Here is a 64,838-nt window from a genome sequence, read left to right as displayed (position 1 = left end):
TAGGAGAGGATAGGGGTGGATTCGAGCCGAGTTAAGCTGAATACTTGGCTATTCGAGTTTGACTCATTGAAATTGTGTTAGGCTTGAGCTCGAGCTTGACTCGAGCTAGAGACTTGAGCTTGAGCTCGGCTCAGTTCAAAGTTTGCAAGTTCGAGCTTGGCTCAGTTCGAGCTCGACTACAAGCTAAGTTTTTTTTTTCTAAAAAAAATAAAAAGTATACATATAAAAATATTTTTTTTTATTTTATATACAAAAAATTAAGAATTACAAAAATTATTTATTATTATACATATAATAATAAATATATACATATAAAAATGTTTTTGTTTTACATACAAAAAATAAGAATTATAAAAATTATTTACTATTATACATAAAAAATAAAAATATTATATATATAATAAAACTTATTTACTATATATATTTATATATGTATATGTATGTATGTATATAATAAAAAAATATTTATTTATTATACTAGGCTCGATTAGGCTCGCGAGCCTCACGAGTCAAGCTTGGCTTGATTAGCAAACAAGCCTATATATCAGGCTCCAGCTTAGCTTGAAGGTCAGTTTAAATTGAGCCAAGTCAAGCTTTTCACGAACTGAGTTTGAATAGCTTATGAGAATCTTAACTCATGGCCACCCTTAGGAGAGGATTATATGTTATTGTATGGTTAGAGTTCACCTATTGGGAAAAAAAAAAAGAAAGAAAGTCGGGGTCTCCGGAACAACCTAACCAGATTACTCAGCTAGATGTCTTGGAACAATTGACTTCCACCGGTTGTAGAGGGATTGCCCAAGCCCAACTCTACTCACAATGGGGCAATAAAGCCCAACAAAAGATGGATGTATACATCATGTTAAAAAATTGAGTTGAGTCTCTAACCAACCTGGACTGGGCCAGACAGCCCAAGGTTTAAATTCTTAGGGTTTGGCTTGGATTGACCCTCAACCTTACCCAAGCCCAAGTTGCACCTCAGCTCATTTGGCGGTTGGTTCAGGTTGAACCAAACATGATCAGTTGGCATCCTTGGCTGCAACATGAATGCGGAGTGTTGGTCTATTTCCCTTTTATTCAGAGAGTTGATATAGCATAGAATTGGTATGGTGCAGAAGTGGCATATTTTAAAATTTCTTATTTTACAAGTTTGTGATATTTGATTCTTTCATGTACTTGAAAAATGCCAATTAAGCATAGGAAGTTTAATTAGGTTCAGAAAAATGGAGTGACAATAGCCAACTCTGCCTCCATTGAATTTCCACCTAAAATCACATTATGAGAAAGAAGAATAATTAAGAGTTCAGAAGGATTAACTATGGTAAGGCTGTCAATGGATCAGAAGATCTTGATCCTAGCAGAGATAAAATCCAATCTGATTAAACTGGGTTTTGATATGACATTGTATATTTGTTTATAATTGGATCAACCCATAGGAATTAAATTTTTAGTTGAGGGCTTGAACTAAAACTCTGGTGTTTTGGTCCAAGCTCCCATTCAATTGAGGTACTTGGTAGATGCAAATAGAACAGTGAGAGAGTGGGAATTTGGAGTTTGGGTGTATTTGGGTGCTAAGGTTTTGTGCGTGAGAGGTTGCTCAACCTTGCATTATATTATTGTTTCTTTAGGTTATGTTTGGTTTAAAGAAAAAAGTAGGGAAAAGAAAGGAAAGGTAGGGAAACCTATACAAGATTTGTGAAGGTTTCCCTAACTTTCCTTTCCTTTCCCTACTTTTTCCTTCAAACCAAACATAGTTTTAGTGAATTTCTACTCCCTCACTGCTCATGGATGTAGACCAAAAGGTCAAACCATGTAAATCTGTGTGCTTCCTTTTTCTTCTCTTCTCTTGCTTCTCATTATCTTTGCTTTTGTTTTGTTTTATTGTGTAACCATTATTTATATGGTTACTAAGTGGAGACTGGGTCAAAAACGTAATAAATTGGGTCCTTGGCCCCTCTAAAACTTGAACTAAAACGTAAATGATCACTCTCTAAGGCTCCTCCAACTCCCAAAATTTAAAAAAGAAAATTATTTATTTTTCTTTAAAAAAATCTATAATAGACCCAAATCTTATCAGGCCATTTTCCCCAAACCCTACTTCTACTACTCCCTATTTTGTTATTTGTTAACATTTCTGCCATGTAAGCCGATTTTCGAGAAATCAGCTTTGAGTCTGTTTGGTACTGTTTCTCAAGGCCGATTATTTTTGTATTAGAGTTATATTCAATGCTATGTCATCCTCAAAAAATCAGAATCAGCTAAAAATCAGGAAATCCGTTTTTGGAAAGGGCTGATTTCAAGTATCAATTTTTGGTTGGTTTCATGAAAATCGTCAAAATCGACCAACCAAACAGAAATTACAACACTGATTCCTCTAACGCAGGCGTGGCTCCGACATGGCAGTGATTTTCAAAAAAAAAAAAATAAATAAATAAAATCATCATGGATGCCAAACATCTACCGGAAAACCAAAGCTTAGACACACACACCAATTAGCTTCAAATAAATGTATGAAGACAAAATGAGAAATCATTACAAATTTTGTAGTAATATCATGGTTAGTATCATAAGAAAATTCTTAGAATCTAACTGCATAACTTGATGACAACCCTCATAAGAGTTGCCTAAACCATCTCCGAATTTGTTCATCTTCTTCGGAGATTCTTCATTTTCCAATGCCAATGCTGCTTGATCCGATGCCACAGTTTCAAGAAATCCATTCTGTCATAGCTGAGGAAAGAAACCCAACAAGGGCTAAAAGAATTAGCTTGATGTTAGTCCAACCAGTCAATCCATTTCCTTTTCAACAGGGGGCATTCAACTCCTTTTGATCGTCTCTTGGAGAGATCTGTTGATCAGTGGGGATAATTGGTCCATTACCTAAAATCACTCCTTGCTTTTTCTTCATATAATCCCATTTGTCTTGGATGAGGTAGAGGAAAGCAATGAAAGAGATCTCAGCTGTGAAAAGTATAGTCCATAGGCTTATACTTCTAGAAGTCCTTTTATGGTAGTTTAGCAATCCAGTATATATGTTGATGATCCCCAGTGCAGAAAGTCCAGTTCCAACTACCCAATGAACAAAATACCAAACACTTCTTCCTTTTGATCCTCTGTAGATTAAAAAACAACAGAAAAAAGAAAAATGAGTTAAGTATACAGTAAGAAACTCTCTCTCTCTCTCTCTCTTAACAAAATTGGGATCATTTCCTGTTTAACAAATTTAAAAACAAATAGTTACTAAGAAGAATTAAATAGTTATAACTGAAATTGGGTTTTGAATTTTCTTCTTCATATAGGTGTTTCAAGTGATTCAATCAAGGTAAAGAGTTGTAAGAAAACCAAGGGAAAGTGGACCATTGTGATCAAGTTTGTTTTCATGCCTCCCCACTCACATTTAGGCTTCAGAAATGTCTCAACTTGGCCTCACTCACCAGATTGATTGACAAGGCTTTGTAACATTGAGGAAATCAATCAAATTTACCTTTGAGGCCTGCAAAACCCGATCAGAGCTTGCACCCATATGATACCATAGAGGGCCACTCCTATCCTTTGGTGAGTGTTATTGAAGGCATTTTGGAAATATTTGATGGACAAAATTGCTCCAACTGTAGAAAGAAGTACTGAAACTGCCTGTTCCAAATGAAAACAAAAAAAAAAAAGAAGAAGAAAATTCAACCATATGAACCATGCATTAAGTTAATCTTCTAAGCCCCAAATTCCTTGACACTTGCACCTATACATGTTATGATTATAATGAGTTAAAACAAAAGTTGTTAACTCATTCTAATTTGTGCCTGCTTGAAATTAAACTAGTATTCTGGTAGAATAGAAAAAATTTCAAGCTACCAATGTTCTAATATAAAACTTGCCTCAATACATGTTTGTAGGATCAAGGGTATAGTGATATTGCTATTTTTCAATCTTTGAATTGTTACCCTTTTCTGGTCAACGGCATTTTTCCTTGCCAAAAGGAAAAACAAAAGGATCTATTTCTATTCTTATAGAGTATGTGTCAGGTATGGTATATCGGTTGAGATTACCTTATGAATTTGAAAACAAAACTAGAATACTAGAACGGTAGTGATCATTTTAGTAACAAGAGTATTATCAACTGCTCTTTGTAGGAAGGGGTTTGGTGATTTAGAAAGGCCATGACCTAAATGCATACGCTATGTGATAATCAATTCATGAATTGTAGCATTAGAAGCAAAAGGGGATGTTGTTTATTTTGGTTCACTAAATTACTTTTAATAATTACTTATCCTTATGTGTCCAAGTACTAATGATAACCTTTATGATCAACTAGAAGAGGAAAGAGGACCTAGTTATTTAACTACTTAAAAACTGTGGGCTAAATAAACTATTTCTACACAATGAACCATTTACTTTATAATCCTCCCCATCATCATTAAAGGCTGTAGTGGGGCATCTCATAAGTTGAAGATTTGTATGAACATTTTTCTGACTCGTAGAGTGTATAGGTCATGATTAACAGAAGGGAGAGAGAGAGAGAGAAATTCACCTGTAAAATAACATGACCATAGAAGGGAACCTTGAGTCTTCTCTTACATTTCTCTGTATTGGACATTCTGATTAGAAGTATCCCAGCAGGCATTAGGAACCCCATTGAAGCCCAAAGGAGAAACCCATGAAGTATAACTTCATGTGAGAGTTCTGGGCTCATCTGTAAATATAACAGAAAAGCAGCTGTAACATCAGTAGCTATATTTCATGTGGGAGTAATTCACCTATTTGCAAGTAGCCAGATGAGGCTATATTTCCTTCATATTCAAACAGAATGCTGCTGTAATCAATACATTGAATGTAGAGCAACACAGATACAAAGAAAACAGAAAAAAAATGGAAAAAGAAATATAACAGTTAACATTCATGGGTCTAAAACAACTGTAGAGTTTATCAAATACCTTCTGACTGTCCTTTCTGATGCTCCTGCCAACTTGTTTGGCCTGTTCATCAGATGATTCCACCAAAGGTAGAAGAAGAAGAACAACGACAACAACAAAACTTGAAGGAATGAATAAAGAAAACAGCTCCCGGAGGATCTTCATCATTCTCTAATATAATTACTAGCTAGCCAGCTCTTTTTCTGTTCTTATTGATGCAATGTGAACGATGGAAAACCAGTCCACCAACACAACAGAGAGAGAGAGAGAGAGAGAGAGAGAGAGAGAGAGAGAGAGAGATCTTCTAGAAGAATAATTGATGAACAGACAGGCTAACCTATATTATCTTCAGTGAATGAACAGACCCATTTGAAGAAAACACCTCTGAATCTATCTATATATCTTCTGCCAGTAGGCTGCATTTGGAATTCCTTATTTTAAGGAGACTTATCCTTTTTGCAGTTAAAAACTCAGTATTACCAGGGGCATTTTAACTGCAAAAATGAGACAAGTCCTTAAAATAAGAATGCCAAATTCAGCAAAAGCCTCAGCATCTTATCTTCTTTCCCTCTGCATAGGCAAATGCATTTGAAATTCTCCGATATTCCAAAGAAAGCAGACCCACCCTTTAGAGAGCTAATTAGTTGAACAAAGCTTCTTCATTTTCACTCCTGTACAAGCTGAATTGTCTTTCTTTTTAAAGAGGACAAGTGGGATTATCAGTAAGTATAATAATAAAACGTTGAAAAAATCAAACTGTACCAGTTTTGGATTAACAAAAGTTGGTTTTGATTCTTGTCTTCTAGATGGAGTCTTGATGCTGTTGGTTGGTAGATTTAAGTATGAAAAAACAAGGGGTGGACCTGTTGTAAAATCAACCTTGTGGACCTCACTTTGTACAGGCTTTTTGGTCTGATGGAGGAGAGAATGTGAAGTTGCAGAGAAGAAAGAGAAAAAAAGGTCAGTGGTTTTTCTTTTCTTTTTTTAATGGAAGAGGGATGTTTGAAAAAAATGTTCAGTGCTGGCATATTTGGGTATGCAAGTAAATGTCATCTTTTGCATCCCCACTACCTTCACAAATCACAACTGATGAGAGAGACCGGAGAGTGCACCCAATAATATATATAATACAACTGTTGAACAGAATCAGATACGCAGAATTTTCACATATGATGCAGGTGAGTCCAAACAAGTCTCAACCTGTATCAAATCAATCAATATGCAAAACAAAGGGTATTTTGGTAATTTTATTGTTCTTGTGTGATGACCAAAATACCCCTTTTTGTGATGTGTCGGTTTTAGTTAAATTGGACGGAGGTTCTACGTAAGCATGACAAGGGTAAACTTGGGAGTTGGGGGATGGGAGATGGGAGCGGTCATTGTTAGGAGGTTGGAGCAATGCAATGGCAATAATAGGTAAAATCCCTCCTGCAGGTTAGAATCTGAAAGCGGCTACTTCGTACTAAAAGTTGCCAACACTGACATTTGGTAATGATCTCGGCCTCAACGTAAGCATGACTGTGGCATATTTGAATAAAATCAAGTTTACAATGAAGCTTTTTGGTTTAACATCAAGTTATTTATCAAACAGTTCAGTTGAAAGGTCTTTTTGAAAAGTTTTGTCAAATGGCACCTTAATAAGTGCCATGATGGTAATGGTTGAAGTGGCTAAAAGCCTGAAATGAATTGCCCCATTGTTTAATTTAGATTTTAGTAAGTAAATTATTAAGGTTTCAATTTTCATTTTTATTCGGGTAAAGTGAATTTATCCATTTTTTTTTATTTCTTAAGTAAATAAATTAATGGCCATTCTTATCATAAAAATTCATTATTAGAAGAGACAGTTTTGTCCTATTTAAGTATTGGCAACTTCCTCCTACTAAGAAAGTTATTTGTCCACCTAGGAGAGTGATATCCAAAAAAAATTTATTTTTCATGATCCCCACATAAATCTGAAAAAAAAAATGGATTTCTTGGCATTTATTTGGCACGTGTCGTTGTTCCAGAAAACATAAGGCTGTATATGGGCCCAAGGAAATCTAACGTTGAGAAGTGGGCTTTATTGCCTTGGAAACATGCCCATTAGTTGATACCATGAGTCTTTCTTTGTATAATGTATGTACGTATGTGAACGTAAAGAAACTATGTGGTCCATCTAATAATGTGATAGTGGGTGGGTTTGGACCACTAGGTTGGTGTTTGGAACTATGGGCGTTTATTAAACCGAATAAACTGAAATTTTTAAAACAAAAAAAAAAGTAAAACCGAACCAAAACCAATTTCAATAAAACCAAAATAACCGAATCGAAAATTTCAGTTATTTCAGTTAAAAACCGAATTTAATTAATATATAATATTATATATTATAACCTTAATATATATATTATAATATATATTATGAAATTTAATTTGATTATAATACATTATATAATATATTAATATATAAATATATAGCATATTATATATTGTTTATTATATATTATATATTATATAATGAATTTTAGTTAATTCGATTTTTTTGGTTAACCGAATTTCTAAATTTGAAAACCGAAATTACTAAAAACCGAATTACCCAAAAACCGAAAAAAACTGAAATCAAAAATTTTGATTCGATAATTTGGTTTTAACCGAATAATGCTCACCTCTAGGCCAGGATTCATGTTTAGGGTTTATTTTTGGGTTGACCCTTAATCCCAATTCAATCCATCCAATTTATACCCTTGCTTTATTAAAGAGGAGATCGGGTTAGATGAACGCAATGGTTATATAAGGGGCTGTAGAAATAATGATTAGGCCCCGTGCTAAGAGTATACAACATAAACATATCCCATGAATTGTATCGCATTGTATTGGCTGATATGCATTGATACAGGTCGATACGTATTGATACGCTTGTTTCTCTATAAAAAGTTGTAGGCGTGGTGATTCAAAACTTGGATCATCGAAGTGCGCCCAAAGCTTGCACTTTAAATGCAATTCTAAGCCACAAATCCACGTTTGTCATTGTGATAATAAATAAAATAAAATAGACTTTATTAACTTCTGTCTCTACATGCGATTTTTTCAATCTCTATTACTAAAAAAAAAAAACTCTAACTAAAATTTCAAAAGAATAATATTCAAAAAATAGTATTTTATAAACTAATACAATAAATAATCTATCAAATCCATGTTTATATAAAAATATGATTTTTAATATCAAGAGAATTATACAAATAAAATGTAAGAATAGAATAACTATTTTAATACTTAAAATTTATAAATTTTCAAATGATATGCATATTAAAATTATTATATACTTTTACAAATTATTAATTAATATTTTAATTTATATTAATAAGTAATAACAACATATTTATTATTTACAAAAAGAAAAATATTGTTTATAAAATATTTAAGACTATAGCATTAAATTGATTTTATCAAACCCATTAATCTACATTTATTTCAAAAAATTATTTTTCATATTAGAAAAATTATATAAATAAAATGTTAATAAAGGAATGATTGTTTTAGTAATTAAAAATTATGATTTTTTATATAATATGTATATTATAAATTTTAACAAATTTGATGTACTTTAAGTTAAGATTAGATTTTTATAAATTATTAACTAATATTTTAATTTGTATTTGAGAATTTAATATTTAGTTGACTTTTTGTTAATGTTAAAAAAAAATAAAAATAATTTATATAATAATTAAAATATAATAGGTGCATATGTTTAGTACCTTGGACTCTTGATTGATGCATTATAAATAAAATTAGATGATATCTATGCATCTTGATGTATTAACTATAATATATTTCTTCATGGGAAAATTTATGATACGGGAAAGATATGATATGGAAAGAGTTTTGACCAATCAAAGCCCACCCATGAATTTTGATAAATGACACCTGATACGCTACCACGCTTATGATTCCAACTTATTGATCAGTTGTTTTTCCAATATTATATCTTTTCCATATCATAGTCAAACCCTTTCTTCATATATATTACTAAAACATACATTTCCTATGTATTTATATACTATTCATGATTATTTTGATATTAAATTTAATGAATATTATTGTATTTATGGAATTTATATGTGTTTTCCTAGCGTATCCATGCATTTTCATATTTTCCGTCCGTCTCTATGCGTTTTTAAAGCATATCCATATCCGTATTCGCATTCAAGTTGTCCGATACGATACCCGATAATAGTACTTTAATCCTTGGTTACTGCTAAGACCCACAGCCCACTACCACCATTTAGACACATGACATCCTATTAATTTAAGAAATAAGATTAAAAAAATAGTTTCACTCCTAAACATTCTCAATAGACACATGGCATCCTATTATCTTAACACATGTTTATCCATAGTCTATTAAATACAAATGTTGGAACCCATTAAAAGATTATCATAAACCCATGTTTGTTTTTAAATGATTTTTTTTTCAAAAAAAAAAACTTTATTAATTACAAACTTGATTTAACTTTTAGGAAGCAACCTAATTTAACTCTTAAAAGTAAATAACTCAAAATAAATTTACTAGATAAATAGTAAATACCAAATAAAATGAGTTATTATTTATGAATATTGAATAAGATCTCATTTAATATCTTAAATCAAATTAAAAAAATATAAATCAATAATGATTTTCAAATAAAATAAGCTAGAATAGATTGTCAATTACAAAGATACAAGACGCATATTATTCTTTTTTTAATTTAAATTTTCATAACTAAATAGTAAACTTCAAATTAAATTATATTTAATTACCCAGTACTTAGTACGGGTTCATTCTCTAGTGAATAGAGAAAATTAAGATATGAGAGTTTTTGTTATAGCTTATTCTAGTTTAACAAAATTAATTTAAAAATAAATAACTGTATTTCAATGATTATCATGCCTAGTTTGTGGCTAGGGGTGTTCCTAGAGTGAGCCGGACAGGGCCCACTGCCCAAGCTTGAGAGATTACAGATGTTGATTAGACGGTTATTATTCCCATGGTGTGTATGATTCAAATGGCGGAATGTGCTCCACCTAGAGGAAAATGGAGCAATTTGATGGGTTGGTTTAATCAAATTCTTTCACACTTCCTCTGTCCAATTAATCAAAATGGGTCCATCTTGGCCCATTCAACACATGAACCAATTATTCCATTACCCCTGTCGTTGACATGTCATGTAGCTCCAAACAGCTATGTCCAATTAGCAATCATGACTCATGAGCAACAATGAATTGATCTACGTACATTTTTCACTAGAATCAAGTATTCAAGATCATAGTTGAAAGAGAGGGTCATCAAGGGATAAAAAAAAAGTCTCCACTCTCTCCCCCTTTTCCCAAATCTCTGTTGGGGGCACTGGAATCTTTTTAGGTTAATGAAGAAGACAAGGCAAGACTGATCTCTTTTTCAATGGAATTTGAGACATTGACTGCATCTTTCAATTCAGGGTGTTTACCATTTAAAAGTGGGAAAGCTAAGAATAAAAAGTGTTTTTGGAGAATAATCAAGTGGGATTCTTTTAATAGAAAAACCAAAAATCCTGGATGAGATGCTGTGTGGCAACCTCCAATTAAAAAAACAGATATCTTGATAGAGGGTGTTTGGTATCAGCTTTTGGTTTTTGTGGATATAATGCCTATGATCAAACGCTAGTGCCTCAATTGTTAAACCAAAAGAAGTGATCAAAAGGTTTATGCTGCATGATGCATGGTTCTCATAATTATTTCTGTTTTGCTTTTCAAATCACCTTTTCCCTATGAGATCAAAAGAACTAACTTTGAGATTTTCAATTGAAGATGGATTTAGAAGAAGGGTAGCGATTTGGGCACACTCAACTTTGCCCAAGTCCTCTCTCTCTCTCTCTCTCTGAGAAGGGTGCCCAAATCAACACCATAGCTAGAAAAGTTGTAGTTGGTAAAGTCTACGTTTACTTGTCACCTCTAACTAAAGTTCAAACCCATATTCTCTCACTAAGCTACTAGAGACCCCGCCAGCCAGACAGCCCAAAAAATGATAAAGAAAGGACTAAGAGAGAGTCTTCACACTGTAGAAAGGAATCTAGACATGACTTAAGAATTTTATACATCATAGATGAGTTGGTAGGTCAAAAAGCTTCCATGTTGACCATGGTACTTTCTTCACATGGGAAAGTTTGAGGGCTTCAGCATAAGCAATTAGGGGAAGGAATTAATCATCTGTAATTTCATGAATGTTATCTTCTTTGAACTACTGAAATTCAAGTGTGGATGGTTTCACCTGAAATTGGGGGAATAAAAAATGGAGGAAGCAATTGTCAGGCTTGGAGGAATGCTCAATGCAATAGCAAGGAGATGCACATGGAAATAGCCCTTCTTGAGAAGTCATTGACTCTGAACCCATGTGAGACACCCACTAAGGTAGAAGTTTTCTGTTGTATTCAGGGATGCCTTCTCTCTCTCCTTCAGCAGAAGGAATGCACCAGGCTGGGCTTACCATCTGACCTGACAAGCAATTGAGGCCTGCCTTGAGCTTCATCTTTCATCTATCTTCTTTTAGGTCTCTGATCTAACCATTCAATTGAAAGAAATGTATGACTGAGATAACCTTATTAATTATGCTAATCCTTGCTACATGGACCCATTAAGTGACTAACTGGTAGATATATTTATCTATCCTAGACTTATGTACATGAGATATATGTCAAGAACTTGTGGCATTATTCACCTTTAATACCTTTTTTTTCTATCTTTTTATATGAGCAACCCCATGTTCATTATTGGCAATGTTTCATTCATTGCATTGTCCACTACCTAGGAGTGTACTAAAAGGTATACTAGGGAAAAGTTTATAGCATATACTTGAAGAATTATTGTAAGGCTTCTACTAATTAACTCACAGACTTCCATAAATCTAATGTCCAATGTTAAAAGAAAAATTGCATACGGGAAACTCAAGGAACTACTCTCATGAAAATTTGGCATCTTACATTCATAGAATGATATTGTAGGTGTATGGAAAGAAAGTTTTAATAGATGTATTAGGATATTATACTTTGGATATGTATGGATATGATGAAAAAAATAAGATGGAGAAAATAAATTGGGGAAATTGATATATCCTAAATTCATCAATAAGGTTTAAACAAACATAAACACATAAAAAACATACATTTTAATAATTTACTAGCAAGGACATGTGCGATGCATGGGAAAATCTGAAAGACAATAATTTTATTATTTTAATAATTTTTATTCTTTTTTTATTTTTTAATGAAAATTTGATTAACTTTAAATAAATAAAAATAATTATAAATGTTAACATTTTTATAATTCTACTAATAATTAACAATAGGGTGGTTTTAGGGTAGGGCACCCCATCCCTTTCCCTGCCCCATAGTCAAGACACTCTACCCCATCCCTACCTCGTCCCTAGTGTCACACGGGTTCAGGGCAAGGTTACCACTCCTCAATGTCGGGTGAGTTCAGGGGCAAGGCACCCAACTCCTCATCAAGGATGGAGAATCCTTGAATTTCCCTACCCTGTCCCCAGTATTGGGTGGGTTCAAGCAGAGGTATAAATTGGGTCGGCATGACACGACCCGTATGTGGCTTGCACAAAGTGTGAGTTGTGCTGTGCTATCCCATGAGGCGTCATGGGTCGTGCCTCCCTCCTCTAGGATAATTTGGGGGGGGTGGGGGGGTCAGTTCGGCACAGCTTGAGCCTACATGGGCCCGTGTAGTGCTATGGATCGGGCCTTGGGCTAGGCCATGCCGCACACCAAGCCAAACTCAAGGCAAGGCACTCACTCTCCGTTCGGTCCAAACGGATACCTGCTCTTACAAAAAAAAAAATAAAAAGTTAGAAAAACAAAAAAAGGCCAAAAAACTATTGTCCGGGTTGATAGTTCGATCACCCAGGTCATTGGTTCGCTAAACAAATAAACGGTTTTTGGACAAAAAGTGGTTTTGAGGTGAAATGGTGTTTGGTTCCCAATTTTTCCAGTCTAACCATCTGGTTTGATCCAGTTTTGAAAACATTGTGCTCGTCAACCCAGTATTCAATTTGATGGTAGAAATGATCAAAATGATATATTGAGTATCAACCATATGGTAAATTTCTAAAAGTACACTAAATTGTCCTTAATATTCAAAAATGTAATTTTATAAAAATTTTGGAAAATTTATTGTACTTGTGTAATTTTGAAAATTTATTTAAATTTTTATTAAATAATTTATTTTCTTTTTAAATGGTTTACTTATAGAATTATACTAATTTATCTTATAATTTCTAATATAAACTAACCAATAATTTTCTTTTTCCAATATTATACTAATTTATCTTAACAATTTGTGTAATTATTTGTTCAAATTAAAGTTTTCCATTTCCCATAGTATTTATCTTTAATATTTGTAATAATTTGCAATAAAAATTACATAATTTTTCAATGGTTTTCCAAAATCTAACAAATGTAATAAATTTTCCTAAAATTTCCAAAATATTCTAATAATTTTCAATAAATATTTAATGCATTTTAAATAAACTTTCAAATACTTTATATCTATTAATTTCAAAAATGTTATTTTATGAAAATGTAGTTTTATGACACTTTTTGAAAAATTTATTACATTTGTGTAAATATGGGGATTTATTAATTAATAATTTAATTTTCTAACTTTATAATTTTTTGTTCCCCCATTTGTATTTGGTTATTAATTATAATAATAACAATAACTAAAATTTTGTACTTTTTGATAATTGTTAAATATAATTCTCAATTTTATAGAAATTAGTTAAAGAGTTTTCAATTTCTATAAAATGTTGTTAATGAGTTAATTAATAGTAATATTTATTAATTTTGGTAATTTACTAATCGTATTTATTAACTTTTGGTAATAGCACTATTTAATATTAATTGAATATGGGCGATGTTAAATATTAACCATATTTAACTATTTATTAATTAATATGAATATTTTAAATGAGGGAGAGTGGATATAGATTGGGGGGATGCATTTTAGGAATGGATTAGGGAGTGAGGCAACAGGATACTTTCCTATTTGTTTAAATGAGATACCTTAGGAGAAAGATTATTGGAATATTTTTAGGTAGTTGGGTGACATGGCTTAATGGGAGTGGTAGGAAGCGGAATGGAGAGAAACTCAAAGAGAATGTAGGGTGGGGATAATGGATCAAGGAGAGGCATATTGACAGGGACCCGTGCAATGCACGGGCTTTCTTAAGCGAAAGTTAAACAATAGAAATACGTTAGAGTATATAATTGTTTTATATTTTAACTTTTTAATAAACAATCCGACCAAACTCAACTTGATTTGGTCAGTTTTTTAGTATTTCAAATCGACTTTGGTTTAATATATATATATTTATATATTATTTTAAAATTAAAATTTTAATACGAAAAGTAAGAAAATTCCCATATTTCTTAGTCTAAAATATTTTATATCATGGATTTAATTTTTGTAATTTATTTTTTAATAATATCATTGTAATTTATGAAATTTAAAGTTAATTTTTAAGTTTAAATCTTTTGAACAAACAAATTAAACTGAAAATAGACCCAAATTGATACAACCCAAGTTGGTGCGTTTTCACTAATGGTCAATTGGTTTCAAGTGACAAACTACAGACTTGACCAGATCAATTTGGTTGGCGAAACATCTTGCAACTGAACTGAACCAATCATTGGACACTCCTAATTTCAACTAAATTTATAGTCTAATCTCTAATAAATAACAATAGTTTAATCTCCAATAATTAATGAAAATTTATAGCAAATGTACACAACCATTGAAAATAAGTTTATAATGAAAATATAATAGATATATAATAAAAATATAATAATTACAAAAATATAATAAATATTAAAAATATACTAAATTAGTCAATAAATAGTGTAATCTCAAATAATAGTTTAATCTCTAATAAGTATTAATCTATAAATTATAAAAACTATATAATTACTAAAATAAATTTATAACAAAAATACAATAAATATGATAAATTAAATTTCAAAAGTTAAACAATAGTTGTTTAATCTCCAATAATTATTGATAATTTTCTATTAAATAATAAAATAAAAATAGATTTATAAATAATTATTGAAAGTAAATTTATAAAAAAATAAATAATTACAAAAATAAAATAAATATTAATTATGGTTTATATAAATATGTAATGAATATACACTATTATTGTAAAATTATTACTAATAAATATAATTTTGTTGATAGTTATTTTCTATAATTATTAATTGATATAAGTGAAATTAGTTATTTACAATATTGTTTAGTTATTGAAATAATATTATTATTTAAATTCTTAAAATATTAATTATTTATTGAATTTAATAATCCACAAAATTATAATTGTACTATTATTACATAATTCGTTCTTAATTTTGCAAAATATTAAATTATTATTAATATGAATATTATGAATCCTATTATAATTATTTTTCTACTTTTAAGATTTTTTTTAAATTTATTACATAATTTCGTTATTTTAACTATTTAAAATTTTGTTATGTTAAATGTTTTGTTATTTAAATATTTAAATAATATGTAAAATATTTAAAAAATTCATTATTTGAATTTTATTTATTTTAATGTTATTACGTAATATTAAATATTTTGTTATATTATTTTTCTATTTTTAATGTTTTTTTATTTAAGATTTTTAGTTATTGAAATATTTAAACAATGCTTTATTTTTTAATGTTAAATTTTATTATTTGAATAACATTTAAAATGAATAATTCGTAAAATTATAATTTATATTATTCCTACATAATTTCATGATGAATTTTGTAAAAATATTAAATTATTAATAATATGGACATTATTAAATGTATTAATTTTTTTGTGTTTTGAATAAATATTTTAAATTTAAGGATAAAATAAAAAAACCTCCCCTGAAGTTTTTGACAATCATAAACACCTCCCCTATAGTTTTACTTTAGCAAAAACTTTCATTCTATTTTTGAATATATATGTTTTGACACGTTCACATGACACAATACATAATAATTTTTAGGGAGAAGTATGAACATGCCCATTGCAAATTTCTGAATTCCACTGTAGATTTATAAAAATTCAAAATATCAAATACATCCACTTCATACATCAATACCTGCCTGTAAATTGACATCAATTCTGAGCTGGCACCTGCCCCAACTGTATTTGGGTCTAAGAATACTGACCCTGGGCTGAACCGTCATTCTCCCTAATTTTTATACTAATTATTATGCCGAGTTTGAATAGAATGGTCAAACAGGATACATGTAGCCGACCCATATAGGGTAAGGCTTAGATGATTTCATGATGATGCATAGTCTTATATGTTATAAACCAATGCATAATAACCAGGGATTAACATGCTCAGATTAGGAAGATTTCCATGTTTTTACAAGTATCAATTAACATCTTATTGAAACCAGCTCTTTAGACCAAAAAAAGTATTAATAATTAAAACAAGCTCCAGTAGTCAATTCTCTGAGGCCATATACCAAAGAAATCAAAACAAAATTAAAAGCACAGAATACTGTCCTGACTCCTGATAAATACATTAATGACATGAAGTCATGAACAAAAAGCACAAAAAAGAAAAAAAAAAGATTATATATAAAAAAAAATCAAGAACCTTTGATATTTTATTTTGAAATTCTGGCCCGCCCAAAAACGAAAATCCTGTAATGTCCTTAAGATACGAAGCAAAAGTTAGAAAGACCATCCCACTTCAGCCTACACTAACTTGAAGTTTGAACATGGAGATGATCTGATGATGGGACTCAAATAGCCGTCTTCAGCTTAGAGGCATCAACCTTTGTGTAGACAGGATGCAGTACATGCCCTTCCTTGGGTTCAACATGAACCCACTTACGACCACTCAGTTTGTGACGTTCAAACTTGACGCACCCTTCTTTCAGAGCATAGAGGGTGTGGTCCTTCCCCATCCCTACATAGTTTCCTGGATGAAAGCGGGTACCACGCTGACGAACTATGATGTTTCCTGGTATCACCCTCTGCAAAGTAAAAATCAATGAATGAGTAAATGGGACTGGTTCTGTAGGGATAGAACTCAAAACTGTAGGGCATCTACCTCGCCACCGAATTTCTTGACTCCAAGATTCTTTGGCTTTGAGTCTCTTCCATTCTTTGTCGATCCGGCTGTCTTCTTTGTAGCCCAACGCCTGATCATCAAGCTCAATCCCCCTCCAGAAGCATCTAAATCAGTTTGTTAGACATGCTTAGATCAACAATAACCAACAAGGTGAAAACCTCGTTCAAATCACAAGCACCATTTGCTAAAAAGCAGTGTAGGCATTACCACTTAGACCACTACACACAGGAACATTTCTGACCAGATCTTTGAGAGTAGCTCGTTTAAAGAGTGTTGTCGCAAGGTTCATCACATTCAATGCTTAACTACATAAACCAAAAGAGAATTTTATACAGAAGCGTGAATTATAAAGAGAATCAATGTTGAGAATTGCGCTACAAAAAATCTGATTCCATCATTTTGATACTTCATTTACAACTTGATCTGAACCACATGCACTCACTTGTGTCTTACGTGTCTCTTTGTTCCTACTGCAAATAAATTAACTACTGCCCCCTTTAGCTCTCCTCCTTATGCCACCTTCTGGCAAATATAAATTGACAATTAATTAAGAAAATGCGAAGTACCACCAATATTGTAAACATTATGCACATTATCATGAAAGGTAACTTGCTTAATTACCAACAAGTCTATGTTATCCATAGTTGCCAAGGCATGCAAGCAATAGTAGAGTGCCTAGGCAATGAAATTTTACAAAATAAAAAACTAAATTCTAGATTATTTCTCTAGTTTTATATATCAATCAACATTCATTTTTTTTTTTTTGATTGGAAACAGTAACTTTCATTAATTCTTTAAGAAACTTAGTACAACTGTCACCTTCAAAAAACAAGGTGACCCCTCCACAGATTACAAACAGGCCCAAAAAAGGTTCTGCCTACTAACTCCTTGCTTTGCTAAAGTATTAGCCATTGCATTGGCTGATCTCCTACTCCATTTAGACCTGACTTCAAGCTCCCTTGTTAGTTGCATAATCTCCCTTACAGGTTGTCCAAGGGACCAGGCGCCTAAGCTGGAAGATGCAGCCACTATTAATAACATTAAAATTCCTCTCAAAACATGACAAATCGTCATATCTAAAAGATAGTAGTATTTAAAATCTATTAATTTCAATATTTTCAAAAATCAATATAGTATAATATAATAAGTATTTAAAAGAATGATTTCATATCAAATTAGCAACTAAGGAAGGCTTATTTTATAAAAGAAAAGTTCAAGATAAGGAGTAGGGAAAAGAGAAAAAGAACAAGGGATGTCGCCACTAATTTATTTAATGTCTGTGTGTGTGTGTGAGAGTAGTTGTATAAAAAAAAGAAGAAACCACTTTATTCTTTTCTCCTTTATTTCTTTTCGTCTTCTCGAAACCCTTGGAAATTTTGCATTTCAATGCTAAAACCTTAAAACTAAGCATGGGTGATATCTTCAATTCATTTAAGACTAAACAGATATCCAAATCCGGCAATTAATGGATCGGATTTGAATCTGAATCGGATCAGATCTGATTCATTTGCAGCTCTACTGAATCCTACCAAATCATTGGTAGTCAGGTTGTGTGGGCTCCTGGACATAGGAGCAGCTTTTTGACTGGGAGATGGCAGGCCTGCTGGATCTCCTTCAATTGCTCGGTAACCAAAATATAAGGCTGGGTTGTGAAGACAAGTGGTGCTGGAAGTGGGAGAAACAATGGTTGCTTCTTTGTGAAATCCTTCACTAAGATCTTAAGCAGAACCCACAACAATCAGTTCCCCTCAAATCTGATTGGGAGATCACTGATTCCTTCCAAAATGTGGTTCCTGGTATGGTCAGCTGCCTTGGAGAAGTGCATTATCAAGGTCTCATTGCAAAATAGAGGCGTGCAGATTACTCATCATTCCTGTGACTTCTGCAACCAGGATATGGAGAATGTTAATCATCTATTCGTTCGCTGTCAGTCAGCTTGAAGGATCATCATCATCATCATCGTTCATGCCTTATCTTGGGGTCGGCTACATGAATCCTGTTTCACCAATCTGTTCTATTTAAAGTCATATCCATTGTTAAATTATTGGTGCCTAAATCATTTGTTACTGCTACAGTTCTACCCATGTCCTTTTTGATCTACCCTTAGCCCTTCTAGCCCCTTCAACCTGTAACAAATCACTTCTAATTGGTGTTGTTGATGGTCTTCTATGCACATGACCAAACCATCTTAGTCTACTTTCTCTCATTTTATCACCTATTCGGGCTAAGCCTAGGTTCTATAGATGACTTAATTCTTGATCCTATTCTTTTTATTTTTTCCACTCATCCATCTTAACATTTGCATTTCTGTCACGCTCATTTTCTAGACATGTTTCTTGATTGCCCAACAATCTGCTCCATACAACACAGCTGGACTTGCAACTGTTTTATAGAATTTGCCTTCTAGTCTAAGTGGTATTTGCTTATCACATAAAAGTTCATTGCACCCCTCCATTTTTCCCATCCTGCTCTAATTCTTTGGGTGACATCCTGGTGGCCTGAGTTATGCCTGGTTTCTTATTGGAAAAGGAATCTAGCAGCTTGTCCCTGCAGCTATAATCTGGACCAGTTGGACTAAATGAAACAGAAAATGTTTTCCAGCTGGTCTAGGTGTGTGGAGAAAACTGATCAATACTGTGTTTGGTAGAATTGGCTCCTGGGCCTCTGTTTCTGAGGACTTTGCTTATGTGTCTCCCATAGTTGTCAAGGTGTCATCTAGGTGACTAGGTGCCCTTGGCTGGGCACTTCGCCCAAATGCCTTGAGTGATAACAACTAGGCAACTAAGCGCCTGCCTAGGCGACAAAAATGACAAGGTGGGAGCCTTATGCCTTGAAAGATCAAAACGCCTGCCTTAGTTATAGTAGTTCTTTATATTATAAAATTTTTATCGCCAAGGCAACACCTAGGCGCCCCAGTGTCAACTCAGAATCACCTAGTTGCCTTCACAACCATGGTGTCTCCAATCCAGCTTAGTAATGAATGGTTCTCAGCTGTGGCTTGAGTGATGTATTTTCATGCATGATGTCATATTATTTGGAAAAAATATCTCAAGTAAGTTGTCTGCAAGACACCAGTAGGAAAAAAAAAATCTTTAGCATTGGGAACAGTAATGGGAAAGTGTTGCTTGTGTCATAGCAATTCAGAAGGAAGAAAGAATTGTTCACATCTGTAGTAAGATGGGTAATTTGCACAGAAACTAGAAAATGGAAAATTTGTTTGGTCTTAAGATTTAGGTTGATTGGCTGCTTCAAAATCAAGCAAATTATAAATGATCAGTGATAAAAAACCAGATATTAGCTAAAAAGGCACCAACAACTTTCAAACACTTTAAATGTTCCCCTGGTTCAGAGGTTGCAACCTCAAGATGACATAATTAATTAGTCTCTGGGAAATGTGAGATGGGTTGCATCTCTCCTTGCAAGGCTACAATCATGAAGCCAAACCATTTTGTGTGGACAAAGGGAAAAAGAGCTCCTTGCATCTCCAGCACACTTATCATTTAAATTAAAATGCAAAAGTAAATTACAATTTACAAAGAAATCTGGACCCCAAAATGAGGTGAGCCAACCTTCAAAAAAAGAGGCTAAAAAACTCCCAAAACATAAAAATCAAAACCCAATACACCCCACAAAGCATCCTGCTAGTAATTTGATCAATGACTCCCTAATATAATTTGCTTCTTTCCGTTGTCCATGGAAGTATCAAATAACCACTGATGACCTGGAAGCTGGATGGAATGGACTACTGAAACCATGGAAGATGCTCGATGTACCACAACCAAGGATGAACGAAGAAGATGATCCTCAAACATGAAACACTGAATAGGGAGTTCTCTCTTACACTTATCTGTCATTTTCATAATTTATTTTTTTGTCTTATATGTAGTTTTCTTAGGTTGCTTAAGTTCTTAGAAATCTTTGCTATTTCTGTGGTACTTCTTGTTTTCTTAATCCTCATTTTTGTTTAGTGTTAGAGTCTGCTAACTGGCGCTTTTCTTGTTAGGTTGAAACTTGAATCCTGGTCCTTTTTAAGGAAAAGCTTCATGGGGATCAAAGGAAAGAAAAAGAAAAGAAAGAAGGTGGCTTTAAACATAGAAATGGCTAGAGGAGTGGACCTAACATCCAGAAATGGACAATATACTTTGTTGAGTAAAGGAACTCATTCCTATAATAAACCAGGCAAGGACTCTTCCATAAATCGAAAAACACACCTCAGCTCGGATCAAGATGAGGGTGGGAGGAGTAGGATTTAGTGAGATATGCAACAAAATTAAGAACTTTTATCATGCATCTGGAAATATGAAGGTGAAAGATGTTGTTTGTACGCATCAAATGTTATCTATAAAGGAAATTGGAAGTAACAAGAATTGCTCGAAGTCAAGAGATGTCCAAATACTTATTTACCCTCTGCAAACCATGTATTGAAGTTAATGGGTAATCTGACTGGGGATTTAAAGGAAAATAAACTCAAAATGTCTAAGCTTCCAGTAAACATGCCGGGGATAAGAATGAAGATGGCATTACCCATAGTTTTACAAGTTTAAAGGTTAAGAAGAATACTAATCCAAAAGCCTATGGTCAGACAATTACAAGGAATGGGAAAGATGAAAGCTGCACCTGTGTTTTCCGATGGACAGTCAAGCAAAATAATAACTTGAGGAAAGAGTTTTCTGGAAAAGAAACTGATATTCTGAAGGATAGAGAATGGGAGGAGAACCAAAAAATAATCACCAATTCACCATTAGAATTTCAAATTTGAAACAAGGTGAGTTAAATGTGAATTGGGTTCAGAATTGTTGAGGTTTTCGACAAATTGTGTTGTCTATAGTGGTAGTTTTTGATTATTTATTATTTAGATAGAAAGTGGGGACCACAGAACTCTTGTTGGGTCCTTTTTGAGCAGTTATTTTAATTGTTTTATGTTGTTTTATGTGTTAGCCGCCCTATAAGGGTATATTGGTCTTTGTACTCTTTATTATTTTAGACTATAAATAATAGTGAAGAGGGCGGCCAGCATTATTGCCCCCTTTTCTCTCTCAAATCTCCTTTCTTCTCTTCTTCTACAAGAAATAATCTTTTCTTTTACAGATTTTTTATTTCAGCACTTTTTTACTTGGTATCGAAGCTCGGCTAGGGTTTCTTAGAGTTTTTTCCATGCAGTCCTAAATCAGCCGATTGCATGAGGAGATAAAGGGTTGATCAATCTATTTCAGATTGCCCAGTTCTTGGATTTTTTGGTGTGATCTAGTCATCAGGAGGGTGATCTATGTTTTGGCATCAAAATCAAGAAGAATTGGAGTATGGGGAAGAGTTCTAGTCAAGTTGGACTCTTCAATTTTGATCTGATCTTGGGCGCTCAGGTATTGTTGGACTTCTCTAGGTATTCTATAGGGGCGGTTAGGACTCTTCAACATGCAAACCAATTAAAGAAGATGAGCTATATGCCCAAAGGTTTACCTATCCAAAGCTCTGTCCTACACGCGACTTGAGAACTCTGATAAATAGCAGCAATAAAACAATGGCATGGTGAAAAACAGCAGCATTGAAGCTAAGAGAAGAAACTTGCTTCAATGGTGGAACAGACAGAGAGTTGATAGAATTGAGAAAAAACTGACCCTAACAGCTTCAATGGTGAAACAGCTGCGTTGAAACCCTAGCAGCTTTCGACCCTGCCCTTGATTTGGTGCCAGTGGAACACAGAACTGAGAGAAGAAACTTATGTATCTTCAATGGCGGAAAAGATTCCAAGCCCTAATAGTTATTGACCAGTCGACCCTAACAGCTTCGATGGTGGAACAGAGAACTGATAAAAAAACTGAGAACTCTGTTCAATTTTTGATTTCCAATGTTCTCTCTCGGCCCTGTCTGCTTGACCCTCTCCTTGACCCAACTGACCTTGACCCTTTACGACCCAATGGGTACCTTCGACCCAACCCACCCTGACCCTTTTCCTTGACCCTAATGGATGGGTCACTTGACCCATATGACCCGCTGATGAAATGGGTGGGTATGGGTGGGTTTTGAAGTGAATGGGTTGGGTGGGTCAAAAGGGTCAGGGTTAAAATTGCCAGCCCTAACACCAAGAGTAAGAGAAACGAAAAAATACAATAAGGAATGAGAGGAGTACTGAATGACAAATTGGTTGCAAAACTGGAAATTAAGCAACTCCACCAACCTATCACTATTTGGATGGATAAAAGAAGGGAGAAGGGGAAACATAAACTGGAGGAATGGAGGCACTACTTCCGATGAAGATCTTAAAAATAAAGATGAAGGGGTGGAAAAAACTATGCTTGAAAAAGAAAGGTACACCAAGAATAAGAGAAACGAAAATATGGGAAATGGTGAAGGGACGATTAGGATAACTGATAATAAATGACAGTAAACTGGGTAATCAATGAAGTCTATCAGATAGGCTATCGACTCCTGATGTGGGCGCCGGCAGAAACAGCAGTAATTTAGTGCAGCAACAGCAGTAATTTAGTGTTCTCAGCAGCAGCAATTTAGTGTTCTCATCCTATCTTATCTATTCAGTATTCTTACCTTATTTGCTTTTAGTAGCAGGGATTAGTAGGAGTCTTATCTATTCAGTTATCTTATCTTATCAGTTCAGGAGGATAGATTAAGGAGTCTTATCTTATCTAATTACAGTTCTTATCTTATCTTATCTTATCAGTTCAGTAGGATAGATTAAGGAAGTCTTATCTTATTTTATCAATTCAGTCTTATCTTATTAGTTTAATAGGATAGAGTAGTAGATTAGCAAGGAGTCTTCCTAAAAGTAGGATTCTACCTCTTGTAATCTCCTATTTAAGGAGCTGATATTATTCAATAAACATATCGAAAATTTCAGTCAAGAAAGAGAGCAAAGGAGAGTTGGTGATCTCTTGAACAAATCACCTTTTTGGGCGGCAAGATAGGTTCTTCAAGAAAAGGGAGGAACAAGGGAAAACAGGAGGTTTTCCCCATGGACCGACCCGTGACGAGATCCTATTCGCAGGCCCATAACAACTTGGTATCAGAGCAAGGCGTCATTGGTGACCTTGAGCGATTGATGTCTAGGGTTCATGATCTGGAGCACAGACTCATGGAAAACAGCAAGGAGGTGCGCGAGATCAAGGACGACGTCCGAGAATTAAGGCGCTTGATGGAGTTGTACTTTTCCAGCAAGGAAAGGAACCCGAAAGGGGCTGCAACCACAACAGGCCACCGACTAGACATGGCAGAATCGTCCGGCGAGCAGCAGGTCGTTGCCCTAGCATAGGTTAGCAACACCCAGAATGTTCCGATTAAGCAGGAATCCGGTGTCATTGAGGATTCCATCGATGGGAGTTCAAAGAAAAATAAGAGCAACTACTCCAAGGTCGTCATCGCTGGTGAAGGAGCTTGTATGCCTCATGTTGCGGCTGCAAATGTTGCAAAAGAGTGTTTGTTAGCTGCAGTCAGATCAGATCCTAGGGTTGCACATATCTGGGTGAATCTTGCTAATGCATACTATTTCGCTGGTGATCATAGAAATGTTGGAAAGTGCTTGGAGAAGGCAGCAAAACTGGAGCCTAATTGCATGTCAACTCGATATGCTGTTGCGCTTCATCGTATCAAGGATGCAGAAAGGTCTCAGGATCCCACTGAACAACTTTCATGGGCTGTGAATGAAATGTTTCAATACTCAGAGAAGGGGACTCTGCAACAATTGAGCTACGGATAGCATGGGCAGGACTTGCCATGGTTCACAAGGCTCAACGAGCTCTGTACGCACTAAAGCAGACAATAGAAGAGGATCCAGATGATGCTGTTCAGTGGCACCAGCTTGGCCTTCACAATCTTTGTACTCTACAGTTCAAGACATCTCAGAAGTACCTTAAGGCTGCAGTTGCCCGCGGTAGAGAATGCAGCTATGCATGGTCAAATCTTGGTATCTCACTGCAGCTGTTTGAGGATGAACCATCTTCATTGGAACACGATCCAGGAGGGCAAAATATTCCACCTATCCTGGATTCTTTTGACTGTGTTTCAAGACACCCGTCCTGAATTCGAGCTTGAGGACAAGCTCGTAGTCCAGGAAGGGAGTAATGATGTGGGCGCCGGCAGCAACAACAGTAATTTAGTGCAGCAACAGCAGTAATTTAGTGTTCTCAGCAGCAACAATTTAGTGTTCTCATCCTATCTTATCTATTCAGTATTCTTACCTTATCTACTTTCAGTAGCAGAGATTAGTAGGAGTCTTATCTATTCAGTTATCTTATCTTATCAGTTCAGTAGGATAGATTAAGGGAGTCTTATCTTATCTAATTACAGTTCTTATCTTATCTTATCTTATCAGTTCAGTAGGATAGAGTAGTAGATTAGTAAGGAGTCTTCCTAAAAGTAGGATTCTACCTCTTGCAATCTCCTATTTAAGGAGCTGATATTATTCAATAAACATATCGAAAATTTCAATCAAGAAAGAGAGCAAAGGAGAGTTGGTGATCTCTTGAACAAATCACCTTTTTGGGTGGCAAGATAGGTTCTTTAAGAAAAGGGAGGAACAAGGGAAAACAGGAGGTTTTCCCCGTGGACCGACCCTTGACGAGATCCTATTCGCGGGCCCATAACAACTCCACTATCGTGGGACCTAAAGAGTGCAAGGGGTTGTACCATGTCAAGAAGAGAATATGAATTGTCAGAATATGATAGTGAACAAATTGGAAAAACAAGACTCAAACCAACATTAAAAATACTAGAGAACCGAAAACATCAAGTTTCAATAAATTCAAATGGTTGTCAAAGCAAGAAAAATGAAGTTAATGCACTTGGAAGTCTACATATCAATGTGGAAAGGAAAGAGGGTCTGTTACACTCTGGAAGGAATGGATCCAGAACTAAATCCTATCAACAAGAGAAACCGGTGAAACTGCTGGCATGGAATGTTAGGGGAGTGGGAAGGCCCACTCTCAAGCATCAAGTCAATGAACTAATTCGTGTTCATCATCCTGCTATTTTGGTTTTGTTTAAAACTAGAGCCCAATTGCTTAATGTTAGTAGGCTTGCTAGTCGTTTACATTTTGATCAGTGGTATATTATAAACCCAGTGGGGTTTGCTGGCAGTATTTGGCTAATGTGGAGAAATGATATGTGCTATGTTGACGTTATCATAGATTTATTCATTGCTTATGCTTAATCAAGGATTGTGAGATTAACTTAAATTGGAGTTGTACTCTTGTCTCCCCCCCCCCACCCCCCCCCAGTGATAAAATTGGGGAAGGAGGGTGATGCCTAGCCAACCAAGGGCTTTCAATGAAGTTATTGATAACTGTAATTTGATGGAGTTAGAAACGGAAGGTAGTAAATATACTTGGAGAAACAAGGTTATTTTTGAAAGAATTGATGGAACCTTAGTTAGTGGCTCATGGAGAACATTGCTTTACCGATTCTTAAAAAACGGTTCATGCATGGAGAACACTATGTCCGAAAGCTTATAATGAACACCTACCTTTCTTAAGTTAAGATCATACTCCTATTTTGAATAATACTGGCCACAAAGTAGACTTCAGGCCCAAACTATTTAGGTTTGAAATGATGTGGGAGAAGTGGAGAACAACCAAGACCTAGATAGAGTTATTGCTAGATCCTAAAATCAGTGAGATGTTGGATCGAAAGGCCAACAATACTTAAAAAGGAGAGACAGAACAGTTGAAAAAAGTTGGAACAAACTTTTGGAAACATTCTATAAAAGACGAGAAAGTTAATGGATCAACTAAAAGATACTCAAGAGGAGCTAGCTTTAAATCCAGGGAAAAGAGAGACTGTGAACAAAGAGGCAGAAATCCAAAAATAGCTAAATAATGCGAGGTTTATGTTTATTTGTTTTTCAGGTGCGTGGGGTCATTCCATCCCACATCATTCTCGTTGCTAATTGTATCTCCCAATCTATCAAAAAAAAAAAAACTAATCTTTGGACCCAATGGAACAAGATGTTCACTTTGGCAGACAAAGTCCCCGACTCTCTGACTGGCAGCCAAAGACCTACACAATGAAAGGAGATGCTCACTCTAGACCCAATACAAGTTCCTTCTTTAGTCTCTCATTGCCTTCTCTTAGGGAAACGAAAACCCCAATGCTCAATATACTCTTAAAAGTACACTCTCTGACCAAAGCATTTGCAGCATCACTTGTTTACTCAAGTAAAGTTTTATAGCAAGATATAACCTTCACTTAAATAGAGATATTTTATGGACATAGGAAACCCTAGACAACAGCACAAGTAAAGTAACAGAGCACCATTTTTTATATGCAGTGGGAAAATGACAACAAAAGTCTTTTTGGCATCGCCTATCTTTCCTAGGCTGAATATGTTGTTTCTGGTCTATTTGAGTTTGGAAATAGTTTTCTAGTTTGAGAAAACAACAATATTAATAGGCAATAGAAAATTGATCCATTATTTTGCTCTGACTCAAGTTTGCTCTACTCTCCATTTAGAAACTGACTACAAGCATAAGTAAATATCCTCTGGGCAATGAATAAATTTCAATATTTAGCCCATGATTAAACCCTAATGGACCATTTTTTATGTTGAAAATGCAGAGAAAGTTCAATAAGGCGCTGTAACATAAAATTTGCGACTATCACTTCATAACAAGGAGAGAAGGAAGCTAGAAGTAGAGAGAGAGAGATTACATACCGGTAGAGATTGAGGGATCGGAACGGAGAAAATAGGTGGTTGTCAGGAGTTGCAGTCGATCGGAACCGGAGGGATTCGTGATCGCCGATGCCGAATATGAAATAAGGAACCCTCGGAAAAATTAGGGAGTGTTTGGAATGATTGTGTTTTGCCTCAATATGCAGAATCTGGATTTGCCCCACAGAGTGCGTCCGAAACTATCATCACATCACATCGGTGGCATCGAAGACTTGAAAACATCTTAATCAAGTTTAAGAGATGTTCTCAATGCACGACTGAAAATTTGCTAGTGGGGCGTGACAGAGAGATCCGCTATTATCAGGGCAAATCGGTGCCCACATTTTCAACCTTGCATTGCATTGAAAATATTTCCTATGAAATAAAGTATATAAGTACGAAGATATTCTCAATATAAGGCATTAAAAACTGCTCCAATGGGCCTTGCCCCAACTGAAGTCAACTTGTCAATGGCCATTCCTCCTTGGGAATGAAATTCTATTCCTGTTGATTTCAATTCTCATTCCTGTTTGAACCAAACAAAATATAGCAATAGACCATTCCGAAAAGGATTTTGGTTCCAATTCCAATTTCGGCTGCGAAGCAAATGGACCTGGAGAATCACGCTCTCTCCTCTCAAGTCTGTTTTTTTTTTTTTTTTTAATTATTAATGAAGTACCTATAGGCCAGAGAGAAGAGACAACGCAATTTGCCAATGCCACGGTTAGCCATGCCTAATTTCCTCTTCTTTGTTTTTGTGTCTCTGCACTGTTGTTACTTGTCCAACCCCTCACTCTACCCTTTAATAAATGGGCACTCAAAGCATTCAAGTCAAGTGAAGGAGGGAATCAAGCAAAGTCACTAAGTGTAACCACCATCCCTCCTTGCTCCTTGGTCATCCTTGAATTGCTCCTATGATTCTGGCACTCCCTCACCTCTCCGGCCTCACTTCTCTCCAAACTCACCCACCTAACCCACCTTCACCTCTCCCATAACTCCTCCTACGTATCAATCCCCTTCCCCCTCTCTTCTCTCACTAACCTCCAAACCTTGACCTCTCTGCCTCCCTCTCACCCTCATTAACCCAACTCACATCTCTCAATTCTTTGGAATTTCTCTAACCGGAAGTCTCCCCGGCCCAAACCATGAGAGTTCCTTTTCCAGTTTGAGAACCATCCAGCATCAACCTAAGTTTCAACAAGCTCACACTGGAGCTGGCTATAAAAGCCAATTCATTATTATCTGGACCTCTGTTACAACCATTCATTCCAAGGGTCACCCTAGTTAGAGGTGGTCGAGCTGAGCCGAGAGAAGAGATTAGACTGAGAGAGATAATAGATGTACAAGTAGGGGAGATGCTCCCCATATGCGGCTGGTTCATATTGTGAGGTCAGTGTGAGGAGCAGTCTATGATGAATAGATCCAGACTCTTCTATGGGAGCCCATCCCATCTCGATTTAACGAATTGGGATCTGTTCCTCAGATAGGGCACCTCACAAACGACCTCACAGGCACATCCCACTGTGCATTGAGAACATCTCCCGTAAATAATAACACATAAGTACGAGAGATGATCCTAATGTATGGTGGGATGTGCCTATCAGGTCAGTGTGAGGCACCATGTGTGAGGAGCAGATCCGGTCTCCGATTTAACATGGCACATCTCATACATGGCAGGTCCAAGTCTTATGGCAAGATGGATGGGTCCCAGCTTTGTTGGCAAGAGATCCCAACTCGAATCAGGCAGCACATTTGACTAAGGTAGCATTATTCCTTTGCACTTAAACAATGATTAACCTATTAAAAGTAACATTTAGTATATTGTGCTTAGACCTATTTATGGGCCAGGTAGTCTGACAGGCCAACCCGACTTGACCTATTCTTTATCATGCTTGGACATTATTTTAAGCCTACAGGCTTAGGCCCAAAATACTATGCCCGACTTTTTTTAGGTTGAGCTTGGACTTTCTCAAAAAAGCTCAGCCTAAGCCTAAGCCCAATAATATTTTTTATAATAAAAAACATGTTTGATTATATTATATATATATATACATATATATATATATATATATATATATATATATATATATATATATATATATATAATATTTTTTTCTTTGTTCTTCTTCTCTTTTATTAAGCCATAATGAAATCCTTAAACATTTTTTTTTTGTTTCTAAGTCATTTAAAATAAATAAATCAATTTTTATTGAATACAAAATAAAAAATATATATCTTTTTTCCCGATTTATAGGTCAAAGGCCGAGCTTTGGGTTTTTATAGCAAGGTTGAGCTCATGCTCAAGACTTAGGCCCAATGTTGGGGCCGACCTCGAGCTCAGGCCTGAATGCATTTCATTAATAAAGAGGCAAAGCTGACTTAGACCCGGCCCATGAACATGTCTAATGGTGTTATTCTTCTCCGTTTAGCACCTTGAGATTCGAACCTCTAACGTTGACCCATAAATCGATTTATTAAATTGACCACATATTACCTCCCTTATTGTACAAGGAAACTATGGAATATGCCACTCTCGGATCCTCTTATCATTTCACATTTTTTTACTGTTATTTAATTATTTCTTTCTTTATTTAATTAATATTAATTAGTTAAAAATGTTATTTAGTTAAATAATTATTGATTTGCTCAATTAAATTATATTATTTAATTATATATGTGATTATTATCTAATTAATTTAATACTATTATAAATTTAATTATTTGATTATATAAGTTAATAATAAAATAACTATAAAATCAAATAATTCAATAATATTATTAAATTAATTAAATTAAACATCTAAGCTTTTTATTTAATATTATTTAATAAATAAATAATTAATGTTAATTTAAATAATATTATTTGATTAATTAAATGTTTAATCATATTTAGTTATTTAATTATTATTTAATAATTGATATTATTTATCATTTTGAATACTATTATAAATTATTTAATATTAATTATTTATTTGAAAAATTAAATACATAATAGTACTTGCATTTTTAAGTTCTAAATTAGTTATAGTTATTTATTAATTATATATTATTGTTTACTAACGATTGGTGGTTTGGACATTTTGGTAATTTTGTTTAATCAATTTAACATTTCCTTCCCACAAATTAATTCATTTTTTATTCCTTTCTAATCACTTCACCTTTTCGAAGCAAGTAATCAACTAGCGAAGGGGCCCTTGCTTCGAAGGGGCTGGATTGGAATTGTAACATTGTTATTTGCTACATTAAAAAAGGTAATGGTTTCTTAATAAGAAACTTCCAATTATAAGTACTCAAGTCTTGAAACTCATATAAAGACTTAAAAGAGACCATCATGCGCTCGTTTTTTAAATATTGCTTCAACAAAGCATCTCATATAAAAGAACGTGATCATATAGTGATAGTTCTGAGTTCTACTTCATAGCTATCATTTATTTCACATCGAGAACTCCCAGCTAATCAGACGATAGGACCGTTCGGCCTGGGAATTGTCTAGGCAACCGATTTCGTTTTACCCCAAACCTAGTCCTTGGCCAAAAATCGTTGAATAATTATTACTTGCCAATGTACTATCACGAGTAAAATTATTAGTTGTTATTTCTCAAAACTCTTCATTTATAAGGGTGCAAATGGACCTAATCATTTATAGGGGTGCAAATGATCTGATCCTATTTGATTGAATTCGGGTCACCCCTATTTGGATCTTCGGATTGGATAATAGGATCCGATCAGAAATTGGATTGGATTCTGATCACCCCTATCCTATCCGATATATATTATATACTTATAAATATATATATATAATACATATATATGTTATTTATTTATTTATAAATATATTTTTATAAATTTGTTATATTATTTATTGACTTTATAAAAAGACATGTATATATATATGATGAAAATAAAAAAAAATATTTGTATTTTTGTTTTTACTTTATTTAAATTAGTATATTTATTTTGCTTTTAATAATTATTAATTTTTAAATAAAACAAGTCGGATCGGATTAGATCCGAATAGCTGACATACCGATAGGATTCAAATTCAAATTGAGTCCTATTAGATTTGATTGGATCTTCAGATCGGATCGGATCCAACATGAACAATGTCAGATCAGATTCGAATATACCTTGATTTGAATACGATTCGATCCATTTGCATCCTTAATCATTTATGGTGATATTTTACATCAATGTCGATTTTCCCAAAATCACTGCCATGTTGGAGCCATGTCAGTATTTTAGGAATTGGTATTGAAATTTCTGTTTGGTTGATGATTTTTGGAAAATTGGTAAAAAAATCGATTCTTGAAATCAGCCCTTTTCAAGGATCACCATTTTGGTAATTCCTTGATTCCCAATTGTTTCTTATTTTTTGAGGATGACATGGCATGGAATAATAGCTCTAATGCAAATCATCTCTTGAGAATCAGTATGGAAAAAATGATACAAAATAACAAAATGCACTATTTTTTAAAAAATCAGTGGTTTCAAAACTCATTGATTTTTGAAAATTCGGTAAAAAAGAATCAGCACAAATGCCAAGCATCACCTATATCTCAAAACAATATTTTCTACATTTGGATGTCAAAAAAGAAGCAAAAAAATCACAAATTTTCACTATACTAGTGGAATGGCCTGTGCGGTGCATGGGATATTTGATATTGATGGTGATGTTTGACTATGCTTTTATATTTCGGGCATAAATGAAAGTTCACATACCGCTAAAGTCCTAAGACAATTATATAATACATAAAAAAGACTATCCTCACAAATGCCAATATCTGAATTTTATAATATGCATAGAATGTTGGTTGCAAATGCATTAGATTGAAACATTAATGCATAAAATCAATGATAAAATTACACTCAACAACATTATATACAGAGAAAATTCATCCAAAAATTTATGGAGAATAGGAGATGCCCCTCTTAACCGATCTCCTGCTTTGTGATAACCTAAAACCTATGAAAATAATCACCATTAATCGTTATACCTAGAAACATTCAATACTATATTAACGAAATAAATTAAAAATGATTTCTATGAGGCTTAAACCTACGACTATCTGGTCAACTTCTAACACTTAGACCAACTTAATTAATAGATACAACACAAGTGGCATGTGCATATAAGCAATATATATTTGAATAAAATCAAATTAGATTATCTCATATTCGATAAGGATAAATTTCCAAATGCAAATTTCAAATAATTTGATACCGTTTGCAACCTAGGTACATTGCGGAAATCAGGACCTCCTACCCATGTCTAGCCACAACACTCTACCCCTGTGCATTGGGAACATCTCCCCATGCATAATACTATGCAGGAGGATAAGATGTTCTCCATGTGTGGCTGCGATGTTATGTGGGTAGATGTGGGGAGGAGATGTGGACTCACATTGAGGGACCAATAGTTGAAGTATAGGAAATGCAATAAAAAAGATGTATAACAATATGCTTTGTATAAACACGTACGGATACAATGGAAAACTAAGATACACATGAATATGCTAGGGAAATTCAAATAAATCCTAGAAATTGTAATAATAATAATAATAATAATAATAATAATAATAATAATAATAATAAAGTTTAGATGATTATAAATAAGCAGTATAAACATAAGAAATGCATACTTCAATAGTTTATGTGAAGTGTGAAATAGGACAAACTTGGTAAACATTGAAAAATGATGGAAGGAACTAAAATATGCATTGATATATCTCAATCTTTAGAAAATAATAAATATAATCTGTATTGACATTTATAAATATGTACATTTCAATAAATCAATTTTTAACAATTACACCAAAATATATATAAAAGAAAACTCAAACTTAAAAATTCAAAGAAGAGACTGATCCAAATCCATATTATACAAAATTGAACTCGAATTATTCAAAATTCAGAGAGATATATATCAAATTATCATGAGTGTAAGTAAAATTTCTATAAAAAAAATTATCAAAGATAGAAGTATGGTTCCAATCCATCATCACACTAACTAAATACAAGTTTCTCAAAAAAGAATCAAACATTCATCAACAACCTCAGGATTGTACTGCTTTAGCTTTCAACCTTTTCGTTGCAGATTTTATTACAATGGAGACATGGGTAGAAGCCATTGGCAGGGACAGCAAGCCTCTTGTAGAAGCTTCTCCTTTTGGTGAGCACTCGTCATGTAACTGGATCACCATCTTTTCAAGCAATGAAATTTTTGTTAGGAGTAACTTGGCAAACTCTATTTCAAGCACATGCCCTCTGAAACCCTTCATCTGCACTCTTCTCAAGGAATATGAGATCCAGTACTCACGCCTCTCCCAAAACTGAGACACTGGATATGGTAGACAATCATGATCTGATTCAGACATCCTTCCATCATCAATCTGAAAGAAAGAAAGTTTAGATTAACAATATAATCAATAGTTAAGAAACAGACCTCAAGATTAATTCAAAATATATATTAGCTAGCACTGTCTCAGAGCTCACCTCAATATTAAGTTCTTGAAGACAGAAGCACCATCTAAAGAAGAATGCAATTATAGTAGCCTGCCTTACATCCTTCAAATTAACCTTGATGAATAGTCTCCTCAGATTATTGAATGAACATGTGTACTCATCGTCGTAATGAAGATTATGACTGGTACGAGATTTCTGTGATCGATGAAAAAGTAAAGAGATTAAAAGTATGAGAAATTGATCGACTCGATCATCATGCATGAAATAGCAGTTTACATGGAGGAAACAGAAGCTTACCACATAGAGACCGCTACAGGATTCGAGAATTTCTGCAGTTTTCGTATATCCGCCTCTACCAATCATGAAGTTCCTACGAAGCAGCTGCTGATTATTAACCATGCGGAACTCCCACTGATGATTTGGAAAAAAGTTTTGACCCCCTTGATGATTGATGCGAAGTTCTGTGAGCTTGGGGGTATTAAATCTGAAGCCGTGTGGACAGTGCACAGTATCAATCACCAAGCTTGCAAGATTCATGGCTTGAATATCAATTTCCTCCCATTTGCAGATGAAGAAACTAATCTCTAAGCTCTTGAGATTTCCGCAATTAATCCAAAGCTTTGATAAACCACAGCACTTACTCAGGATCAAGTTCTCTAATGTGATGCAGTTAGATATGATTTTATTGAGAGTATCATCCGAAAGGCAGACGCTCTGGAGATTCAGAGTTTGGAGGTTCGCACAATTCTCAAAAGGGGAGGCATCCCTTAAGAAGTATTTATTCAATTCAAGCACACGCAGAGATTGACAACCAAAGATGCCCGGCGGTAGGTCGTTTGATATTTGTTCTTGTTCAATAATTCCCGAGAGGAATAGTAGATCACGAGGATCATCAACGCAAGTGAGAGCAAGCTCCTGAATTCGTCGTCTCCTTTCTCTCAGGTGTTCGATCCATCCTTTCACGTCGCCATTTTTGTTATGGCTTAGATAATGGGTGATCCTACAGCTACAGATATTACCACAGTGAAGTGAAAAGACGCAGTTGATAATACGACTGACCTGATCAAGACTGTATTTTTTCTCTGTGAAAGAATCAAAATCGATGTGCATTATCCACCTCCATAGATGCTTCCATCGCCGTGATACTGCATCTGTTCTTACTGCTTCTTCGATGGGCAGCCTTGAGATTATTAAGCTGAGAAGTGAAACGGGTAGACGGTTTATTATCGCATCAGTCACTTCCTTTTCTTCTTGCAAATCTTCTTCTATATCCATGAATACGATCTCCATCTCTTACACAGAACGAAGTAGAAGAGAAGAAATTAAAATGGAAGCAAAGCCTCTGTGTTATGTCAACACAAAGAAGAAAACTCTTTTTACGAGCCCAGCTTAATTTATTTCCTTAAATAGGAATAAGAAACCTAAACCTAAACGAACTCGACCTCACAAAGTTATATACTTTCCTTTCTACACATGGAGTTGCAGTCATAAATCATAATCAAAATAGAAGTCTATACGTGGAAATAGAGTTCTGTTCGAACACGCATTGAGAGGAAGAGGAGGGAGTTGCTAGCTTACTATAAATTGAAGAGACCACCGAAAGAGCGTTGGCATCAAAATCTTCAAACTCTCTCTTCTCCTCCTCATCTGTTTCTGCTGCAATGGCCTCCTCCTCCTCCTCCTCCTCCTTTTCCTTGCTGTCGCCCTCGTCCTCGTCCTCGAAGAAGCTCGTCCTGAGGAGCTCCGATGAAAAGCACTCTATAGATAGAAATAGAAAGAAAGAAGAAGAAACCCCACTGAAAGAGAAGGAGTAATTTTCTATTATTCTTGTTTTTTTTTTTTTTTTTTGTTCTTGACTATGAAAAGATCGACAACATGATATACTTAGAAGTTGAAATCTTAAATCTTAAACATGCATGGGATTGATCAGTCTCTTTTTTTAATTGCTTTTTAGTTTTTAATGGAGTTTGGACGCTTGAGTGGATGCTTGTGCTTCGGGGATAATTGTTTCTGCCGAATAATGTTAGAGAAATTCAAAAAGAATGTATTTCAGATGATGATTTTGTGTAGGAGTGCTACTGTAGTATACCAAAACATCAGAAAATGGCATCCCCATATAGGGATGTCAACGGGTCGGGTTCGGCACGGGTTTGCTTCAACCCTAACCCGACCCTACAGTGCCCCAACCCGTCTTAAAATATACATAATTAATTTTCAAGCCCGACCCAACCTAATAGGGTCTAATCCGATACCAACCCGACCCGAGTAGTGGCATTTCAATTGTATTTTTCTACATGTTTTGAGTTTTTCCATTTAAAAGGAAAAAACCAAAACCTCAGAACACAAGTAAAAAAATTAAAAACTTCTGCATGTCTTTATACAATTACTCTCGCTTAATACCACCATTTTCTTAACGATTCAACAAACAATAATAATTTGATATTTCTTTTCCTTATAATTGTAGTATATATAACAACTGCATGAACAAGTAGATTATAACTTAATGATAAAAAGGCCACAAGAAAAGGAGAAAGATGAAAAAAATGTCTAAGGTAATGTGGCTGTTCATTAAATTACTCTGGTTAATTAGGGTGCAGGAATTAACATATCAGTTGTTGAGGGGGTGGTATTACTTGGCTTAGAATATATAAGGGCACCAAATTCCCTTTTGGGATTCCTCCATCAGGGTTGTAAGGAGAAGTTCTTCTATGTATGTGGCTAGGAGGGGGCTCCCTCCCCATCATCACCTTCATGGTTGGGTTCATCATGTGCGGGGCCAAGGTCATTGACCTAGAGCTGAGCTTCCTAGACATGGAGGTTTTTTTTTTTCAATTATTTATTTATTTTTCTTTTCAAGCATATGTGCTAAATCAGGCTTGCGTTCTCTTAGACTTTTGCTTGTTTCCTTCTTTTTCTAAAAAAATACTATATGCCTTGAGTAGTCAAGGTCGCTTCTTGTTAATAAGAATAAAGCTTTTTCTACAACTCCAAGCTATTGCACAACTTATCTCGCAAGATTTTTTAATTAGGAATGATCAATAGATGAGGCCGCTTGACCAATGCCTTCTACGCGAGTTAGGATAGACAGGTAGTTGAAGTGGCCTGACCAAGGCCTTTACGTAAGTTGGTAGCCTTGGTTGCTAGACCTAGACCGGGGATTGCATAAAAGGTTCAGTTCTTTGTTTCCTTGGTTGAACCACCTAGTGTCTTGTAGGCAAGCCACATTTTTGGTAGTGGATAAGTGGTAGGATGTCAGTGCGATGACTCAGTCAGCATGGCTAAGGGCGAGAGCTCTACTATTTTGTTGAGCTGGCCTTAGGGATGCAAATGGATCAGATTGGATTTAAATCGGAGTATATGTAAGTATGACTCGATACTATAATCATATATATGGTATGACCCAAAGATCCCATTGGGTCTCACAAATATAATATTTATTTGAATCCTAGTCCATCAAGAATGTCAGATATTCGAATCTAATCCGAGATTTAATTTAAAAAAAACTAATAAATTATTAAAAGGAAAAGAAAATATAATAATTTATATAAAGAAAAATCTGGGATAATTTATATACATAAAGTAATAATTTTTTATCATATTCAAATTTTAATCGGATCAAATAGGATTAAATCCCTTTATTAATCGAATACAAGTTCTAACATCTAAATCTGGGATAATTGAATTTGAAGTCGAATAGGGTATCAAACTTCTAGAGTCCATTGGCAGCCCTAGCTATGTACTATACAAGCTGGTTAGGTGCAATTGGGTGGGTTGGGTTGGGTTGGGTTGAAAGTCAACCAGGGACCAACCCTAAAGGTGCAAATCTTTGGCTTAGGGGTGGATTTGAGCCAAGCGGAGCCGAACTAAATATTTGGCTATTCGAGCTTAGGTCGCCAAAAGACCATTAAGCTCAAGATTGAGCTTGATTCAAGATAGATTTGAGCTTGAGTTCGACTTGACTCAAAAGCTCATAAGTTCGAGCTCAGCTCAGCTCGAGCTCGACAATGAGCCAACTTTCCTATAAAAATAAAGAAAATATACAAATAAAAAAAAACTCTACTTGGCTCAACTCAATTGTGATCCAAGTTTCCTATAGAAATAACAAATTATACAAATAGAAAAAATAAGCTCGACTTGGCTCGAGTTCAATTTTGAGCCAAGCTTGCTAGGAAAATGAAATATTATTTTTATTTAACATATAAAAGCAAGAATTGTAAAAATAGTTATTATCATACATATAAAAACCAAAATTATTATTATTATTATTATTATTATCCTCTATAGTTGTGATATTATTCAATTGTTGTGATATTGTACAACAATTGAAGAAATTAAAATAGAAACAACAACAGAAAATGGAAGCTAGCAAATCCTCTCTGTCTGTCAACAAAAAGAAGAAACCCTTCTACGAGCCCAGTTGTTTCCAAATTACCTTCCGCATGCTTATTTCCATATATGTAATTCGTCAGCCCCTTCGTTAAATAGGAAACCCAATCGAACTCAAATTTGATCCTCACAGAATTGTCGGTAACGCCGTCCTCATATCATTTTGCAACATGCATGGGGAATATCTCTTTACATGTTTTTATTCATAGGAGATATTCCCGATGCATAACTGCAAGGGATTGTGAGGACAATGTTATGAGGAGCAAATTCGAACTCAACCTAAACAAAGACAATCCTACACAAACACGAAGTAATATGAATTCCTCTACAAGGACTTAGACAACATGCTATTAGGGCTGTAAATAGATGGGATTCGGATTGCAATTAGTTGTTTCCGTATCTACATTCGATTATGAAACTTCTAAATATGCATCCACATCCAATTATCATGTTAGATTTTAGATCAGATTTGGATTTAATCCACAATCATCTATCTTGTTTTGTTTAAAATGACTACAATTAAAAAAAAATGAAAATTTTTAATTATTTTTAATTAACTTGTATATGCATAATAATGTATATAAATATAATACATTAAACATATCAATTATAAACTTTATACAATTATATATAATATCTTTATATATATAATTATATTGCATAAATATATAAAATAATAATTTTTATTTGATTTAGATTTTAATTGGATTGGAGGGGGTTAAATCCGCATCAGATCTGATTGTTAATCAGATGCAAATTCTAACATCTAAATCGGGGATAATAGAATTTAGAGTCAATTGACAGAATTCAAATCAGCCCCCCACAATGTCCCACAGCATATTCCTGCCGTGTATTGGGAACACCTCTCGATGATAATACCTGAAATGATGAGGTCATCATCAGAAGATGTCCCAATACACGGTGGGGATGTGCTGTGGGACATTGTGGGGGGCAGTTTTGTGTTTGTGTGTGTGTGTGTGTGCGGGGGGGGGGGGGGGGGGGGGAGGGCTGATTCGGTCTCCCATTGACAGACCTAGCTATGTGTTACACAAGTTGATTGGAGTGCAATCAGGTGGATTGGGTTGGTTTAGGTTCAACTCAAGACCAACCCTAAATGTGCAAACCAAGGGCTCGAGCATGGTTCAACACGAGGTCAAATCAGAGTTTATCAACCCAGCCCAATCAATGCTTACCCAACACTACTCGGGCTGGGCTTGGGCAGAGGTTGGGTTTTGTTAGCCTTGGATGGGTTAGTTGGGTTTGAAAGAATTATAAATATAGTTTTTTTTAAGAGTATAATTGTTTGAAAATAACTACAACCATCGTTTTGTACAAATTTCATTTGTAAATGTACATATGCCCAGTTTGTAAATATATATATACCCTAGCCCTACATTCTCCTTGACTTTCTCTCTTCTCTCATTCCCACCATTCCCATTAAGCCATGTCACCATTCCCAACCCAACTACCTAATAGAAATAGAAAACTCTTTAATTAATTTCTATAAAATTGAGAATTATATTTAACAATTATCAAAAAGTATAAAATTTGTTATTATAGTTAATACCAAATGTAGATTGGGGAATAAAATATTATAATGTTGGAAAATGAAATTATTAATTATTTTATATTGGAAAATAAAAGATAAGTTAGTGTAATTTTGTTAGTAAACTACTTAATAAAAATTTAAAATAATTTTCAATAAATCTCCATAATTACACAAATGTAATAAAGTTTTCAAATTTTTTTATAAAATAACATTTTGGAAATTAAAAGATATAATATTATACTTTTGGAAAAAATTGAAGTTTATTTGGACAAAAACTTGAAAGTTTATTTAAAATGTATTAAATAATTATTGAAAATTATTGGAATATTTTGGAAATTTTAGGAAATTTATTACATTTGATAGATTTTGGAAAACTATTGAAAAATTATGTAATTTTCATTGTAAATTATTGAAAATTACAAAATTATGTAATTTTGTGACTTTGCAATTATTTAATATTAAGTAGTGTTTTAAAAAATGACCTAAAGGTTGAACCATTTTTTCCTTTGGGTCGCATGTCATCAGTTTGACTGTTCGGGTTTTTTTTTTTTTTTTTTTTTTTTTTGACGTGGATGATTGTCTGGGTTTTAAAAACTGAAACATCAACATATATATATATATATATATATATATATATATATATATATATATATATATATATATATAATATATATAAATACCAATATATGTGTACATATGTATAATTATATTTTACATATGATATATGTATTTATATGTGTTAATTTATGTTTAAATGTTTTTATTTCAGTTTTTAATTTTTATTTGTAAAAAAGGGTTAAAGCTTAAAAATTGGGATTTCAAGCCAAATGGGATTTTTAGCAAAAAAAAAAGGGCAAGATGCTCTTTGGGGCACATAGATCTTGAAAAGTTGCCCTGAATTGCTATAGATATCACCTCAACTAGACAACTGAACAAAAAGTCATGGCCTCTAGAAATTTGCACATACATTGTGTGTGTAACCTATGGCCTGGTGACTGGGTCGAATGGAGTTCGGCTTGGTCAGTGCAAGCCCCATTCGAATAGTTATAGCCTTGCATTGGGAATATCTCCATACTTGTGTGCTTTATTTTATAGGGGATATTCCCAGTGCAGGGTTCCATGAGGCTGCTCAAATGGTGTGAGCACGGGCTTGCATTGACCAAAGCTGACCTATATTCAAATGGGTCAATGGTTCAACCACTCAGATTGGGTGTTTTTTTTTTACCAAAAGTGGGTTTTAGGAAAATTGGACTCAAAATCTTGATTATCAGTTTGAACGGTTTGATAGTTTGGGTCAACGTTGGGTTGAAAGCACTGTTTTAAGTATTTCGATTTTTATTTATTTCTAATTGCTTATTATTTATTAAGTAATAATATATAATAAAAATAATATTTTAAAATTTTAAATAATATTCATTTATTTTTTAATAAGTAATAATTCATAATTATTATAATTTATTAATAGTTCATTTTTCATTATTTTAAAATTGAAGAAGATTCTTAAATGATTTTTAGGATTTTATAATTATTAATATGTTAATACTTTTTGGATTGATACGTTTTACACATATGCTAATTATTTAATATTAACTGTTTTATTAATAATTTAGTTTGATATTTTTATTACTATAAACAAATTTTAAAATAATAGAGATGTCATGAAAATTGTTGCGAATTAGGGCTATGTTCCGCCCATGCCAAAGCCGAACCAGACCACAAGTTAATAAGCTAATAACACAAAACTTTGGCATGGCCTTGTATCAATTCAGAAAAACTTGGCTCACGGTTGTGTACTTCCTCTATTCTTTATTTGTCAAACTCAATAGAGTTGCCACGTTGGATTAATCTGCATGTGGGACAAGAGATGGACTCCTCGCCTATTCAGAGGCTCCCCATAAGGCGTGCCCCACAAGTCACTACACATCCCCTTTGTGTATTAGGAACATCTCTTATACTTGTTATAGGGAGAATCTGGAGATGAACATCTTCTCTATAAGATGGATCTGTTCCTCAAGTGCATGTCTCATACCAACCTCAGTGCATTGGGCTGCGAGATGTTCCTAATGCACAGCTGTGGTGCATTGTGAGATTGGTGTGAGGTGCATTGAACTCCTCTATTTGTCATGGGGAGATGTTCCTAATGCACTGGGAAGATGTGCTGTGGGGCACTTATGGAGCGTGCCATGTGGGAGCCCATCCAAACTCCCATGCAGCTATATTATACCAACCAGGGGTGCAACTTGAGTAGGCCCAACCCGAGCTCGGACTGATCCAGCGCATAATTTTATATGGACTGAGCTTGGATTTTAAGGCATCAGATTGGGTTTGGATCCAAACATTTGGGCATTTTTATTTTTTGGGGAGTGCTCGGACCTACCTCTTAGATAACTCAAACTCAGCCCAAGCCCAACCTTCCCATATCCTAATTAGGGGTGAGCATTCTATTTATTCAGTTAAAAACCAAACTGAATAAATCAAAATTAAAAACTAAAAACTGAACCGAAACCAAATTAGAGGAAAACCAAAATAACCAAAACCGAAATATTTGGTTTATTTTCAATTATTTGGATTAAAACCGAATTTCCATAATATACAATATTCTATATATTAAAACATATAATATATATTTTATATTATAAATTTATAATATATATTATGAAACCATATTTCATTAGATTGTTATATATTATACATTAATATACAATTATATTATATGCTACATATTATATAATGAAATTTGATTAATTCAATTTTTTTGGTTAATCAAATTTTGAATTTTAAAAATCAAAATATTAAAAAACAAACTAACCAAATAAAAAAACCAAAACTGAAAATTTTGATTTGGTTTCTTGGTTTTAATTGAATAATGTTCACCCCTAATCCTAACTCAAGGTGACATGTCTATGTATATATACATACATTTATGTTAAATTTTAATGTGGGTTGATTAATAGACCCGAGCCCAACCTAGGCACAGGCCCAACCCAATTGCATCAAATTTCATTTCGGGGCAGCATGGGTTGAACAGTTTGGGATTGACCTTGGGCTCGGGCCTTAGGCCAAATTCTTAGGGTTGGGCTTGGGTTGAGCTTAAACCCAACACAGCCCACCCGACATGAAACCCCTAATTCTGACAGGCCACTGGAAACATTTCCTTTGTCATTTATAGGAGGCAAGATCTGCTCACAACAAAAAGTGTACCAACAAGTTCCAACAGATCTATTGAAACCTTGTGGACACAAATCATGTTGGAACCTTGTGGACACGGGTCATGTTGGAACCATGTTGAAAAAAATTTTGTTGTGAGCATATTCCACTCCCATTCATGGGGAGATGTTACCCATGTGCCACCATAATCGCTTGTTGAGAAAGTGTTAGAACTAATGTTTAAAGAACTAGGCATAATTGACCCAAAAAAGAGAAAGGTTCACACGTTTAGATTTTGGAATTTTTTTGACTAAAATTCCCTTAACACTTTGAAGTTGATATTTATGAAGGCAAAATAATAATTTAAACTTTTACTATTATTAAATTCATTATATTCCTCATCATTAAATCTTATATTTAAGGTATTAAGGTGGCGTTTGATTACACTTTTCAGACGTCTGAATCTCAAAATGTTGCTTTTCAGATGGCACATTTGTTTGGCATTGCATATGAAATAGGGTCAGAAAAGTTTTTTCAGATCTAAAATTTTTAGACTCAGGCTCATCACTGAACGCGCTCAGACGCATTTCAGACGTGGCCTAAATTCAAAAATACCCCTCCCCATTCGACCTCTCTTTCTCGTCTTCATACAACTCTCTCTCTCTCTCTCTCTCTTCCCGCCACTGCCACGACAATTTTCAGTTTATTATTATTAATCTCTCTCTCTCTCTCTCCCCCTGTCTTCCCGCCACTGCCACGACAATTTTCAGTTTATTATTATTAATAATTGTAAATTATTTTTATTAAATATTAATTATTTTAATATTTTTCATTAAACATTAGTTATTTCTTATTAATTTTACTTGTGTTATTTATTAATTATTAATTATTTTTATTAACTAGTATTTTTTAATTATTTCATTAACTTTTAAAATTTATTTTAATTTTTATTTGTGTAGATTATTAATTACTAATTATTAATTATTTTAATATTTTTATAGTTATTAATTACTTTTAAAATTTAATCATTTCATTTATTAATTAGCAATTATTAATTATTAATTATTATTTGTATTCAATATTATTTTGATGCTGAAAATTAATTTTATGAGATAATGCAAATTGAAATCAACATTTCCAAATAATTATGTTCTAGGGATAAAATAGTAAAATTAGTAAATTTCAGTTGGTAAAGGGTTTACCCATTACAAACAAACTTATGGATTCAAAGCCTCTAAAAAGTAAAAAAACACATATGCTTCTTTTCAGATTTTAGACAAAAAAAAAAGATTTGTTTAACTTAGATTTGAAATTTTAGATTTATCAAAAACCACCTAAGTCTCATTTCCTTTCATTAAATTTATATTTAAGGTACATTAACTAAATGAGTTTTGTAGACTTTGCTTGACTAAAACACCCCTATTTATGAATTTAATCCCTCTTTAACTATGTAGTCAAAAAATATAATTTAGGCCCCATTTGCTTTTAAGTAAGTTATTTACCTGAGTAAGTGCACTTACCCAAGTAAGTGTTTCCTAAGAAACACTTATCTGGGTATTTACCCATGTTCTTTTATTTCCCATGTAAATAAGGCAATGGCCAATTTAGCCATAAAATCCATTATTAAAAGGGGCATTTTTGTCACATTCAAGTATTGGCAACTTTCCTCCTAGGTGGGAAAGTTATTTACTTGGGTAAGTGATATCCAAGAAAATAAACTTTCCTTGGTCCCTACATAAATATGAAAAAAGAACATTGGTTTCTTAGTCAATGGGAATCAAAATCCCATTGACTAAATAATAAAAGATTAAATTAGAAACATAGAAATTTTGTAAAAAAATTAAAAAAGATAGAGACACAAAAATTATTAAAAACATAGAAATTTTGTAAAAAAACATTTGGGTGCATCTTTAATATTATGCATTCATCATATTAAACAAAAGGAAAAATTCTTGATAGGTACCCTGTACTTTAGGCCTTGTGCCAATTTAGTACCCGGACTTTAAAATGCGACAATCTAGTACCCAAACTTTCATTTTGCGACAATCTAGTACCCTGCGTTAACCAACTGTTAAATAGCATGAAAAAAGGCAAAAACGCCCTTCAAGTGTAAACTCCCAACCTTCCACAATTACATACTTGTTTAACTACTTCACCGATGAAGCATTGGTGGAGAGAGAGAGATACCTCCACTCTCCCTACCATCCTCGTTGAGTAACTTCCCTGCCGACTATTACTGCTCGGCCGCAGCGGCGCCCTTGGCGACGACGAAGAGGACTCCTCGCCTGGCGAACACGATGACGACGATGACGGGGAGAATTCCTCCAACAATTCCAACATTGCTTCCAACTTCCTCTCTTTCAACCTTGCCTTCACCACCTGCACCAGGGCTTTCGGCAAACTGTTGTAGTCGATGTAAGCCATTAAATTGCCCATTGAGAGGGTTGTAATTGCCGCTACGACCGTTTCGTCACAGCTTGCCAGGGTGTATGGGGAGATCTCCCCGATTAATTTCTCATCATCATCTATGACGACGACGGAGGTCTATTGAGACAAAGAACTGGAGATTAAATCCACAAGCGAATAGGCTAGATTGTGATATCTGATGGCCAGGACTTCAGTGCTGATGATGCCTAGAGAATCGATCGACTAAGCCGAGATGGGTGAAAAGAGGTTGATGGAGCTCAGGAGGAACCGAATGACATCCTCTTGGGTGAGCCAACAAAATTCACGTTCATTGTGTAGAGTGGGACCAAATGAAGATTTTTGGAGGAGCTTCTTCCTGGTGCTGATTCTGCTCTGTATTGGGACTACCAGGTTCTGGGCGCCTTCCATTATAAGATCAATCACCTCTACTATGCTGAAAATTCAGGAAAAAAGATCAAAATTTAGGGAAAAATAAAGAGCTTCAATGGGAAAAATATGTACATTAAAAAAAGAGCCCTAGACGAATATGGATTAAATTAAAAGGGAAAATTTGTTAAGAGTTTTCATAGTGAGTATGAAATAACTTAACAAAAAACGTAAAAAAAGAATGAGATAAAACCCACCAAATAAGCGATTAATGATATGGTTGTCAGATATAATGATGACTTTTGAACATGAAAGAAGTATCGTAGAAGCATTCTTTGCTCTAGAAACGGACTGAAATAAGTAAAACCGACCTTGAGCTATTGATGTAAAGTTGGCATCCATGGCTCTATTCCGACATTAGAGACCTTCAAACACACCTCTTCTAGCTTTGTTACTTTCTTTCTCTCTTTTCTCTGTAAGAAAATGAACCGGAGAACACTTCGCTCTTTGCTGAACTGCAAAACCTGAAAAACAGAGCACAATGGAGACTCTTCTGTCTAGTCACGGTTGCTCTCAACCGATGGATGGCTAGTGTGTATGTGTCTGAGGTTCTATTTATAGAGCCCAAACTGCCTAGAGATGAGCCTTCCTTCATGGTTAAGGAATTGTCAAGCCAGAGGCTCCATCAACCTCTGTTTTACAAACTATTAGATATGAAACTATGTACTCCCTCTCTTAGTGGGAGCCTTAGGTGGGCTTCTAGAACAGCTTGCCATTTCAGCAGCTAGTTCCAGACACTATTGGGTCCCAGTTGCTGATTCATCTCAAGCTACATGAATAAGTTCTAACAATCCCCCACTTAGTTGAGATGAATATGTCTGTTTACTTTATATGGCCATTAATGACCAGTATGATAAACCTAAGGGTATCCTTTCCATTTAGTTGAAATGACTATCCCAAATCATCAAAGTCACTTGAGTTCTACTAATTTGACTCAGGACCATCAATGGTTATAGAGTTAGCAACTTCAACCAATATGAACAAACTGCATACAATGCTTAGACAACCTAAGCATGGCCCATATATCTCTGTCTCATGTTACGTGTACACATTTAAATTGAGAGAAATATTAGAGATATGTTTATCAGAATCAATAACTTTATTGTGATCACATGAAGTGGTGTCAATAAGAATCATCACACTCAATACATATCCAATTTATCAAAACTTTCCACCAATTCTATGCGTGCTACATGCTCTAAAAAGAGCTTGGGTGGAAGTCCCTTCGTTAATGGATTAGCTAGTATGAGTGTAGTACTAATATGTTCTATTAACACAATCTGATCCAGAACCCTTTCCCTCACAACAAGGTACTTGATGTCAATGTGCTTCGACCCTGTTCTTGTCTTGTTATTCTTTGAGAAAAACACGACAACAACATTATCACAATAAATCCTCATCGGTCTCTAAATCGAGTCTACTACTCGAAGACCTGAGATAAAATTACACAACCATATGGCATAACTAGTTGCTACGTAATAAGCTATGAATTCTACTTCCACAGTAGATGGAGCAGTTCTTGTAGTTTGTTTTGCACTTCTCCATGAAATAGGCCCTTCTGCCATCATGAAGATATAACCAGAGGTGGATGCATGAGTATCCCGATATCCAGCAAAGTCAGAATCAATATATCCTATTACCTCCAAATTTTCTAAGTGCTTATAAGTGAGCATATAATTCTTAGTTCCTTGTAAATAGTGCATAACTTTCTTGGCTGTCTTCCAATGGTCAATACCGGGATTCTTTTGGTATCTTCCAAGCATACCAACAACAAATTCTATATCAAGACGTGCACAAGACTTCCCATGGCTAATGCATAGGAAATGTTGTTCATCTGCTCTTGCTCTAACTGGTTCTTAGGGCATTGAAGTAAATTGAATTTATTTCCTTTTACCACAGGGGCAGCAATGTTAGCACAATTTTGCATGTTAAATCTTTTAAGCACCTTTTCTATATATGCTTTCTAGGTTAATCCTAGGATACTACGGGACCGATCTCGGAAAATCTGAATGCCTAAAAGATAAGAGGTTTCATCGAGATCCTTCATATCAAAATTGTTCGATAAAAACCTTTTGGTCTCGTGTAACATTGCAAGAATGTTACTAGCAATCAAGATGTCATCAACATATAAGGTTAACATGGTGTAACTGCTCCCACTGACCTTCAAGTATATACATTGGTCAACAATATTTTCTTTAAATCTATAATTACACAAAATATTATGGAATTTTAGGTACCATTGCCAAGATGCCTACTTTAGACCATAAATGGATTTCTTTAATTTGCAAACTAAACCTTTTTTGTAGATTATTTCAAAACCTTCCGGTGTTGCATGTAGACTTCTTCATGCAGATCTCTGTTTAGAAAGACTGTCTTAACATCCATCTAATGCAGTTCTAGATCAAAATGAGCAACCAGGGCCATGACTATCTTAAACGAGTCCTTCTTTGATACTGGAGAGAAAGTCTTTGTATAGTCTATTCCTTCTTTTTGAGTGTATCCTTTTGCAATAAGCCGAACTTTATATCTTTCAATGTTCCCCTTAGAGTCTTGTTTGGTTTTAAAAACCCATTTACAACGTATTGGCTTAACTCCTTCAGGTAGAACAATGAGATCCCAGACACTATTATTTTTTATGGATTCACGCTCATCCTTCATGGCTTCTAACTAGTGAGTTGATTCCCTTGAATTGATGGCCTCAATAAATGATACAAGATCATTTTCAAAATTTAACTCATGCTCTCACTCATTTAAATAGACTTCATGGTCATTTGATATTGCCGATATCCAGACTCTTTGAGATCTTCTAAGTGGGATTTGTTCTTCTAGCGTTGTATTTTCAATGATTTCATTATTCTAGACACCTTGTGTATCAGTCTCAAGAGTTTCAATTGGTACAACTCTTTCCTGTATGACTGGTACAGGTATGATCACTGGATTTTCCTGAAAGGTGATCTACCTAGATCTAGAGCTCTCACTAGAATTCCCAAATTCCAGAAATTCGACTTGCCTAGATTTCACAATTCTAATATTTAAAATAAGGCAAAAGAATTTATAACCCTTAGATCTTTTAGGGTAACCAACAAAACAACCACTAACTATCTTGGAATCCAGTTTACTTGATTGTGGATTATGTACTTTTACCTCAATTGGACAACCCCAAATACATAAATACCCTAATTTGGGTTTCCTACCAATCCATAATTCATATGGGGTATTAGGGACTGCTTTAATAGGAACCCAGTTGAGAATAATATGTACAATTGTCTTTAAGGCTTCTCCCCATAAATTCTTAGGTAGACTTGAATTACTCAACATACTTCTTACCATGTCCATGAGAGTACGATTTTGTCGTTCTGCTACTCCATTCTGCTCAAGTGTACTTGGCATGGTGTAGTTTGCAATAATCCCATGTTCTCGTAAAAATAAGGCAAAAGCACTTGGATTTTGGCCTGTTTTAGTGTATCTACATAATATTCACCTCCTCTATCAGACCGTATACTTTTGATCTTCTTATTGAGTTTATTTTCAACTTTTGTCTTGAAGATCTTGAAATCATCAAGTGCTTCTGATTTCTCATGAATTAGATACATAGAACTATATTTGGAGAAATCATCTATAAAGGTAATGAAGTATTTGTGTCCTCCCATAGTAGGAGTGGGGAATGGTCCACAAATATCTGTATGTATTGTTTCAGTAATTCTACACATCTTGTGGCTCCCCTTTTAGTGGTTTTAGTGAATTTTCCCTTTATGCAATCCACACATATGTCGAAGTCAGAATAATCTAGCAAACTGAGGATTCCATCTTTTGTGAGACATTCCATTCTTTCTTTAGAAATGTGGCCTAACCTTTTATGCCACGGAATGGATGAATTCTCATTCACTCGTTTTCTTTTATTTCTGACCATATAGTTCTCATGCAAGATATATGGGCCATGAGCAAAGATAGGGTGCAAATTAATCTTAAAAAGGTTTTCGCATAACACACCACACCTAACATTAATGGAATTATGGAGTAGAGTAAAACTGTTGTTCTTAAACTTAAATTCAAAGCCATAGGAATCAAGTTTAGGAATTGAAATAAGATTTCTCTTAAATGTAGGTACATACAGTGTATCTACTAAGTCTAGATGAAAGCCGGTATTCAAAATGAGATGATATGTCCCTACGGCTTCAACATCTATCTCTATTCCATTACCAACGGCTATGGTGCATTCTCCGTTATGAAATCGTTGACTTGTCAGAAAGTCCTGCAGAGAAACCGTGACATGAGTTGTACTGCCCGTATCCACCCACCAAGTATTAGAAGGTGCACTAACCAAATAGGATTCAGAAAACATAAAGGCATAATTCTTACCTTTCTTGTCGAGTCATGCCGCATATTTGGGACATTCTTTCTTTACGTGTCCCTTCTTTTTTACAGAAGAAGCAACAAACTTTATAATCCCCACTTTCTACAGCAACGACCTTTTCATTGCCCTTTCTTTGAGTTTTCTTCCTAAAATGTCTCTTATGTGGTCCAATGGTTAGGTGAGCACTTTCAGGCATTTCACTCTTAAGCCTTTCTTCTTCTTAAACACACATGGCAATTAGCTTGCTCATTTTCCATTTCTCTTTCTGTGCATTATAGTTGACCTTAAATGGACCAAATTGTGTGGAAAGAGAAGTCATAATGAAGTGCACAAGGAAACCTTCAGATATTTCCATATCCATTCCTTTTAGCTGGTTCGCCATGTCACTCATTTTCATAATGTGCTCACGTACCCCACTACGACCATCATATTTCATGGTGATCATGTTGATCATGAGGGTACTTGCCAATGTTTTTGTGGAGCCAACAAAGTATTCTTCTATTGCCTTTAAATAATCCATTGTGCTTTCCTTTTTAGGAATTGCACCACGGATTGCAGTAGAAATGGTGTTCCTTATGATCATGAGACTCATGCGACTAGAATGTTCCCACATTTCATAAAGTGCCTTTTGCTCACTAGTACTAGCACCAGTGATTTCAGTGGGTTTTCTTGTTCTAATTGCAAGATCCAAATCCATGCACCCTAGAACAATCATAATCTGGTATTTCCACTTGTTAAAGTTTGTACCAGTTAATATTTCAATGCCTAATAGATAACCAATAACCATTGTTGGATTAACAATTGCAAGTTTCATAATATACAAAATGTCATGCCACATAAAATACACACATATATCAATAATCTAACTTAAAATTGGGGTAATCATTAGTTGGATCTCATCAAGACCATTGCATAATCCTGATTAGGTCTTGACCCAAGATCGATGTAGGATACCGTTCCTCCGTTGGGCTGAATGATAATTCTACAAATGATCTTGATGGTCCAAACTAAGTAAGTGATTCTGTTGGTTGGGTAAGCTCATCACCATTGGGTTACAAGTTTCCCCAAGCAGAACCCCTTATTTAGTCTTTCCGTCCCACTCTAACTACTCAAAATAGCGTCATTCCGTTGGGCCGATCTGCTACCCATCGTAGCTAAGTACAAATATGTGACTTATTTATAGAGGAGAACCTCATAGTCACGTCCAAATAAAGACAATATTTACACACATATATATATATATATATATATATATATATATACATATATAGGTTCATTTTTAATGACATTTTGAGAAAGAGTATATAATAGGGTCTTCTATGATCCCTCCAAATTTCAGCTCAATCCGAGGTTGGAAACCCCCTGAACCGGCCTCATGAAGTCATCAATATGATAGTGAACTGGAAGATTAGTCACTGAACCGGTCCAATATCTACTTATCCAAAGTGTTTTTTTTTGTCTAAAATTTCATACATAATAGGGTCATAGGGTCTAGTGGGGGCCCACAAAATTTCAGCTAAATCGGAGTTCAAAAACCCCTTGAACCGGCCACATAACTGTGATATTGTCATAGTGCCATTTCAGCAGCTAGTTCCAGGCACTATTGGGTCCCGGTTTCCGATTCATCTCAAGCTACATGAATAAGTTCTAACAATGGTGGCTTAAATTTTATTAAGCAACATAGAATTCTAAGGGTGAAAACAAAAAATTTAACAAAATAGTAACCATTCCCAGAAGAATTTTCAAGGAAGATATTAAGTAAAATGAAGTAAAAAACACAGACAAAGGCATTATAATACTCTCAAAATCAAAATAGTCAAAGTAAACAATGGAAAATTTGTAAAATTAAATTAATAAGAAAACAGAATGAAGCTTGGATTTGCTTCCAAATGCGACCTGTTTGCTTCGTGAGAAGAACAGAGACCGGAGATTTAATTGCAGAGAAGGGGAAGCGAGGTTCTCCTCTTTACAGATATAGTAGATCACATCAACCATGCAAAGCTTCCCGACACATCGACAATCCTCGAAGCCAACTTTCGCATTCGAGGAGTGATCGTAGCTCCAAATGCTGAGAAAGTTGTCACCCAACCCCCTTGAGAATCAACAACGCATTGCAGACGACGGCGAAAATGGAGAGTGACCTCAACGCCAGCTTTCCAAGACAGAGGTCGGATACCTAACAATCCAACAAGCTAACTGCCATGCAAGAGAAGAAGAAACTCTAGACAAAAGCCCTATAGAAACAAACCCTAAGATGGATGTAGAACGAGACAGACCCTCGAAACGAGGAGATGTGGCGATGGTGGTGGGAGCCTAGAGGGTGGCATTATATTGCTTAAGGTGTGGGGTATTTATAGATGAAGTTTACTGGGAACTGGATTAGCCAGGAGACCCTGTTCGCAAGTTAATGCGATTTAGAGAGCTGCGGGACCCGCCTTACCATTCGGTTCCACAAGGAGCCACTATGCACTCAACCATTGCTGCAAGCATTCTTCGGTGCGGCGAAGAACATCTGGTTGGTGGTGGATGGAGGCTTCACCTCTATCAAGAGATTTGGGTTCCCGGAACCTGATCTTTATTTTCTTGAGAAAGAAGATGATGAACAATGTGTTTGGGCTCTGTTTCATTTTCTTCAAAAAGAAGATGATGACAGTGTGCAAGGGTAATTTTGACATTTTTAAAAGTCTTAAGTCGCACATGAGGTCACGTGATATATATAACTAACGGTCAATTAACTATGGGTACTAGATTGTCGCAAAATGAAGTTCGGGTACTAGTTTGTCGCGTTTTAAAGTTCAGGTACTAAATTGACACTCGACCTAAAGTACAGGGTACCTATCGGGAATTTTCCCTAAACAAAAATAAGTGGGGTAATAGTTATTTTTATTAATGATAGAAATAGAATTAAAAACTAAACTAAATTATTAACAAAATTGTTCTTGCATCTAATTAATGGTCTATGGTCCATAGGGAGACAAAATTAAGTGGGCTTAACTCAAGCTTGAATTGACCTAACTCGTAATTTTAGATAGTCTAGCTTCGATTTTCGATCCTCGACTTGGGCATAGGCCTAGGTTCAAAAGTTTGGACTTTTTTATTTTTCTAGTTGGGCCCAAGTCTATCCCTTAAGTAGATAATAAATACAATCATAAATACATATATAGCATATATTTGCATACATGCATGTATATACAATTGTACACATATTTTGTGACAAGTTTTATCATTGGGCTAATTGATAAACCCAAGTGCATTAAATTTCAATATAGGTTGGAAGTTGGGCCCAAGTTGAATAGATTAGACTTGACTTTGGTGAAGCCTTAGGTCCAATGCACAGGGTTGGGCTTGGGTTAAGCTTAAATTCAGATCAACCTACTTGCCTTGCACCATAATGGTCCAATCGTTTGGGTAAGTGAATTAAACAATGATGTCATAGTTAAATAATAAAGATTTAAAAAATAGATAAAAATACATAAAATTTGTAAAAATTTTTGAGATATCTAAGATATTATAAACTTGTCATATCAAACAAAAATAAGTGTGATAACTAAGAATTGAATTAATTAATGTTATTTGACATTACCACATGCACGTGCATATTATATAATTATGTTCTTCTATACTATATATATATATATATATATATATATATAAGTTCCAATTTTTCATATTAAAAGTTAATATTTGAAGAAAAAACGTGTTTTTTTAGCAAAAATAGTGGGAAAAGGCACATTTGGCAACTTGGAAACACACACACACACACACACACACACACACACATATATATATATATATATAAGTTCAAATTTTTCATATTAAAAGTTAATATTTGAAGAAAAAACGTGGTTTTTAGCAAAAATAGTGGGAAAAGGCACATTTGACAACTTGGGAACACATAGATCTCAAAAGAAAAAAAAAGTTCACCGCAATTGGACATCTAAGCACAAAGTTATAGTCTTTAGTAGTTTGCTTTTATGTGCAAAAAAAATTAAAAAAATCGACCAATTTTCTAGTTCAACCATCTAAATCACCAATTTTGGTTGGTTTTTTGTCCAATGTGATTTGGGGGCATGGCCAAACCGATAAGGGCTCGGGTTATGATTCAACCAGTCCAACCGGCCGATTCAATTTTCTAAACACTGGTTAGAACTTAGAAGTGTTTCATGGGTAGAACCATAGAAGATCTCTACCCACATAGATCACTTTAAACACGCCCACAAGGCCACAATGCATCCAACTCGTGCATTGGGCAACAACCCTATAGAGAATTCGGGTGGATCCCCGACAACCGAAGTTTTTCGCTCAATTGTCAATTAATTAGTTTCCTTTGCACAATTTTACCTTTATCAGAAAAGGCTAAATTACTGAATCCTCCTCTAGAGTTTTTAACCATTACTCAAACAATCTCTGAAGTTTGATAATTTCAATCACTTCTTTTGAATCTTTTGATAAAGTTTCAAATGGTTAAAATCTTCTAAAAAAGACAAAAATGTCTAAAATGCCCATACAATTAATATCAAGACTGGCTTTTACAGAAAAAATAATACAAATTTTATAAACAATAAAAAATAGCAAATTTAAAGTTGCAGCTTTGATTTTGAATGATAGATATTAAGGGAAAAATTGGAAAATAAATTAATATATTTTAGATATTTTCGTGCCTCTATTTAAAGGATTCTACCAAAAGGATCTATATGCAATTATGTAAAAGTTTAAGAAAGACGGTTGCAATTACCAGACTTAGGAAGGCTTTCCGCAACCACCAAAACTTTGGGGAGGTTTTAGCAAGTTACCCATAAAAGAAAATACTTTCCTTTGTAGACAAGGAATTGCAGTCGTAAATCATAATCAAAATTGGAAGTCTACGTAGTACGTAAAAATAGAGTTGAAAACGAACACTAAGAAGAAGCGGAGGGAGTTGCTTATAAATTGAAGAGACCACCCGAAGAGCGCTGGCATCAAAATCTTCAACCTCTCTCTTCTCCTCCTCATCTGCTTCTGCTGCAATGGCGTCCTCCTCCTCCTCCTCCTCCTTGCCGTCGCCCTCGTCCTCGTCCTCGAAGAAGTTCATTCTGAGGAGCTCCGATAGAAAGCATTTCGAGGTCGACGAGGCCGTCGCCCTTCAGTCTGAGATGATCAAGCAAATGGTCGAAGATGGCTTTGGTGGCGATGTGATTCCGTTGCTCAACGTCAGTAGCATTGTCTTACCCATGGTGATTGATTATTGCAAGAAACACGTCGAATTTGATTCCAAGAAGAAGATGGACGGTGATAATGAGGCTCACGAAGAAATCAAGAACTGGGACTCAGAGTACATCAACGTCAGTGTCGATGAGCTTTACCATCTTATAATGGCTGCCAACTACCTTCATATCAAAGGGTTGCTGGATTTGACTTGCCAGAAGGTCGCTGATATCATTAAAGGGAAGCAGCCGGAGCAGATTCGGAAGATTTTTAATATCGAGAATGACTTTACGCCTGAAGAAGAACAGGAGATCCGGAAAGAACACAGTTGGGCTTTTGAGTGAATCTCCAATCGAGTAGAGATTAGATGCTTACAATAGTTATAGAAGTAGGAAGAAAGAAGAAGAAACAGAATCCCACTGAAAGAGAAGCAAATAGTTACTCTTCTATGAATCAAAATTTTGAAAGAGATGGTAGTAGCAAACAGTAAGGATTGGCTTTAATTTTTTTTTTCTCGCCTATTTATTTTTTTGGTTGTTGACTGTAAAAAGATTGACAACATGATATGCCTAGAAATTGAAATCTTAAATCTTAAAAATGGGATTGATCAGTCTCTCTCTTTTTTTAATTACTCTTTAGTTTTTAATGTTGTTGGGACGCTTGAGTGTTTAGTTTGAGTGGATGCTTGTGCTTTGGGGATAATTGTTTCTTCAGAATATGTTAGAGAAATTCAAAGAGAATGTATTTCAGATGATGATTTTTGGTAGGAGTCCTACTGTGGTGTACCAAAATTTTGGCTCGGTTTGGAAGGAGTACAAACACAAATATGTACTGTACAAATAAATACACAATAATACAAAATATTAGGTTTTGCACTCTACATTTTTGTATTTGTACTCCTTCCAAATGGAGCTTCAGAGAAGGGCAGACCAGTGCACAAGGCTCCGGCCAATGTGGGGTATATGGGGAGGGACAGATGCCCACAGCCTTACCCCTGCACATACAGAGAGGCTGTTTCCAAGATTTGAACTCTGGTCACCCAGGTTGCAGTGGAGCAAACCAAGGTTCATGTATGGTATCGTATTTTTGGGGTCCGGAATACAGGTGTTTCTGGAACCCCTATTTTTAATAAAAGATATATACACAAACCAAACTTTGAAAGGAAAACTAAATAAAACATAAAAAGCACATGGTTTAATTTATCCATACACCTCTGCCGATACAGAAAACAAGTAAATAAATTAAAAACTTTGTTCTTCTGTATGTCTTTAGGCTGGGTTCTCTTGGATCCATCTTTCCAATCTTATACAATTACTCTCGTTTAATACCATCATTTTCTTAATGATTCAACAAACAACAATCTGATATTTTGTTTTCCTTTTTTCCTGATTATTGCAGTACATAATAACAACAATGCAATTTATTCATAATTATAAGCAGAAACGAACTGGAAGTACAAACTGCATGAACCAGTAGATTATAACATAATGACAAAAAGAAAAAAAAAAGGAGAAAAAAAGAAGAAAATCCTAAGTTACTGTCGCTGCTCAGTTAATTACTTTGGTGAGGCTGCAGGAACACCAGCTGCCGCCTTTAAGCCTGGATATGGTGAATATTCATACTTTCCATCCCATCTGAAATTTATACAAAAGAAGATATGAATTTGCCCTATCTTTTAAAAAGGGAAAAGAAAAATAAAGTGGTAGGCAAAGCATAATCCCTTAGAAAAACTGACCTGCATTCTTCCCTGGTTGGAATTTGGAGCTCCAGTTCATCCTTAAATGGTTTGAATACCAGATCCACCTTTTCACTTTCCACTTTGTCAAGACTTGCTGGCTCCCACTGCCATGGTATGTAAATTTGTAAAGCGAGAGAGAGAGAGAGAGAGAGAGAGAGAGAATACCTTTGGAGCATTATCTTTGTCAATAGTTAGAGCTCTAATGCCCTTTTCAAGCACAGAATCAAGAGAAATATTAGTTGGATTCATCAGGAAAAGTATGATATCCAAATAAAATATTAATTCATTATTACTTCTCACATATGGCAGACTACTACTTTATTACCTCATAGACATCGCCGGATATTGTGGTTCTTAGCATGTTCATTGTTAGTCTGAATTCCTTCTTCAGACATTCAAGCAGAGTTTGCTTCCTTCTCGAATCTGGAAAATTAAGCTTAAAGAGAATGGGTGTCGGAATTTGCAAGAAACATCAAGCAGAATAAAGGTTCAAAATCCGTTCCTTATATTTGCCAATAGGGCTTTAATCGGGTCAGATTTTGTTTGGATTTAATCCAGTTGACTTTATTAACTTTATTATGTAAATGGATAATCTGAAACCAAAAATAATAAGATTGGATCTCAGATCAGGTGTTGGACTGTTGGACTTTATTGACTACTTGATAAAATAATGAAATGCAAAACTGTACAACTGAAATTTATTGTATAAATTAAGTGGTTGGAATAAAAACTCTTTTAATAGCGGGTAAAATGGCTCTTTTAAAGGCAACCATATGTATGATGCTTCTATTTGTGAGGAGAGCTTTTAAAATTCCATAAGAAAATTTGCAAGCCTTGAACAAACTCCAAAAAGGTTTCTTGTGGGGTAAAAGTGATAGAAAACCCCTTGATTTAATCAAATGGGAAAGTTTATGCAAATCAAAGCATAAAGGAGGATGAGACGTAAATAAACCAGAATGGATGAATAATGCTTGCCAAGCAAAATTGGGTTCGCAATCGGAAAACTTATGAGTCCAACTGATGAAAGAAAAATATTTAAAAAATAAGGATTTCTGGACTCTTGAAGCCAGGGGAAGGGACTCATGGACCTGGAAAGGTATTTTAAGTCAAAGGAACCTCTTAAAGAAATGTTTAAAATGGATTATTGGTAGTGGAAAATCTGTCAATCTGTGGAAAGATACATGGATAGGAGAGACCGCTCTGGAGTCAAGGATTGATATGTCCTCAGTAAGGGCTGGAAACCTAGCAAGAGATCAAATCTGGAAACAAATAAAAACCATTGTCATCCCATCTGAGGATAAAGAAGACAAAATAATATGGAGACCAATCCCATGGGTTTCTTTTCAGTCAAATCAGCTTATAACTTGTAGGCGGTAGGTCAAATTATGAGGAAAGAGAATTACAACTGAGGAAAATCTGGACAGTCAAATGCCTGCCCAAAATAAGATGTTTTTTTTTTCCTCACTTGCAAGATCTTGTTGAGAACCTGATTTTGAGAGAAGGTCTTTAATATCAACTTGGATTGTCCTGTGTGGAGATCAAGAAAACTTAGTGCACATCTTCTTCCATTGTGATTATGTAAAGCAAATATGGAATTTTTTTGATGACTCGAGGATTAAGCCTTTCAATGAAGACCAAAGTTTTAATAGTTGATAGAGGAGAATAGAAATCTTGAGTAGAGAGGATGATAAATTGAAAACTTTAATGGCCATTATTCTTTGGAGAATTTGGAAAAACAGGAATAGCAAGGCTTTTGATGACAGAAGCACCCCTCCCCAGGTTGTTATAGAAAAGGCTCGATGGGAAGCAGAGGAGTTTTATAACGGGGTAGGAGAAAATGTGGAGGAAAGGAAAGAGTCTCTAGAAGTTACCTGGGTGCCCCTAAAGAGGGGAGTAATAAAAAGCAACTTTGATGCTTCTCGCAAAACTAATGGACTAATGGTGAATGTGCAATTGGCTGGGTTGCAAGAATTTAGGGCAGGTGCTAGGAGTGGAATCCAGAATGACAGGTAATTTCTCAATTAACTTAGCAGAAGCATGGACAGCTTTTGAAGCAATTAGGGCAACAAGAAGATTCCCCAGAAGTGATTTCATCATCGAGGGAGACTCAAAAATTGCCATTGACAGCTTGAAGGGTTTGATTGATTGTGCCACTGTGGAGTATTGCAAACTTAATCGAGGAATGGCTTCACGAGTGTAGGGAAAGAGACCTTGACGTTCTTTTCTCTCATGTGTATAGAGAAACAAATTTTGCCACAGGTTGGATTACTAATGAAGGTCATTGGTCCTCCAGAATTAGTTCTTCTCCTGTGTTAAATTGGTTATTTTCTTTCATCTATTTTTGTGATTCCATGAGGAGAGCTACTCTCCATGTTGTGTAGCTCATCTTCCTTTCTTATCAAAAAAAAAGAAAAAAAAGTGTATAAATGACAAAGGAAATTTCAAGTGTACCGATTGTAATGTTATCTTCAATCCTGTTGGGGAAGATCTTTTCAAGCCCTTGAGCACTGGACCTATCCATCCATTTCCCTCACAGATTGCCTCAGTTTCCTGAATGGAGAGTACCTTTTGGTTAATAAGGGCAATGGAATTTAAAACACTTAACCTGTTAGGTGCTATACTCATTTCTCCATATGTTCCAAGTGTTAAACTGATTTTTGGTCTTAGGGTGCAAAACTGGTGGATCTACAAATCACACATATGTGCACACAGACATAATAAAGAGAGAGATATAAGAGAATTTAGATGCCTATTAAGAGTGAAAGAAGTGAACTGCTCAACTTGGGCATATTTTCGAAGATTCTAACAAGACCACATAAGTTATCATACTATCTCGTGAACTCACAAGTGATTTTATAATCTCTTCAACTGACTCATGTGAAAAGCACTTGTCAATTGTTGATCGCCTGCAAGTGAAGATTTTCATATCAGTATTAACTCCAACATTATGGATCTCCTTCAGTAGCAGAAAAACTATGCTTTATCAGTTTGGATGTATACTTGTTTAGGATGCTTTCTTCATCTGGTTGAACATCCAAAGAGAATTCCTCAATTGCTGATCTAACCGCATTCACATCACCCGAGTTTAAATTTATCAAATTCTTCTCAAGCTCAGGCAATTTCTGATAGACATATGAGATACATGTATAAGGAAAGTAATTTTAGTACAAAGAAAAGAAAATGATTAATTAAAAATTAAAAATTTGGGTAAATAATTGCCACATTGGAATTTCTATTAGCTTAACATCTCTTAATACATTTCTGCATGTATGTAGATCAATTAAAGGTTGCATCGGTAATTGTTGGATAGGGATAAAGAAACTTTGACATAGATAGAGCTCAAACATATTCGAAATTAAATAAACAAATGAATTCTGTGTGGAATTTGATGGAACAATATGTAATACATACATCCAGGTTGGTTCAATATCTGAAAATGAAATCAACCTAAAATTCCTCCTAGTGAATGTCATTCTCCAAATTGTTTGGTATTACTTTGCCCCTTGTAGTCTCAAATTGGCTCCTTGGGACTCATTTGACAATTCATTTTTGCAGTTTTTGCAGCAGGTTTTGTACCGAGTAACCTTGATTCCATACTAATTTTTTCTTCCTCACCTGATGGATGCACCTTGTCTACTTAATGTGGATTTATGATCTTCATCTATGCTCTTGTTTCAATTCTATCATTCAGAAATGCTTTATCATCAGTTTGAAATGAAGGCTCTCTGTTCCCCTTGCATCTTAACTTGGACACTGTGATTGCTTACTCATGTATATCTTGGAACAAGTGAATGTTTAAAAATGTAGAAGTATGAGGTAAGAGCCACGAGACACAAGGACCTTCAGATGTTTGAGGCTTAGGTTCCATGAGTTGCCACTCTTTTAAGAAAACATCAAATTAAAATGAAGAAAAATACAGGAATATGCACAAGATTAGTATATAGATTATCACAAATAACAATTTAAGAAAATTGGGAGCTTCAGAGCAAGTTATCACATTCTCACAAACCATTTTATAATTATCAAGAAGCCCCAAATGCTAAACAACACCTCAAAATATCTTCAAATATGTTACTGCTAAAGATATAAGGACATGGTATATGCACATTTACATTTACAGGCACGATAGAAGGCATCCATCCCATTGTGTGAAAATTGTGCCTTGTACTTTAAGGTGTGAGTGTCATTGCTTTTATTGGGAAGTTGAAGAAATTTATAGTGATATTTGCATGTTATATTGAGCTTGTTGGGTAGGTAATTATTAAGCATTAAAACAACATTATCAAAGCTAACGCACTTAAGCATATTTTGAAATTGTAAAAATGTCTGTAAGTTCTCTGGCAATGTGATAATAATTTGAGCTTACCTCAGAAGGGACAAAGTGGGTTGCCAGGCCAGCTGCAATCAATTCTTTTCCATTGAGTCTTGCACCCGTTAAAGCCAAGAGTTCACCTGTTATTTACCAATATATGAAGTCACAAAAGGATATATGATAAACAAACACAACTTTCCTTTTTCTTTTGACATTTTTACCCTGCCTAAGCTATATATCTCTCCTTGAGAAGCAAAGACCCATTTCACCATTACATGCAATGTAAAACCAATAAAAAAATCAAACGTTTCACCATGAAACAAAATCCTGGTCTGTGTCATTTATTTCACACTTACCCAAATGCCCAGGGAGACGTGAGAGCATGTATGAGAAGCCACAGTCAGAGTGAAACCCAATACTGGCTTCAGGTGTGGCAAAGACCTACATGATAAAAGGACGCAATGCATATATTGTTTACAAAAAAAGCACTTCAAGGCATGTGTACTACAACAGTGCATTAGAAATCAACCATCTGGTCTGATATAAAGAAAAATTAGAACAAATTTCAGCAAAAATTGAAAGTCCCAAATACCCACTGTTTTCTCTGTGACAACTGAGAACTTCAATGGTACCATGAGAGCTGCACCTCCACCCATGGAAATTCCATGAACAAGAGCTACCTGAAAACAAACCAGCAGGTGACTACAGCAACAAAGATAACAAAATATAAGAAACATTTGTTCTTAACAATCTTAAAGCATCTTACCTGCGTTTTCTTGTAAGTATGGATGTGATAACAAAGCCAGTACATTCTGTACACAACCTCTAGGCAGGAATCATCTAATAAAAGATTATCTATAAGTAACTTTCTCTATTTAAACAACTACACCTAGGAAATATAACAGTGAATTTAATTCTAAATGCTCAGATACATAAATTGCCTGAACAAGAAATGGAACTACTAAGTTTGATAACAAAGATATTAGACTTCTATTTACATGATTTCTTGCCATCATAGAACATCTTCAAGTCCCCACCAGCAGAAAAAGCACGCCCAGCCCCCTGGATAAGAAAATGATAAAGTGAATACATGAAATATTTTGTGCTCCTCTAAAGGAAAACATGGCCAAATTAAAAAGAAAGAAAATCATGAACAATATATAAACAATTTGTTGATTGTTAATGGCTCAATGGCACTATGGGACTAAACAAAAAAGAAAAAAAAAAGTTCAAGACATTCGAATGCCAAGAAGTAAAAATACTAACCTTAATTAGAATAAGCTCTGCGTCATCATCCTTCTCCCATTTCTCTAGGTACTCAGCTAGCAGAGAAACCTGACCCCAAAAAAGGGTATCAATGACTCAGTGGTGTAATTATTTCATAATTCAACTTGGGAAGCGAACGAAATGGAAGCTGAACCTATTAATTATTTCATAATTCACCAAAAACAAAAGAATTTCATCAGAAAACAGAGCATAGAGAGTGCCACCGCAAATTTATTTAAGTTACCACTTTGGATGAAATGACATTCAATTGGCGAGGCCGGTTCAAAGTTATCAATCTCACATGGTTTATTTCATCTCCGAGAACAACCTGATGAGTATGTATTAGGTACACTAAATTAATCAGTGATATGAAACAATAATCCACTACATACATCTATAACCAGAAGATCCAAACACAGATAATTGCCGAAAAGTAAATTTATTCCTTATTTAGAAAACAAAAGTCTTCAAAGGGAGTACCTCTCCTTCTGGGTTAACGAGATCCTGAGCCATTAAAGAAAGTAGACAGTTTCAAAGAAGAAAGAAAACCTGCACAACAAACAAAATCAAAATCATAAGAACCGCAGCAACAGAAAAAGTAAAGCTAACCACTCAATAGAAAACTCGAAGCAAAAGTATTAAGTTGGGTGAGCTGAAAAGTTCATCTCTGTTCTTCATAGCAAACAACAAACAAAACAACAAAAGTAAAGTAATTGAACTAAATAAGATCATTGAAAAGGAGAAAATAAAGAATAACAAATGCAATTAAGGACCAATGTGTATAAATTTACGACTGAAATGAAGGAACTTAAAGAGGGGAAAAAAAGAGAAGAAAGAAGAAAAGGAAAACGTAAGTGGTAGAGAGAAGGACAAATTAAGCTTACCTGAGAGATGAGATTTGGAGAGAACAAGAAAATAATAACAGAAAAGACGGTTTTATACAAGAGAAGAGATGGAGAAGGAATCTGATGAGGTTGGTTTGGTGGTTGGAAGGACCCTGTTTCAACAAGAAGAGTGAATTTTCAAGTGTGGTATGAGAAAATAGGCAAAGAGGGGGAAAGACTGTTGCCCATTGGAGAAGGTGCGTTACCTACCACCTCCCACTAAGGATACGTTTGGTTTGTTAGAAAATAAGTTTCCCTCGCCTTTCTGCTTCTCTCTTATTTTCTACCAAACCAAACACAACCTACAAAACTGATGTCAATTCTAGGACTTGAGGGTAACTAACCTTCAATCAAGTGTTAAAATTAGGAGTTGTCAAGATCACGTGGGTAAGTGGGTTTGTTATTGGTTTTAGGTTTTCAGGTATCAAGCCTTGGCCTCACAGGCACATCCTACCATGCATGGAACATCTTCAGTACTTGTCAATTATTATTCATGGGAGATGTTCTCAATGCATGGTGGATGTGCATGTGCCACGCCCATTTGTGAGGACCAGATCCCATCTCCATAAAAATTGCCAATAAAAATGTTAAATTTGGGAGATTTAGGAATTGTGTTTCTTGTTTTCGATTCTAAAAACAAATTAATCAAAACGATCTTGTTTGATAAATTATTTCTTAAAATAAAAATATAAGAAACATATATGTTGTTGGTTGTGTATATATTCTTTTGTTTTGAAAACTGAAACCAAAAATATATTCTTGAATTTAGTTTTAAAAACATATCTTCATCTGATTATAAAACATCATGTTTTACATATAAAATATTTGTTTTTGTTTTAAAAACCAATATTTTCTTGGTTTGAAAAAACATGTATTGCTTTTCCAAACAAAAACAAATGAACACAAAAACATTGGTGATGTGGTGATTCCAAAAATATGGTTTGAAAAAACATATATTGCTGATGTGGTGATTCCAAAAACAAATGAACACAAAAACATTGGTGTTGTAAAAACTGTTTTT

General features: G+C 34.7%; 4 protein-coding genes and 2 pseudogenes across 10 annotated transcripts; 1 reads left to right on the top strand and 5 right to left on the bottom strand.

Annotated features, from left to right (window-relative positions):
• Window positions 1–2,475: 2,475 nt before the first annotated feature.
• Window positions 2,476–5,574, bottom strand: LOC148866911 (cytochrome b561 domain-containing protein At2g30890-like). The gene is made up of 4 exons (XM_088980314.1): window positions 4,929–5,574; window positions 4,526–4,687; window positions 3,485–3,633; window positions 2,476–3,113 (listed from the first exon to the last, which is right to left on the bottom strand). Exons 1-4 carry the CDS (start codon window positions 5,073–5,075, stop codon window positions 2,804–2,806), a joined length of 768 nt encoding a protein of 255 aa, XP_088836440.1. The 5' UTR covers window positions 5,076–5,574; the 3' UTR covers window positions 2,476–2,803.
• A 10,771-nt stretch (window positions 5,575–16,345) lies between these two features.
• Window positions 16,346–28,402, bottom strand: LOC148866910 (uncharacterized). 6 transcript variants are annotated; one of them, XM_088974244.1, is made up of 6 exons: window positions 27,686–28,043; window positions 17,845–18,037; window positions 17,468–17,547; window positions 17,233–17,330; window positions 17,005–17,129; window positions 16,346–16,927 (listed from the first exon to the last, which is right to left on the bottom strand). In XM_088974244.1, the coding sequence occupies exons 4-6, from the start codon at window positions 17,312–17,314 to the stop codon at window positions 16,694–16,696; spliced, it is 441 nt and encodes a 146-aa protein (XP_088830370.1). In that variant the 5' UTR covers window positions 17,315–17,330; window positions 17,468–17,547; window positions 17,845–18,037; window positions 27,686–28,043; the 3' UTR covers window positions 16,346–16,693. The 6 variants fall into 6 exon arrangements, with proteins under 6 accessions (XP_088830370.1, XP_088830371.1, XP_088830372.1 ...); XM_088974245.1 differs by having other exon boundaries at window positions 17,468–17,544; window positions 27,686–28,036; XM_088974246.1 differs by having other exon boundaries at window positions 17,845–18,053; window positions 27,686–27,817.
• A 5,333-nt stretch (window positions 28,403–33,735) lies between these two features.
• On the bottom strand, window positions 33,736–35,434 carry LOC148866909 (FBD-associated F-box protein At5g22730-like). The gene is made up of 3 exons (XM_088976439.1): window positions 34,442–35,434; window positions 34,175–34,339; window positions 33,736–34,071 (listed from the first exon to the last, which is right to left on the bottom strand). Exons 1-3 carry the CDS (start codon window positions 35,432–35,434, stop codon window positions 33,736–33,738), a joined length of 1,494 nt encoding a protein of 497 aa, XP_088832565.1.
• Window positions 35,435–35,642: 208 nt separating this feature from the next.
• Window positions 35,643–52,636, bottom strand: LOC148866908 (CBS domain-containing protein CBSX5-like; annotated as a pseudogene).
• A 2,589-nt stretch (window positions 52,637–55,225) lies between these two features.
• LOC148866907 (SKP1-like protein 11 pseudogene) lies at window positions 55,226–56,226 on the top strand (annotated as a pseudogene). The gene has a single exon (XR_016109390.1). The product of XR_016109390.1 is annotated as an SKP1-like protein 11 pseudogene (transcript).
• Window positions 56,227–57,019: 793 nt separating this feature from the next.
• On the bottom strand, window positions 57,020–63,986 carry LOC148866906 (3-hydroxyisobutyryl-CoA hydrolase-like protein 5). The gene is made up of 16 exons (XM_088975717.1): window positions 63,818–63,986; window positions 63,414–63,482; window positions 63,178–63,261; window positions 62,934–63,002; window positions 62,666–62,729; window positions 62,434–62,507; window positions 62,264–62,347; window positions 62,024–62,108; window positions 61,722–61,807; window positions 60,356–60,477; window positions 60,201–60,261; window positions 59,807–59,905; window positions 57,681–57,791; window positions 57,521–57,562; window positions 57,353–57,459; window positions 57,020–57,251 (listed from the first exon to the last, which is right to left on the bottom strand). The coding sequence occupies exons 2-16, from the start codon at window positions 63,444–63,446 to the stop codon at window positions 57,173–57,175; spliced, it is 1,200 nt and encodes a 399-aa protein (XP_088831843.1). The 5' UTR covers window positions 63,447–63,482; window positions 63,818–63,986; the 3' UTR covers window positions 57,020–57,172.
• Window positions 63,987–64,838: the final 852 nt, after the last annotated feature.

This window comes from Nelumbo lutea, chromosome 3 (assembly GCF_056320005.1).
Source record: "Nelumbo lutea isolate HS-2025 chromosome 3, American lotus-T2T, whole genome shotgun sequence".
In the NCBI taxonomy this organism is placed as follows: domain Eukaryota; kingdom Viridiplantae; phylum Streptophyta; class Magnoliopsida; order Proteales; family Nelumbonaceae; genus Nelumbo; species Nelumbo lutea.
Note: the sequence above shows the minus strand (reverse complement) of the source record. Positions and strands in the feature narration are given on the sequence as shown.

Excerpts from the sequence above, each read along its gene's own strand:
- LOC148866911 (XM_088980314.1), bottom strand. The coding sequence starts at position 5,075 with ATGATGAAGATCCTCCGGGAGCTGTTTTCTTTATTCATTCCTTCAAGT. Across the intron at positions 3,634-4,525 it reads ATGGTCATGTTATTTTACAG|GCAGTTTCAGTACTTCTTTC; the intron begins GTGAATTTCTCT and ends CATTTGGAACAG. Across the intron at positions 3,114-3,484 it reads GGGTTTTGCAGGCCTCAAAG|AGGATCAAAAGGAAGAAGTG; the intron begins GTAAATTTGATT and ends TTTAATCTACAG.
- LOC148866910 (XM_088974243.1), bottom strand. The coding sequence starts at position 17,314 with ATGAACCTTGCGACAACACTCTTTAAACGAGCTACTCTCAAAGATCTG. Across the intron at positions 17,130-17,232 it reads TGTGTGTAGTGGTCTAAGTG|ATGCTTCTGGAGGGGGATTG; the intron begins GTAATGCCTACA and ends AAACTGATTTAG. Across the intron at positions 16,928-17,004 it reads TCAAGAAATTCGGTGGCGAG|AGGGTGATACCAGGAAACAT; the intron begins GTAGATGCCCTA and ends TTTACTTTGCAG.
- LOC148866909 (XM_088976439.1), bottom strand. The coding sequence starts at position 35,434 with ATGGAGATCGTATTCATGGATATAGAAGAAGATTTGCAAGAAGAAAAG. Across the intron at positions 34,340-34,441 it reads CCTGTAGCGGTCTCTATGTG|AAATCTCGTACCAGTCATAA; the intron begins GTAAGCTTCTGT and ends CATCGATCACAG. Across the intron at positions 34,072-34,174 it reads TTCAAGAACTTAATATTGAG|ATTGATGATGGAAGGATGTC; the intron begins GTGAGCTCTGAG and ends TCTTTCTTTCAG.
- LOC148866906 (XM_088975717.1), bottom strand. The coding sequence starts at position 63,446 with ATGGCTCAGGATCTCGTTAACCCAGAAGGAGAG. Across the intron at positions 63,003-63,177 it reads ATGTCATTTCATCCAAAGTG|GTTTCTCTGCTAGCTGAGTA; the intron begins GTAACTTAAATA and ends TTTTGGGGTCAG. Across the intron at positions 62,508-62,665 it reads CTATGATGGCAAGAAATCAT|ATGATTCCTGCCTAGAGGTT; the intron begins GTAAATAGAAGT and ends ATCTTTTATTAG.